Raw genomic sequence first — 72,089 nt, 5'->3', positions numbered from 1 at the left:
CGCTTGGGGAACATTCACCAAGAATAGACTGAGCTCAGACTCTTGTGACTTTGCCTTCTTCACATGGACAATACAGTCGTGGAATAGAGAGCCAAGCGTTCATTCACCACAAGGCTCTCCAGGAACAATCTCTTTAGCTGTGCATAGCAGAGACTCGGCCTGTCTGTCTAACGGGAATGCTGGACACAACACTCATGTATCCATGCACAGCAGTTCCTCGGATACTTAATGAACTTAATAAAACTTTTCAATAATTAAACCCAGAATTGTTGAGGTTTTGTTTTGCATGTTATTTCCCCGACTTTGCAACTGCACTTCAGATATTCAACTATGGTGGGGGGGGTAGAGGGAGGGGTGGGTGAAGAGGGGGAGGGGTGGGGAGAGGGAGCATGCAAAATGCAGGGACCAAACAGTTGCAATGCCTGAAGTACTGTGGAGAAGTAGAGAAAGCAACTGGGTAGGGGAGAAAGCAACTGGATTGGGCATCCGCAGCTGGAGGGAAGGGCTGAATGGAGAGGGCCGGAAGCGAGAGGCCGTAGAGAGCCGCGGGGAGCGAGCGTGCGAAGACTTTGGTGTCACCGGGTCCAGGGGCTGGCCAGTAAGTCTTTTGCTGTTGTGTTCATAGCGCATGCACAGAAAAAGGCACTCCTCTTCCGTTCCGCTGCTCACCCCCACTCTCTCCCCTTCTCCCCCCTCTCTCTCCCCTTCTCCCCCCCCACTCTCTCCCTCTTTCTCCCCCCCTCCCTCTCCCCCTTTCTCCCCCCACCCTCTCCCCCTTTCTCCCCCCACCCTCTCCCCCTTTCTCCCCCCTCTTTCTCCCCCCTCCCTCTTTCTCCCCCTTCTCCCCCCTCCCTCTTCCCCTTCTCCCCCCCTCCCTCTTCCCCTTCTCCCCCACACCCTCTCCCTCCCTCTTTCTCCCCCCCTCTTTCTCCCCCCTCCCTCTCCCTCTCCTTCTTTCTCCCCCTTCTCCCCCCCTCCCTCTTCCCCTTCTCCCCTCCCTCTTTCTCCCCCTCCCTCTCCCTCTTTCTCCCCCCTCCCTCTTTCATCCCCCCTCCCTCTCCCTCTTTCATCGCTCCCTTCCCTCTTTCATGCCCACCCTCCCTCTCCCATCCCCCCCTCCCTCTCCCTCTTTCATCCCCCCCCCCACCCCGGGCACCGCTACCGCTGGTCTCCCCCTTTCACACCCCTCCCCCGGGCACCGCTACCGCTGGTCTCCCCGCACTGCTCTCCCCGGCGCGCTCCACTCTCTCACTCCGGCCATTGTATTCTGCCACGTGTTTGTTAGGTTTCATCTCTGTGATTTTTTGACCAGCGCCATCTTTAGACCTGGCAGCTGCTACAGTCGCAGGCTGTGACGTTTTCGTGGCACATGCTGTATCTGCGCATGTGCCAAAACAGCGCCACCTACCGATCGCGTTGTCAACAATTGCGGTCTGATTTGAACAGGCTGCTTTTGCACATGTGCTGATGCAGCGCCACCTAGTGGTGGCATTGTCAGCAAATGCAGCCTTTCATTTCCTGGTATGTTAGTGTGTGTTTTCTTTTGTACCTGTCAGTGCCTGGGAGGAGAGAGTCAACTTCACTTCGTAACTTTGAATTTCGAGTGCGAGAATGTGGGTTTTTACTTTGTATGTTTCAGTTTTTGGTCTGTGACTGTTTGTTTCTGCTATTGCTATGTGAGTTTCACCACATATCTTTCAACAACTTGCATGTGAGCATCAGCTTTTGTCCAGATCTATCAGTTTCTGATATAGAGTCATAGAGTTATACAGCACAGAAACAGGCCCTTCGGCCCTTCGTGTCTGTGCCGGCCATCAAGCACCTAACTATTCTAATCCCATTTTCCAGTACTTGGCCTGCAGCCTTGTATGCTATGGCATTTCAAGTGCTCATCGAAATACTTCTTAAATGTTGTGAGGGTTCCTGCCTCTACCACCCCTTCAGGTAGTGTATTCCAGATTCCAACCACCCTCTGGGTAAAATTATTTCCTCAAATCCCCTCTAAACCTCCTGCCCCTCACCTTAAATCTACGCCCCCTCGTTATTAACCCCTCTGCTAATGGAAATACTTTCTTCCTATCTAAACTATCAATGACCTTTATAATTTTGTATAGCTCCCCCCTCAGCCTTCTCTGCTCTAAGGAAAACAACCCTCGCCTTTTCAGTCTCTCTTCATAGCTGAAATTCCCCAGTCCAGGCAACATCCTGGTGAATCTCCTCTGCACCCTCTCCAGTGCAATCACATCCTTCCTATAGTGTGGTGCCCAGAACTGCACACAGTACTCCAGCTGTGGCCTAACTAGCATTTTATACAGCTCCATCATAACACCCTGCTCTTATATTCTATGCCTCAGACGATCTATATCGTCCTGTAATCTAAAGCTTTCCTCCTCACTATTTACGACACCACCAATTTTTGTGTCATGTGTGAGAAAGGATTTGATTCTGTCCCTATCAGTTTCTGTTACATGCATGTGTTTTTAATCTGCACCTCCTCTAGGTGAGTGTGTTTTATTCTCTGTAATGGTCAGTCTCTTGTAGGTGAGTCTGTGTTTTGCTTTTTATCTCTCAGTCTTCGAAGTATGAGCCTGGTTTTTTACCTAATTTTCTTTGTACCTTGCAGTATGGATATTGAAGAGAGGTTTTTACACATTAACTGCCAAATCCTGATAAATGATTTTTGGGTTTCACACAGTATCTGTCAGTTTCTTGTCTAGGACTGTTGGTTTTACTCTGCCCCTGGCATTTGCTGGTTTGTTAGTGTGGGGTTTACACTGTACCTGTCAGTTTCTCAGATGTGAATGTTGGTTTCACTTTGTATAGAATCATAGATCACAGAATACCTACAGCACAAAAGGAGGGATTCAGCTCATCGTGCTTGTGCTGCCTCTCTGCACAAGCAACTCAGCTCATGCCACATCCTCATGTATTCCATGAAAACCTGATTTGTTGTTTCTCTTCAGATAATTATCATATATCCTTTTGAAAGCTATGGTTGAATCTTCCTCCGTCACACTCTCATGCAGTACATATCAGATCTTAACCATTCGCTGCTTAAAAAAAGGTTTTTCCTCATGTTGCCTTTGGTTTTTTTCCCAATCACCTTAAATCGGTGTCCTCTGCTTGCTCAGCCATGAGTAATATTTCCCGTTGCTTTCTCAGTACTGATGGATTGTGAGGTGGGAGACAGCTAGAAGTCCCACTGAGCAGCACTGACTCCCAGCTGAAAAAGAAATGAGATAAAGTTCAATCTTTCACAGCGAGATGCTGCAGAGAGTTAAGGGTCCCGAATGAAAGTGAGACTTTCTCATACTGTTGTTGAATTTCATTTCAAACACTCCTTGTCATCTCTGCTACTGAAGCCGAAAAATAGGGAAAAACTAAATGGCGCTCAAACTCACAACCCTGAGATTAAACGTCCCATGATTGACAGACTGAACTGTCACTTCTACTCTACCTCTGTTTGGATGGATGCAACTGTATGCTCCAATGCAAGGGCAGCTTTCAAATCCTCCCATGAATCCACATGTCAGACTGAGTTACATGTTGTAGACTCAAGCAAAGGAAATCTGCTCAGTTCCAAAATTATCAGCAAATTGAAGCTGATTACGATCAACATCATCAGAGGTCAGAACTGCCTGGTGAAAGAAGACACCCTGAAGAAGGAGCCACAATTATTCAAAGGCATCGACAAAGTGAAAAACAAGAAAATCGATGAGTCAATCCAAGATAAACAGAAACAATTGAAGAATTCCATTCCTGACCAGAACACAGTATTGTTGCTTTTGGAGCCAGGTCTCAGTTAATGCTAGAACATGGCTACCTGCCTGACCCTAACCCGACGGGTCCCGATGACATGTGTCGGGTTTGGGTCGCTCCTCCTGGTTCAGCATTTGCGTTCGGCATTCGGGCTCAGGTCAGGCCAGGCTGGGTCAGACACACTCGAATACTCTAAATGCCTTGTGTTCAAATTGTGTTAGTGAAACACTGGAAACCGCAGATCTTTTGAAGTGTACTTCCTACTCTGCTTGGTATTTCAACTTACTGTGTACTAATCAATAAACAGTTTTTGGCGTACATTGTAGCAGAACTCAGCCCCAGGCACATAATTATCCAGTTAGCCCTTTCTTGCCCTTTCCTGATTCGAGGGGTGTTGAAGCTCTTTGCCATTTTAATCATAATGAAATATGTACAATGTAATCAGTTGCTGCACTGTTGTGTAATATGATGTTTTTAATGAGTTCTATTTTTCATTGACACAAATTTAACCTTTTTGTGTTTTGGTTTCTCTCTTGGTTTTCCTTCGTGCTTTGTATTCTTGGTGACAAAAGCAGTTGAACAGCTACAATCTGCATTAATAGCAACTTCACCCTTTTCTTTAATTGCACAGTTTGCAAATGAATCGACTACATCCCGTTAGGGGTTGGCAAGACTTCTTGTGCCTGCCTCAAAACATATTGTATTGAATAAAGATTGTAAAGTAAAGGAGGCTTGTAATGCAAATTAAGAGATTTAAAGGGGAAAGACAATGAATTATGCTCTAAATTTGGAATATATTTAATCAATTAAGTGTCAGACTTGATAAATCGCTGCTTTTAGTTTAATGTGGCCTCAGTGTTTATGGATAATTAATGAAATTAAGAGGCATTTTTTATTTACAAAGCTGGGCATTAGTATTTAATAGTTGATATATAATTTTGAATATATTTTAATTTCTTTATTCATTTGACACTGCTAAATACGAAGCAGTCTTAAATAAGTTAATTTTTTTTTGTAAAATCTGACTTACCAGACTAAAATATTAAATCAAAGGAGACATTTCAAAGATTACTTGACCAGTAATCCAGAGGCCTGGACTCAAGATCCAGTGACAGCCAGGACGTCAAGGTGGGAAACACTCTGCACTAGTCTGCAGTGAGCGATTCTATTGAAGGTAGAGCACAATCTCTTTAATATAAGAATGTATATTTTATAATAATTAATCACTCAAGACCTTCCTGGTCTCTGCATCTCAGCTGCTCTCTGGATAAACTTGCAGCAAGTATTTCAACCTGTAAAGCAGGAGTCTAGGGAATGTATAATGATATTTTCTAGCCTTCGGGCAATATTTTAATCAATACAGTGTGGGACAACCTGTCTGGGCACAACTCCATGACTTTCTCTTTAACTAGTGACCTAACAATCACTAACTTCTATGGTAACAATCTTCAGCTCATCACCTCCGGTACGTAGCTCGAATCTTAATGTACATTTAAACAACCTTTCAAGTCCAGTTACAGTTTTTGTTGCCTTATCTGCACAAGCTTAAAAAGTGAAAAACGGAAGCAAGTTTAACTGAACATTCTGGTGGTCGGTTCGGGCACGGGAAAAAATGAAAGGACTCGGACCAGGTCGGATGTGGTGCTGTCAGGCTTGGGTCGGGTTACATTTGCAGACCTGAGCAGGCCTTTAGTTACTGCTGCAACTTTATATTCCCACTTGACAACCTGTATATTTTGTTCATTTCAATTTTGTCGACAAGCTCTTTGAATCCAGTTCACCCGTCCTCAAGCAGGCTCAGTATGGAAATTGATTCCACCTTCTGGAAGGCTGAAACCAATCGATGACCTTAAACTAAAAATAGCAACAGAGAATGGCTCGTCTGGTATTTGAACGCAGGACCTCTGATATGTTAATTATTTATCCACCCAAAGTGAGAATCATGCCCCTAGACCAACGAGCCGCTATTGGTGAACTTTTTATTTGCTCCTGTGGAATTTCACTGGCGCCCACAGCCGATCATCCATTTTTTTCTGATCAAAGCAACATCCTGCAAATCTGAATTAAAAACAGAAAGTGCAGGAAATGCTCAGCACCTCGGGCAGCATCTGTGGAGAGAGAAACAGAATTAACATTTCAGGGTTTTCACCTTTTGTTTGAGCCATCTTTTCAGACTGCTTCTGTCCATCCAATCTCACTTTTTATTCTATCCACATTCTAAAGGTGATACATTGGTGAGCACTGCAATCTCACAACTCCAATGACCCAGGTTTAGTTCTGAGTACTGCTTGTGTGGAATTTGCAAGTGGTACTTTTTCAAACGCATTCGTAAAATCCAAATAAACAACATCCACTGCATTCCCTTCATCAACTTTCTCAGATAGTTTATAAAAAAATGCAGTTAGATTTGTCAAGCATGAACTCCCATTTATAAATCCATGCTCACTCTCCTTAGTTAACTCAAACCTCTCCAAATGACTTGAATTTTTTTCCTGACCTGTTGGTCTCATGCTAATCGCAAGCTCACCATAGAGCATTTATTTGGCAATGTGACCATCATTCATTTGGCCCAGTCAACAGAGTCACCGCTGACACAAGAGGGCAAACATGCTGTGGATCCCTGCACGCTGGTGTACTTCCGCATTCGGCACTCTGTCCGGCCAGGAGATGTCCAATATCCATCTGAGACAGCGGAGGTGGAAGCTGTTCAGCTGCTTTCCTTGGCTTATATAAGTTGTTGATGCTTCTTGACGATAAAGGAGGGTGCTGAGAACACAAGCCGAGTACACGTGGAGCTTTGTATCGTTCAGTTTGCTGTCGGTTCACACTCGTCTTCTCAACTTTGACATGACAGCTGCAGCATTGACAATCCTGGTGCTGATTTCAGTATCAAGGGACAGATTGCTGGTGATTGTTGATCCAAGGTATGTGAAGCTGTTGACAACCTCCAAAGTGAGGTTGTCGATGTTGATGGAAAGTGGAGTCTCTACGTCCTGGCCCATAACTTTCATCTTCCTGAGGCTGATCGTCAGTTCAAACTCTTTGCAGGCCAGGGAGAACCGATCTGCAAGCTGCTGTGACTGAACTTCATTATGGGATGTCAGCGCAGCATCATCAGCAAACAGCAACTCTTTCTTTCTTTCTTCTTTCTTTTGGGCCTCCTTATCTCGAGAGACAATGGATACGCGCCTGGAGGTGGTCAGTGGTGGACAGCAACTCACAGACTAGGAATTTACCCACTTTGGTCTTGGCGCACAGTCTTGCCAAGTGGAACAGCTTGTCGTCAGCTCTGATGTGCAGGTGAACACCCCCATCTGAGTCACTGAAAGTGTACAATAGCAGCATGGAGAAGAATACACCAATTGTAAAGGATGTGATAACTAGACAGTTAGAAAATAATGATATGATTGGGCAGAGTCAACATATATTTATGAAAAGGAAAACAGGTTTGAAAAACCTGTTGAGTTTTTTGAGGATGTTACATGTAGAACAGATAAAGGAGAACCAGTGGATGTGTGGTATTTGCATTTTCCTTTGGTAAGATCCCACACAGGAGGTGATTAAACAATATTAGAGCACATAGGATTGGGGATAATATACTGATATGGATTGAGAATTGGTTAACAGACCGAAAACAGAGAGCAGGAATAACGGGTCCTCCTCAGGATGGCAGGCTGTTACTATTGGGGTGCTGCAAGGATCAGTGTTGGAGCCACAGCTGTTAACAACCTATATAAATGATTTGGATGTGGGGATTAAATGTAATATTTCCAAGTTTGCAGATGACACAAAGCTCGGTGAAGTGTGAGTTGTGAGGAGGATGCAGAGAGGCTTCCAGGGGACCTGGAGAGGCTAAGTGAATGGGCAAGAACATGGAATATAATGTGAGTAAGTGTGAAGTTCTCCACTTTGGTAGAATAAACAGAAAGACAGAGTATTTCTTAAATGGTGAGAGGTTGGGAAGTGTTGATGTCCAAAGGGACCTGGGTGTCCTTGTTCATGAGACACTAAAAGCTCTTGTGCAGGTGCAGCAATCAATTAGGAAGGCAAATGGTATGTTGGCCTTCACACGAGGGGTCTTGAGTACAGGAGTAAAGATGTCTTGCTGCAATTGTATAGAGCCCTGTTGAATCCGCACTGGAGTATTGTGTACAGTTTGGTCTCCTCATCTAAGGTTGGATATACATGCCATAGAGGGAGTGAAACAGAGGGTCACCAGACTAATCCCTGGGATGGTGGGATTGTCTGATGAGGAAACTGGGCCTGTATTCCATAAAGTTTCGAAGAATGAGAGGTGATCTCATTGAAACTGACAGAATTCGTACAGGGCGTGATAGTGTGGGTGTCGACAGGATGTTTGCCCTTGTTGGTGAGTCTAAAACCAGGGGACATAGTCTCAGAATAAGGAGTAGGCCATTTCAAACTGAGATAGGGTTGAATTTCTTCACTCAGATGGTGGTGAATCATTGGAATTCTGTACCCCAGAGGGCTGTGGCAGCTCAATCATTGAGCATGTTCAAGACAGAAATTGATAGAAATCTTGATACTCATGATATCAAGGGATATGGGGATAGCAGGGGAAAGGGGCTTTGAGGTAGATAATCAGCCATGATCAAATTGAATGGTCGAGCAGGCTCGACGGGCTGAATGGCCTAGTCCGATGTTCCTCTGTTCCTAAGAGAGTTGGCGCCAGTGCGCAGCCCTGCATTACCCCACTGCTGATCTTGAAAGTGTCTGATGTTGCTCCATTGGAACTGATGGAACTGTGCATGTTCTTGTGGAAAGAAGAAGAGACCATCTCTGCTGACAAGATCAAAGGCCCTGGTGATGTTCCTTAAAACATATGTGTCTCTGTGGTGCAATGGATAGCGTGTTGGACCTTGTAAATAATGATAGAGAAAATATTCAAAGGTGTGGGTTCGAGTCTCACCAAAGTCTAACTTTGGACCAGAGACACAGGAGCACGACAGAACAGAGAGATAAAAAGTGCGTCAAAAGCACAGACTTGGAGACAGAGCAAGGCAGGAGTGACATCACAATGGAGAGTGAGAGCAGGGAAACAGAGAGCCGCTGGGGTGAGGATACAGGATTTGGTTCTTGCTTCGGTGCAGTGGAAGGAGCTGTTTGGTGAGGATCTGGGAAGCTGTGACATCACAGGCAAGCAGGTAGTTCATTGATTTGGAAAAAGCTGCATGTTTGATGACTATCTGGTAAGTGATTTAGGTCCATTTTAGTCCTAACGTTTAAAATAGTAAACAAACTAGTGGTAAGCTTAATAAAATATACAATAAAATAAATAATTGAATAAAATAATTAAGTAGTTAATTAGAACACTTTAAGGATGACAGGACAGGTGATGTGTCACAGCTGCAGCATGTGGGAGCTCCTTGATGCCAGTGTGATCCAGGGCAAACACGTCTGCAGTAAGTGTTTGCGGCTCAAAGAGGGAGAAAAAAGGAACGTAGTGGTAGTCGGGGACAGAAAAGTAAGGTGGATTGACTCTATTCTCTGCAGCAAAGAGCAAGAGTCCAGATGGCTGTGTTGCCTGCCGGTGTTAGGATTAAGGACATCTGCTCAGGGCTGGAGTGAAACATACAATGGGAGTGGGAGGATCCAGTTGTCGTGGTACATGTCGGTACCAACGACATAGGCAGGACAAGGATCGAGGTTCTGCATCGTCAGTATGAGGAACGAGGCAGCAAATTAAGAAGCAGAACCTCAAAGGTAATCATCTCTGGATTATTACCTGAGCCACGTGCAAATTGGCATAGGACAAATAAGATTAGAGAAACTTATGCACAGCTCAAAGTCTGGTGTGGTAGTAGTGGGTTCCGGTTCGTGGGGCATTGGCACCAGTACTGGGGAAAGAGGTGGCTGCACCGTTGGGACAGTCTGCACCTGAACCATGCTGGGGCCGGTGTTCTAGCGAGCCACATAACTAGGGAAGTAGAGACGGTTTTAAACTGAATAGTGGGGGCAAGGGATCAAATTTGGGAAGATATGGTGAATCAAGGAGGAGAGACAAGGCAAGAGAGAAAGGTATAAATAGGGGAAATGATAAAGAGACCGAGACAGGAAGAGACAAAGCATACAAATCAAAGAGTAAATCAACAGATAAGGCTAGAGGTGACAAAAATAATAAAAGGACAAAACTAAATGCTCTGTATCTGAATGCATGGAGCATTCGAAACAAAACAAATGAACTGAGAGCACAAATAGCATAAATAAGTACGATCTCGATCTGATAGTCATTACAGAGACATGGCTGGCTGCAGGGCGACATAGATTGGGATGTGAATATTGGAGGTGACATGGCATTTAGGAAGGACAGGAAGCTTGGAAAAGGTGATGGGGTAGCTCTGTTAATTAATGATGGTATTAGCACAATAGAGAGGGATGACCTAAGTTTAGGAGATCAGGATGTAGAAGCAGTTTGGGTAGAGATGAGAAATCATGAAGGCAAGAAGTCACTTGTGGGAGCAGTGTATAGGCCACCTAACATTAACCACACTGTAGGATGGGGTATAAAGGAAGAAATAATGGCAGCTTGTCGGAAAGGTACAGCGATAATTATGGGGGGTTTTAATCTACATATAGACTGGAAAATTCAGATGGGCAGAGGTTGCCTAGATGAGGAATACATAGAATGTTTTTGGGATAACTTCTTGGAACAAAACATTCTGGAGCCAACCAGAGAGCAGGCTATACTAGACCTGGCATTGTGCAACGAGATAGGATTAATTAATGACCTCATAGTTCAGGTGCCCCTAGGTAGTAGCAATCATAATATGATTGAATTTTACATTCAGTTTGAGGGAGAGAAGAGTGGGTCCCAGACTAGTATTTTAAACATAAATAAGGGCCTTTTGGCTAAGATCAAGTGTAGTATCTGTTCTTATCGGTGCTTATCTGGAAGAGAAGAATGCATGATCATTGGCTTTTGATCCTGGGTAGGCTTTGAGTAAAATGGCTATAACCAATCTTCGCGCTTCAGGCCAGGGAGTGCGGAACACCGTTCGGGTGGTGGTGAAGGACAAGGAAGGAGATGCACTGGTCGATCGCACCTTCTTCATCAAGAAAATCCTCATCAATTGCTGTGGATTTCGAGCTTCGGACATCTTCTGCCTGCAGGATTTCCCCAGCAGTGGGTATTTCGACATGATGTTCAAGAATGTGGCAGGATGCATCAAGTTCCTGAAGGCGTTCAAGGAGAAAGGGGACCAGGCGCCGTTGTCGATCCTCACAGTGAAGGCACTCTTCACAACGTGACCAGGTGGTGACGATTCACCTCTACAACCCCCATGTTCCGGTGGTGGATGTACTCACCTTTCTCGCCAAGTACGTCGAGGTGGCCGGCAGCAGCACTGATGTCAAGAACCCCTTTGAGATTTGGACCAGCAAGCGGCAGGTCAAGGTGACCTTGAAGGTCGATGCAGTGGAACCATTATCCACCCTCCCTCCAGCTTCGCTATCGGGGGAAGTCGAGGCTTCTTGGTCTACGCTGGGCAGCCCAGATTTTGCTGCACCTGTGGCAAATCTGGTCACACGGCAGTTAACTGCAGCATGGTTGTTTGCAAGAACTGCAAGGAGGAAGGCCATCAGACCAAGGACTGTAAGCAGACTAAGTGTTGCAACTTGTGCGGTGCGGCAGGCCATCTCTACAAAACCTGCCCCAAACGCTGCCTCAGTTATGCTCAGGCGGCAAGGTCCAAGGAAAGGCCGGGAGAAGGTTCGACGAAGGCGTCCGGTGCTGGAAAGAAGACAAGCAACCTTCTCCGCAGTGAGGAACTTCTCCCTGAGAAAGAGAACAAAGGGGAGGCAGCTGAAACCAGCGACCCAGCACCTCCCCTGCACCCAGAAACCCCTCCTCCACAGGCAGAATCAATGGCGGAGGAGGCAGCAGATGGACAAACCGGTCAGTGGAAAGTGGTACAAAGGAAAACCACAAAGAAAAGACCTCCAAAAGCAGAACAGGTCACCACCCAAACCAGTGGCAAGAGGAGACTACCTTCTGAGACAGACTACAACAACTACTCTTCACTGGATGAGGAAGTGCTGGAACGACGGCCCCTTCAAAAGAAGCGGCAGAGCTCCAAGGAGCTGGAAGATAACGCCCCCCAGCCCCCGGACACAGGAAGATGTGATAGGCCTGACGAGCCCCAACCCCAAAGTGCCACACCTAACGAAATGGCCACCGCATCCCAGCTCCGGGACACTGAGAGCAAAGACACGTCTGGCGCACCTCAGCTCCGGGAAGCAGGGAGCAGTGATGTTTTCGAGGAGGAACAGAGGGGAACAGCAGAGGACAACCCTATCCTTACTGCCTACAAGACTCCCCCGATGTCAACCCAGCGGAACAAACCCTGCATGAAAAACCAGGAGGGGTTTCTGAGCCCAACGAATGTGAAACAGCTTGCGTACACTATGGTTATGCAGGAACATCCCGAAGGACTGGGACTAGCAAGGACAAATGGTATGGGAAGCAACAACCAACTTTTAAAAAATGGGTATAAGGATTGCTTCCATAAATGTGCGTAGCATTAAATCCACTACGCGATATGTTTCAACCTTGGATTACCTTGCCAAGGTCAAAGCCGAGCTCCTGTTTCTGCAGGAGTGTGGAATACCACATCTCAGCACCTACAGGCAGTGGTCACGATGGTGGTCCCATGGGCCATCGATCTGGTCGGGGGGTAATGACTGCCGTTCCTCCCTCCTGGGTATTCTGCTGCGGGGAGGTAACTTCACCATCTCCGAAGTTAAGGAGGTGCTGGGCGGTCGCCTCCTCGTAGCAGACGTAATGGACAACAACGCTCCGCTCCGGTTGATCAACGTGTACGCCCCGGTACAACGCAGCGAGCGGCTGACCGTCTTCCAGCAGCTCCCACTGCTGCTGGCGACGTCCAGGCCAGTCATCCTAGGCGGTGACTTCAACTGCATCATCAATGCGGCTGGACCATCCAGCAGTGACGACAGCAAACTGGACACTACGTCCAGATTCCTAATAGAAACAGTTAAAGATGCCAAACTGCACGACGTCTTCAGCAAACCTGCAGACGGAGCGCAGCGCAGATACACATGGTCAAGATCGAACGGGTCTGCCCGTTCCAGGATTGACTTCCTGTTTGTGTCCCGTGCTGTCACGGTCAGATCCACCGATGTCAAGCCGGTGTTCTTCTCCGACCACTGCCTCTTACTGGCCAACTGTCACTTTCAGGACGTCCAGCGGGTTGGCAGAGGGAGGTAGAAGCTCAATGCCACACTGCTGACCCCAGAGAACGTTGAGGAACTCAAAAGGGATAACAAAGGTTGGAGGACCGTGAAACCTCTCTTTGAGTCTGCAGTTCAGTGGTGGGAAGCGATCAAGGAGAACATCAAGAGGTTGTTCATCCACAAATGTGTTCAGAGGGCGAGAGAGAGACAGAGGGAAATGTCCCGACTCCAGAAAAGTATGCAAAATCTGCTCCGGCTGCAATCAATGGGGGTCGAGGTCAAGGAGGACCTCCAAGAGGTGAAGAGCCAGCAGGCCTCGTTCTTTGCCACGGAGGCCTCCAAGATCATCTTCCGGTCCAGATTTCGCTCCATTGAGCAGGATGAGATGTGCTCGCATTACTTCTTCCAAAAGGTATACACAGAGAGCTCTGTTATCAGCAGCCTGAAGGAAGAGGATGGCTCAGTCACGTCTTCACAGTCCGACATACTAAGGATTAGCAAATACTTTAATGCTGGGCTGCATGACGCGAAGCCCACAGACAGCAGAGCCTCCCAGTCCTTCCTATCATCTATCACAGAGGTCTTAGATAACAGCAGGAGGGAGAGACTGGACAAGCCGCTAACTCTGGACGAGCAGACAAAGGCCGTTGAGTCCTTCGAGACGAGTAAAACTCCCGGGAGCGACGGCTTACCGGTTGAGTTGTACTCGGCCCTGTGGGACTGGGTCAGCCCGGACCTGCTGGAAGTATACGAGAGTATGCTCCTGGCCCGCAGCATGTCAGAATCCATGAGGAAAGGCATCATCACCCTCATTTACAAGCGGAAGAGGGAGAGGGCAAAAATCAGAAATTGGAGGCCCATCTCACTGCTTAATGTTGATTACAAGATTCTGTCCAAAGTCATCACCAGTCGAGTCAAGTCTGCTCTGGAGTTGGTGATTCACCCTGATCAGACCTGTACTGTACCCGACAGGAAGATCTCTGATAGTCTCGCACTACCCAGGGATACGATCGCCTATGTATGGACAGGAGGGTGGACACCTGCCTCATCAGCCTGGACCAGGAGAAGGCTTTTGACAGGATATCGCACACCGACATGATGGACGTGCTTTCCAAAATGGGGTTTGGGGAGGGAATCTGCAATTGGATCCAACTGCTCGACACAAACATCAGTAGCGCAGTCTCAATCAACGGGTGGGAATCGGAAAGTTTCCCGATCAAATCTGGAGTCAGACAGGGCTGTCCTCTCTCCCCGGTCTTGTTTGTTTGCTGTATTGCACCCTTTGCTGAGTCTATTAGGAAGGATGCGAGCATAAGAGGGGTGACAATCCCAGGCAGTGGAGGCACTCAGGTGAAAACCTCCCTGTACATGGATGACGTCGCCGTCTTCTGCTCGGATCCGCTGTCCGTGCGCAGACTGATGAGTATCTGCGACCAGTTCGAACTGGCCTCGGGAGCCAAAGTTAACCATGTCAAGAGCAAGGCCATGTTCTTTGGGAACTGGGCTGACCGATCCTTTGTCCCCTTCACCGTCAGGTCAGACTACCTGAAGGTGCTGAGGATATGGTTCGGAAGGGAGGGGCAGCGATCTCTCTCCATTGTGGGTAAGAACCTGGTCATCAGGTGCGAGGCGCTCACTTTGTTGCTGTATGTGGTGCAGGTCTGGCCCATACCCCACTCCTTCGCTGTGGCGGTCACCCGAGCCATTTTCCGCTTCATCTGGAGATCTAAAATGGACCGGATCCGGAGGGACACGATGTTCAAATCTCTGGACAACGGCGGGAAAAATGTACCCAACGTGGCCCTCATCCTGATGACCACCTTCGTGTGCAGCTGCATAAAGCTGTGTGTAGATCTCCAGTACGCAAACTCCAAGTGTCACTACGTGCTGAGGTTCTATCTGTCCCCGGTGTTGCAAAGGATGGGCCTGGTCACATTGCCGCGGAACGCTCCATGCAGTTGGACCGTGCCGTACTGCCTATCCTTCGTGGAGCAGTTTCTGCGGGAAAACACCTTTGACCGCCGATCCATCAGGCAGTGGTCTGCACGGAATGTCCCCAAGGCCCTACGGGAAAAGGAGACGGGTGATCCTGTCGGATGGTTCCCTGAGCAGACCGTCAAAGTCATTTGGTGGAATGCCTCATCACCAGAACTTTCAAGCAAGCACCAAGATGTAGCTTGGCTGGTGGTGAGTAGGGCCCTCCCCGTCAGATCCTTCCTGCACGCCCGAAGTCTCGTCCCCTCCGCGCAATTCCCACCGCAGTGGCTGTGGTGGGGAAGAGATGATTGCCCACCTCCTCCTGGAATGTGTCTTTGCAAAGCAGGTGTGGAAGGGATGAAGTGGTTTTTGTTGAGGTTCATCCCTAGCAGCTCCGTAACACAGGAGTCTGTGCTCTGCGGGCTGTTCCCAGGGACGCACACCGAGACAAACATCAACTGCTGCTGGAGGACTATCATTTCGGTGAAAGACGCCCTTTGGTCTGCCCGAAACCTGCTGGTGTTGCAGCGCAAAGAGTTGTCCACTACCGAATGTTGCAGACTGGTACATTCCAAGGTCCAGCACTACGTGCTGAGGGACGCATTAAAGCTTGGGGCAGCTGCAGCAAAGGCTCAATGGGGAAAGACCACAGTGTAAGGTCCCCCCACCAAGCTGAACTGAGGGGCTGGCTCCATGGAAAACCCCTCGAACTGTTTTGGGAAATTTCCGTTTGCTGTAAAATGTAAATGGCATGAAAAATGAAATGGAAGGGTTGTGAGGCAACTCACTCCTGTATTGAAGGAAACTGACCTCCTTTGCACTATTTGTAATTTTTGACTTGGTGCTGTTTAGAACTGTTTTGCCATGTAATTTTTTACAGATTTTTATGAATAAAGTATATTTTGGAAATTAAAAAAAAGTTCAGGGAATCCAGGGTCCACCATAAACTGAGCATGTGGGAGCAACAATCTCTCCATTGTGGGTAAGAACCTGGTCATCAGGTGCGAGGTGCTCACGTTGTTGCTGTACGTGGCGCAAGTTGCCCATTCTCCACTCCTGCGCTGTGGTGGTCACCCGAGCCATTTTCCGCTTTATCTGGAAGTCTAAAATGGACCAGGTCCGGAGGGACACGATGTTCTAACCTCTGGATAAGGGCGGGAAGAATGTACCCAACATCGCCCTCATCTTGATGACCACCTTCTTGTGCGGCTGCATCAAGCTGTGTGTAGACCCCCAGTATGCAAACTCCAAGTGTCACTACGTGCTGAGGTTCTATCTGTCCCCGTTGTTGTGAAGGATGAGTCTGGTCACATTGCCGCGGAACGCTCCATCCAGTTGGACCATGTCGTACCAACTATCCTATGTGGGAATGTTTCTGGGGGAAATCACCTTTGACCACCAATCCATCAGGCAGTGGTCTGCACAGAATGTCCTCAAGGCCCTATGGGAAAAGGAGATGGTGGATCCGGTCGGATGGTTCCCCAAGCAGACCGTCAAAGTCATTTGGCGGAATGCCTCATCACCAGAACCATCAAACAAGCACCAGGATGTAGCTTGGCTGCTGGTGAGAAGGGCCCTCCCCGTCAGATCCCTCTTGCACACCCGGAGTCTATCCCCCTCCACACGCTGCCCTTGAGGTGGCTGCAGTGGGGAAGAGACTCCTTCTGGAATGTGTCTTTGCAAAGCATGTGTGGAAAAGCATTTGTCGAGGTTCATCCCAAGCAGCTCTGTAACACGGGAGTCTGTGCTCTGTGGGCTGATCCCAGGGACACACACTGAGATAAACATCAACTGCTGCTGAAGGACTATCAATTTGGTGAAAGACGCTCTTTGGTCTGTACGAAACTTGCTGGTCTTCCAGCGCAAAGAGTTGTCCACCACCGAGTGTTGCAAACTGGCACATTCCAAGGTCCAGGACTACAGGCTGGGGGATGCACTCAAGCTTGGGGCTGCCGTCACAAAGGCTCAATGGGGAAAGACCACAGTGTAAAGTCCTCCCACCATAGTGAACTGAGGGGCTGGACCCATGGGAAACCCCTCGGGCTGTATACACCAAATGTGGGTTTGCTGTAAAATGTACACGACATGAAAAAAGGAATGGAAGGATTGTGTGGCAACTCACTCCTGCTTTGAAGAAAACTGATTTCTTTTACAACTTTTTTTTAGAATTAGAATTAGAACATTACAGCACAATACAGGCCCTTCGGCCCTCGATGTTGCGCCGACCTGTGAAACCATCTGACCTACACTATTCCATTTTCATCCATATGTCTATCCAATGACCACTTAAATGCCCTTAAAGTTGGCGAGTCTACTACTGTTGCAGGCAGGGCGTTCCACGCCCCTTCTACTCTCTGAGTAAAGAAACTACCTCAAACATCTGTCCTATATCTATCACCCCTCAACTTAAAGCTATGTCCCCTCGTGTTTGCCATCACCATCCGAGGAAAAAGACTCTCACTGTCCACCCTATCTAACCCTCTGATTATCTTATATGTCTCTATTAAGTCACCTCTCCTCCTCCTTCTCTCCAACGAAAACAACCTCAAGTCCCTCAGCCTTTCCTCGTAAGACCTTCCCTCCATACCAGGCAACATCCTAGTAAATCTCCTCTGCACCCTTTCCAAAGCTTCCACATCCTTCCTATAATGCGGTGACCAGAACTGCACGCAATACTCCAGGTGCGGTCTCACCAGAGTTTTGTACAGCTGCAGCATGACCTCGTGGCTCCGAAACCCGATCCCCCGACTAATAAAAGCTAACACACCATATGCCTTCTTAACAGCCCTATTAACCTGGGTAGCAATTTTCAGGGATTTATGTACCTGGACACCAAGATCTCTCTGTTCATCTACACTACCAAGAATCTTCCCATTAGCCCAGTACTCTGCATTCCTGTTACTCCTTCCAAAGTGAATCACCTCACACTTTTCCACATTAAACTCCATTTGCCATCTCTCAGCCCAGCTCTGCAGCCTATCTATGTCCCTCTGTACCCTACAACATCCTTCGGCACTATCCACAACTCCACCAACCTTCGTGTCATTCGCAAATTTACTAACCCACCCTTCTACACCCTCTTCCAGGTCATTTATAAAAATGACAAACAGCAGTGGCCCCAAAACAGATCCTTGCGGTACACCACTAGTAACTAAACTCCAGGATGAACATTTGCCATCAACCACCACCCTCTGTCTTCTTTCAGCTAGCCAATTTCTGATCCAAAGCTCTAAATCACCTTCAACCCCATACTTCCGTATTTTCTGCAATAGCCTACCGTGGGGAACCTTATCAAACGCCTTACTGAAATCCATATACACCACATCCACTGCTTTACCCTCATCCACCTGTTTGGTCACCTTCTCGAAAAACTCAATAAGGTTTGTGAGGCACGACCTAACCTTCACAAAACCGTGCTGACTATCGCTAATGAACTTATTCTTTTCAAGATGATTCTAAATCCTGTCTCTTATAACCTTTTCCAACATTTTACCCACAACCGAAGTAAGGCTCACAGGTCTATGATTACCAGGGCTGTCTCTACTCCCCTTCTTGAACAAGTGGACAACATTTGCTATCCTCCAGTCTTCCAGCACTATTCCTGTCGACAATGACGACATAAAGATCAAGGACAAAGGCTCTGCAATCTCCTCCCAAGCTTCCCAGAGAATCCTCGGATAAATCCCATCTGGCCCAGGGGACTTATCTATTTTCACACTTTCCAAAATTCCAAAATAACACCTCCTCCTTGTGAACCTCAATCCCATCTAGCCTAGTCGTCTGAATCTCAGTATTCTCCTCGACAACATTTTCTTTCTCTACTGTAAATACTGACGAAAAATATTCATTTAACGCTTCCCCTATCTCCTCTGATTCCACACACAACTTCCCACTACTATCCTTGATTGTCCCTAATCTGGGGCGGGACAGTGGCGCAGTGGTTAGCACCGCAGTCTCACAGCTCCAGCGACCCGGGTTCAATTCCGGGTACTGCCTGTGTGGAGTTTGCAAGTTCTCCCTGTGTCTGTGTGGGTTTCCTCCGGGTTCTCTGGTTTCCTCCCGCATGCCAAAGACTTGCAGGTTGACAGGTAAATTGGCCATTCGAAATTGCTCCTAGTGTCGGTAGGTGGTTGGGAAAATATAGGGACGGGTGGGGATGTGGTAGGAATATGGGATTAGTGCAGGATTAGTATTGATGGTCGGCACAGACTCGGTGGGCTGAAGGGCCTGTTTCAGTGCTGTATCTCTAAACTAACTCTAGTCATTCTTTTATTCCTGATATACCTATAGAAAGCCTTAGGGTTTTCCTTGATCCTATCCGCCAATGACTTCTCGTGTCCTCTCCTTGCTCTTCTTAGCTCTCTCTTTAGATCCTTCCTGGCTAGCTTGTAACTCTCAAGCGCCCTAACTGAGCCTTCACGTCTCATCCTAACATAAGCCTTCTTCTTCCTTTTGACAAGTGCTTCAACTTCTTTAGTAAACCGCAGCTCCCTTGCTCGACAACTTCCTCCTTCCCTGACAGGTACATACTTATCAAGGACACGCAGTAGCTGCTCCTTGAATAAGCTCCACATTTCGATTGTTCCCATCCCCTGCAGTTTCCTTCCCCATCCTACGCATCCTAAATCTTGCCTAATCGCATCATAATATCCTTTCCCCCAGCCATAATTCTTGCCCTGCGGTATATACCTGTCCCTGCCCATCGCTAAGGTAAACCTAACCGAATTGTGATCACTATCACCAAAGTGCTCACCTACATCTAAATCTAACACCTGGCCGGGTTCATTACCCAGTACCAAATCCAATGTGGCATCGCCCCTGGTTGGCCTGTCTACATACTGTGTCAGAAAACCCTCCTGCACACACTGGACAAAAACTGACCCATCTAAAGTACTCGAACTATAGTATTTCCAGTCAATATTTGGAAAGTTAAAGTCCCCCATAACAACTAGCCTGTTACTCTCGCCCCTGTCGAGAATCATCTTCGCTATCCTTTCCTCTACATCTCTGGAATGTCAACTTGGTGCTGTTTTGAACTGTTTTGTCAAGCATTTTTTTTAACAGATTTTTATGAATAAAGCATATTTTTGGGGGGAGAAAAAGTTCAGAAAAGGTTCACTAGGCTGATTCCTCGGATGAGGGGTTTGTCTTATGAGGAAAGGTTGAGCAGGTTGGGCCTGTACTCATTGGAGTTTAGAAGAATGAGAGGTGATCTTATTGAAACATATCAGATCTTGAGGGGGCTCGACAGGCTAGATGCTGAGAGGATGTTTCCTCTCATGGGGGAATGTAGAAATAGGGCACACAGTTTCAAATTAAGGTGATTCCAATTGAAGATGGTGATGAGGAGGAATTTCTTCTCTCAGTAGGTCATTAGCATTTGGAATTCTCTTTCCCAGCGAGCAGTGGAGGCTGGGTCAATAAATATATTCAAGGCTGAGTTAGACAGATTTTTGATTGACAAGGGAGCCAAGGGTTATGAGGGGGCAGGAAAGTGAAGTTAAGACCACGATCAGATCAGCCATGATTTTATTGAATGGCGGAGTAGGATCAAGGGGCTGAATGGCCTACTGCTGTTCCTACTTCTTATGTTCTTATACCTACACAGACAGTCCTTTTTCACAGCTACTCTAAAACGAATGATATTTTAATGACTCTTGCACACAATCCTCTCCGACTGAAACATACTTCATTCACCTGACTTCATTCTCCAAATCTAGATCCAGTACCATCTCCTTCCCCATTGGATGGAAATATACTGATTCAGAAAGTTCTCTTACACACATTCCAGGAATTCTTCTCCCTCTTTGCCCTTCACACAGTTATTTTCCCAGCCTGCATTCGGATAATTGAAATCCCCATTAGCATTATTCAGAGGTTCTTGCATCTTTCGACAATTTGCCTGCAAATTTACTCCTCTATCCACTTCCTACTATTTAGTGGCCTGGATATACACTGAGCAGTGGAATAACTCCTCTGTTGATGCATTATTCTAAACAAATAGATTCTACCTTTCAACCCTCAAGTACATTTTCTCTTCCTAGTGCTGTAACAGTATCTTTGATCAATACAGCTGCACCCACACAATCCTCTGCCTATTTTTCTTCTCTATCTTTCTTGAATACATCGCAGTGAGGAATATTAAGTTCCCATTCCTCCCCTTGTTTGATCCATGTCTCTGTTATTGCAGCTGGATCACAATCCCATGTGGCTACTTGTGCCTGCAGCTCACCAATCCTATTTACCATGCTGCAAGTATTTACAAACATGCACTCTAAACCTATCTCAGTCTGCCTTGCATTTGTCTCTTGTTTGAGTCTTGTGTTTCTGAACTATTCTTTATTCGAATGCTGTTTGTTTCTCTCAGTCCTCGGTGCACCTTGTATCTATTCTCTAATGCTTCATCCTTGTGCCGCTCCCCCAGCCAAATTAGTATAAATCCTTTCACAAAGCATTAGTTAAAGTGACAGCGAGGTCATTTGTCCTGTCCATCTTTTGCAGGTCACATCAACATCAGAAGTGGTGACAATGTTCCTGGAAGCTGTAGCCCTGCCTCATCCGCCATTTCTCCAGCCATGCATTAACCTGTATTATCCTACTATTCCTATACTCACTAATACACATGGGAGTAATCCAAATATTATAACCTTTGTGGTCTTGCTCTTTAACTTCCTTCCCAGCTCCTAAAACTCTGATTGTAGGATCTCAACCCTTTTCATACCCATGTCATTGGTTCCAAAATAGACCACGACTTCTGACTGTTCTTCTTCCCCATTGAACATATTTTGAAGACTGAAAACTGGTTTCAGAATCTCACACTTGGTCCCACTGCCAAGCGGCCGGTGGGGGCGGTGGGGAGGTGAGGGGTGGGGGAGCGGCGGGCCTTTCCCGAAGTCGGGGGTCGCGGCGGGTCTCTTCCCGCGGAATTTTATGGCCCCCTCCTGCCGTGACCCATGACATCGAGAGGCTGGTAAAATTCAGCCCGATATGTTCAGCTGCAATGGCGGTTCATGCTGCCCTCTCCTGGTCATTGGCTGACATACATGCAAAGTTTCTGTAAAATGAATGTAACGTGGATATATTGCCAGAACAGGGGAGGATCACCTTGAGATGTTTTTAGGAAGAAGCAGAGCAGTTGGACTAATTGGAGAACACAGCCAAAGATACAGCACTGGCATGATGGGCCAAATGGTCTTTGTTCACTATTCTATGACTCGATGAACATTTCCCATCCTAATTTCATATTTTCTACAACTGCAGCATTTGGCTTTGTAAAGGTCTGGTGTGTAGACTTTTCCCAGAGCTGCAAATAGTACCTTGTGACAATATAAACTGTCAGTGTGTGAATGTGGGTGTCACATTTATATACAAAATGAGTGCTGAAGTTATGATGGTATCAGTTGTAAATGTATTTTCATTATGTTTCTAATCTGTAATATATTATACATATCTATGATTGAAACTGTGCTCCTGTAAATGGTGAGTTTTATTAATCATCCATTGGATGTGGACATCGTTTACAATGCCAACATTTACTGCCCATCCTGACTTGCCCTTGAGATGCTGGTGCTGAACCGGCTCCCTGAACAGCTGCAGCCCGTGTGGATTTGCAGTTTTTCTTGTAGTTATTCATTTGAAACAGATGAACGGTATGCTCGGGCATTTCAGAGAGCAGTAAAGAGTTAACTACATTGCTGTGAGTTTGAAGTCACACATGGGCCAGACCAGGTGAGGAGAACAGATTTCCTGTCCTAAGAACATTAGTGAACCAATACTCCAGTTGTTTCATTGTCACCATTACTGATACAAGCTATTTATTGTTGATTTATTTCATTAACTGAACTTAAATTCTGCAACTGTGGTGATGGGATTTGAAATCACTGTCACCAGATTATTGATGGGATTTGAAATCAATGTCACCAGATTACTGATGGGATTTGAAATCACTGTCACCAGATTATTGATGGGATTTGAAGTCACTGTCACCAGATTACTGATGGGATTTGAAATCACTGTCACCAGATTATTGCTGGGATTTGAAATCACTGTCACCAGAGTACTGATGGGATTTGAAATCACTGTCAACAGATTATTGCTGGGATTTGAAATCACTGTCACCAGATTACTGATGGGATTTGAAATCACTGTCACCAGGTTATTGCTGGGATTTGAAATCACTGTCACCAGATTACTGATGGGATTTGAAATCACTGTCACCAGATTATTGCTGGGATTTGAAATCACTGACACCAGATTACTGATGCGATTTGAAATCACTGTCACCAGATTATTGCTGGGATTTGAAATCGCTGTCACCAGATTACTGATGGGATTTGAAATCACTGTCACCAGATTACTGATGGGATTTGAAATCACTGTCAGCAGATTATTGCTGGGATTTGAAATCACTGTCACCAGATTAGCGATGGGATTTGAAATTACTGTCATCAGATTATTGCTGGGATTTGAAATCACTGTCACCAGATTATTAGTCCAGGCCTCTGGATTACTAGTGCAGTAAATATTACCACTATTTTACTGTAGCCGGGAGTGCATCAATGGGCTCATTATGAATAAATGTGTATGTCTGTGTGTGTGGTTTTGGAATATATTTGTGTGTATCTTTGTGTATAAATGTACTTAGGTGTTATTAATAAATAAAACAGAAATAAATAAACAGATAATTTTTTTGAATAAGACAGTTCAACCTGAATAAATAATAGATTTGTGCAAATAAGCATGTAAGCAGTATTTAACACAAGAAATCAAAAATGTTCGAGTTGAACATGGATGAAAGGAAGAGCAAATGTAACAGGGCTTTAAGGTGATAAACTCATAGAATCAGTGACTGGTTACAGCACAGAAGGAGGCCATTCAGCCTATCGTGTCAATGCTAGCTCTCTGCAACAGCAACTCACCCAGTCCCACTCCCCTGCCTTTTCTCCATTGCCCTGCAAGTTTTTCTCCTCAGATAATTATCCAATTCTCTTTTGAAGGCCTCGATTGAACCTGCCTCCGCCGCACTCTCAGGCAGTGCATTCCAGATCCTAACCACTCGCTGCTTAAAATAGTTTTTCCTCATGTTGCCATTGATTCTTTTGCCAATCATCTTAAATTGATGTCCTCTGGTTGTAGATCCTTCCAGCAATGGGAACAGTTTCTCCCTATCTACTCTGTCCAGACACAAGAACACAAGAACATCAGTAGTATGAGAAATGGTCCATTCTCCTGCTGATTTTTCTATTGCCTCACCTCAATAACCACAATAACAATCATCTCCTTGGGTTTCTTGGTTTATTGAATGAATTTGCAGTCCTGACACAGTGTGAATCCACAGAAGTCATCGATAAGGTCCATCTAAAGCCCGTGACATGGTGTAGCTAGCTTTATTCTATCAATGAAAGTAATCCGCATTGGCATTACATACTATATTGCTTGCTTGCTAGCTAATGCATTTTGCTGCTCTCCATTGATGTTTGTATGCTGCATTATTTATAGGGAGAAAATATGTTTTAAATCAGACTGTGTTTTGAAGGCATCAGATTGGCTATACAATTTATATACAGATTAATTGCCCCCATGTCCATGGCTGAGTCAATAATTTTGTCAAATGTCCATGGTGCAACATCAACATGTCAGTGCCTATCCCTGCACAGATAAGAGGGGCTCCCTCTTCATTTAGGGCAGGGGGAGGAGGAATGGCTTTCCCAGAAGACATAAATCTCAAAGAACACATCCATTCAGAGTTTTGACTGAACTGAACTGCACAGAATGTTGTGAGATAACAATGCAGTTCCTTTTCCCACTCTCTTGGGGCTTGAGGAAAAAATGTTCTTTAAAACAAAGAAAGAAATGCACTGGACACATTCAACTGGAGAAACGGGATCAAAATTATTTGCCGCTGTTTGTTGTTCCACCTCCCCTAAAGGTTTAATGGGTGTATGTGGCGTGGCAATGGAATGATGGAAACTCGGAAACCACAAGGTAGATTTGCCCAGATTTGTGCTGAGCTGACGTACCACATTTAGTCTCATTGTCCTTAGTTTAAGAATGGGAAAACGAAGCCAGGATTCCTCCTCCTAATAGCAATTCAGTGACTTGATGTCAATTACACAGGGATGGACCTGAGGCAAGGGAGAGATTAAGCTCAACTTGTGATGTGCTTCAAGCAGCCTGTCAACAATGGCTCTCTCAGCTCACACATGAAGAATGTTCTAGAAGGCTGACCAAACCCATGGATCATAATCCCAGTGAGGACTCAACAACCAGAGGAGGAGAAAAACAATGATTGGATAAAATAATTGAAATGCTGTTTGTAAAGTTATATATAATGCAACAGTTCATGCTGCAACAAAACAACATGATGTGGGTTTGAACCCGTAAGTGCCCAGCAGTAATATTCTCCATCTACAGACTAGGAGGCTCCTCAGTGAAAGTGAAATTGGAGTGTCAGCCTAGGACATGAAAGCTAGTGCCAGTTATTTTAGCCAACTAAGACACACAGGTTCAACTGGTAGAAAGCAAAATTAGGACTGATGTCAGGAAGTTCCGTACACAAATAGTGATCGCCGTGTGGAAAAGACTTCCAGATAGGGCAGTGAAGACAAAAAAGCTTGTCAACACTGAAGAAACAGTTGGAGAGTGTGGGAGTGAGGGATGCAGTTCTTTCTGCATCAATGAGCTTGAATAGGCCAGATGGCATTCCTCAGAATCCCAATGTTTATAACCTGTAAGGCTGAATTGCTATATGTCTGGGGATAGGTTATCTGTTTGCTTCGTAGTCTGAGTGAAGTGTCTCGCATGGGCAAAACAACCAATGGAAAAGAGGTAACTCACCTACATGAGACTCCCTCTCATGCAGTGACAAGGTTATGATAAGCATGGTGAAGGACACAAAACTGCGAGCTCAAGGTACAGCTAACAGATCTTCAAAATAGATTTGGAAAACCTGTATGTATTTTACATCACCTCTTTGTAAAACCCAAGATCTTATTCACAAATGTGTTTCTGAATCTATTTCACTAATCCTCACATCAACTGGATCCATTATTAAGTCTTTGTGGTCAAAATCCTGAAGATCCCTCTTGCATTTTGGGTGTATTTAGACTGCATTTTCGATCAGTGTGAAGTGGTTTCAACTTTGCACTGACACTTTTATTATTTTCATTCAGAGGTAATGTAATATCCATCTTCGAAAAGGGTGACAGAACTAAGCCGAATAATTGCAGCCCAGTTAATTTAACATCTATGTTAGTTGAGTGAGTATGTTCAAGACTGAGATTGGTAGAGTGTTGGACATGAATGGAAACAAGGGAAATGGGGATAGGGTGGGAAATGGATTGAGGTAGAAGATCAACCATGATCTTATTGGATGGTGGAGAGGCTCGAGGGGCCGTACAATCTACACCCGCTCCTATTTCTTATTTTCTAGGTCAATGTTTAGAATCTTTAAAGATAAAATTACTCAATATCCAAGTGAGAAAATTATTAGAAGTAGAAACACTGGTTTCATAAAGGAAAATCGTGCTCGACAAAACCCAATAGAGTTCTTTTGAAGTGACAGATAATGGTGGCCGTGTGTACAGGGACATTCGGAATGCCTTGGAAAAGTTAGTAGAGAGGAGACCATTGGAGAAGATTAACACTTTTGGAATTAGGGGAATGGGATGAAATGGGATTAAAAACTGGTTCTGAGGGAGGGGAGAGTAGGAGTTAAGGGCAGTTTCTCCGAGGGGATGGAAGTGGGTAGCAGTGCCCCACACGGTTCTGTTCTAGTGCTGCTAATTTGTAGTGTGTAAGGTCACTTGTGCACTTGGCGAGGAGTGAATTATGGTGCAGGGCATGGGGAAGATGCAAAAAGACCATCTTTAAGAAAAGGAGTCTGGCCTCAATGGTCCGGGTGGAAACACTTGTGACACCATGCAGTCACACTGACTCCCTCGTATGCATGGGTTTGGCCTGTGTTGACAGCCCGAGCAATAAGGGAATAATTTTTTTCTACAGAATGTAACATTTGTTTCGCTTTCGGTTGGGTTGAAGAATGACGGTTTTTATACAATTGAGAAACTGGTTCTTGCAAACTGCTTGTTTCTCTTATGGAGTTTGTTGAACCCAGACTGAGTCACAACACTTCAATAACCTGAAACATTCTCAGCACAGTAACTTTTTATTCATGTGATTGTGTTTTTTACTCCCCAGATCTAGAAGACAGCAGCTTGACAGATGATATTGAGTCTTCAAGCACTTCACTGAGCTGCTGTGCTTCCAGCAGAGGCTCTGCAGCAAAAGCAGGCTTGCCTTCCGAAGACTGCACTACTAAACAGACCATACAACTTACCGAAGAAATCCAGAACCCACAGGTCAAACAAAACTCATCCCTGACCTTTTGTAAATGTGTTCCCTTTCTCTACAAGCATGAAAAAACATGAGGTAATCAAGATTAGAGCCGTCGGACAATCTGATCCATTCAAGCACATGGAATAAAATTTTTAGGGGGGTGGGAGATGTTTGTAAATAGTTAAGGATCTAAAGGCTAAGTGTGTTGATGAGCAACATTGTGGTAGAACGCGAGGAATTTTGAGGCCAGAGAAACCGTGGTTCGACAAAACACCAGCGTTAATCTTGCATGACCTCTAATAATGCCTCATCAAAAAGATGACTATAATTCATAACCGAGTTCCTTTAACTTCTGTAAACAGCTGCTTTGAAACCGTTTACAAACATAATCACATATATTGTAGATTTTTTAAAACCCAGTGTAATAAGTTCCTCTCCTTCCCAGAGATTTAAGTTATTATAATTCTCAAATGACATTAATAGGATTGTCCCAATCAGGAGCCATTTGACCTGTCTGCTTTTGTAGACTAATTACACTCTATCCTCAAGGCTCAATGGGAACTCAGTGCATTTGTGTAAAAACCAGACAGGGAATTGTGAAAATATACTAAATCTGTGTTTTTTAAGCTGCTGGAAACAAATTGCACTTTTTAATTTAGAAACGCAGTTTCTCGAGTTCCCCAATGGTCTCGTAAAGGTACTGCCGTTCACCTGACATTCAACCATATGAACCAGAGGATCTCAGGTTTGATTCCCACTCTTGGCTGAGTTAGCTAATTTCAACGAGAGACACTGTCGGGGCTGCTGCAGTTACCTCAGTCACCACTTGAACCATGTAGGTTTGGTGCTCCGAAGTCGGAGATGACAAAGGGGGTGAGAAAGGGAACGGTGGCCTCATTCCCTGTCTCTGTTCAAGTTTTGGAGCTGGGGGATCCTCCAAACACCACCAGGTTTCATCAATTTCTGTCTCCGCTGGGCAAGCTAATATTGTCACTTGCTGTCCTTCCATCCTCTTCGCAACCACTCACAATCACTCTGGTGAGCAGATTGTTGAGGTATTTGCTGTTTGCTTCTCTCATTGCAGTGTGGCAGGGGCCTGGAGAACATGACCTTTGGAGATGCTGGATAGTTTTGGAGGGTGCTGGACTCAATCATTATCCTGTTGACGAATAAGCAGAACAAAGAGATGCTAACGCTTGAGGTGCTGTCATACCTGTCGAAGAACATGATTCAGTTGAGAGCAAACACTAATCCACCCTTTGTCGATACAATTCTCAGCAGAATTCAGTCACTCTTTGAGGGAAGGTGTGAGAAAGTACTGGTGGAAATGTTCCAATGTGTTGGGAAACTTGACCAAGTGGAACCTGAGGGTGAAGATCTTTCTTCTACCAACAGGTCCATTCCAAACTCGTTCACTTATTGTTGCACTTGGATGGAAAGAGTGAGGAGATCATCAGATCTTGTAGGTCAACACTGTGGATGATCTTGCCACTTACTGGATCTGCTGAGGCTTCCTCATAGATATCTAGAGGAGCCCAATGGGAGTTACATGGACTTCCTCAGATACCTATCACAGCAGTTAGTTTAAGATGCTTCGAAACCTGTGGAGCTTTTATCAGTTCTCCAAGGAAGACAGTCACAGTGACTGCCTGACAGTGTTGGATCTTAAGGATGTGAGAAGCCAGCTGCTCCACAATACCAGGCAGACTGGGACCAACATATTCCACCATTGCTCTGGCAGCAGAACAACCCCCTTGTTGAATTTGCAGAGGTTCATCATCTGTTCCCATCCTCCATTTCTTTCCATGTATTCAGCTCCGTCTCTATAATTGTCTGATTCAAAGGGATCTTTAGTGTCTCCACACTTTTGACACACAAATCCCTACTTATAGATGTTTGAAATTGAGCTGTGAATTCTCTCTGCTGTGATTCACTCTCAGAAACAAAACCATTGATCAGAGAAAGATCAATTCCTATACCATGGATTGTGAGTTATTCTTCAATAATGAGCAGGAGCAGCTCCGAGAACACGCAGTGACCTTTTCAACTTTACTCCTGCAGCAGCTGGAACGTGTCTGACCCGCCCGGTGGGTTACCTGGTGGACGAGCTGTGTAATGAACTGCTGCTGTCCCCCACCAGAATGAAACCTAAAGACACAGACCCCGATCCTCCTCCACCTCCTCCTCTTCAGAACAACAAACTGATCATTCTTTCAACATGACCTACACATTTGTAAATGTATGGATTGTAATTAAATAAATATTCTGTTGTGTTATTGTAACTATTGGTGAATCTTCAAACCCATTCAGGGAGGCAGTATTCCTGACACAGAGCAGCAGTGAGCAGGAGGAACTGTGGATAACATTGAGGAGAAATCTGTCTCTCCCCCGGGGGTGACAGAAGCAGGAGGTCTCAGCTGAGGATTCCAAGAGCAAGATCTCCGAGGCCTCGGCTGGTAAAGATCAATGATTGATGAGCATTGGTCTCACACACAGGCTGTGGAGACAGTCTCTTCTCTCCTGGTGCAGATGACGGGACAATTGGAGGAGTCCAGAACTCACACCGACAACACAATGAGGGAGGCAACACATGAAGTGAGGAAGACCCTGGGCACTGGCCGTCCGGGAGATCAATGTAGCTGCCAACCAGACATTAGGAGGAGGGTAGAAGAGCTCTGGTCACTTCTACAGTGACAACAGTTACTGCTTCCATAGCTGGCATTCTGACAACGTAGCCTTGACTGCTCAGAAACTGCAGTTTCATCATCATTGCCATAACTCCTGGTAAATCCCTGATCCAGAATTAGCCCACTGTGTGTTCACATTTAGCCATTTCCCCCCCGTCGCCCCAGTCATTTGATTCTGGTGGGTGCACTGTCACAAAATGATCAGAGTTACAGAGGCTCAGAGAGGGAAATCATGGCAGAAATCCCAGTGGTCACTTCTGGTGTGGAGTTTTGCTGAGGGGCCGTGTCCCACTTCACTTGCCAGACCAGCTCCCAGAAGTGGGTGGTTTTCAGAAGGAAATTCCAGCTGGTGATTTTGGGATACGGGTGCTGTGATAATAAGACTCGCCTGTTTGAAATCTGGTTTTCACACAACATTCTGATGACCATAATTTGAAATTGCCTGGAGGCATGAAAACAGAAAGCTGCAGTTCATCACTCGAGTGCTGATTCGAAGCAATGTTCTTGGTGCAGTTTTAGTGGGTTCCACACACACATTTCCACTGAAGGTGTGAAGTGTGCTGTCTGACACACAGCAGCATGTTTCAGGATCACTCAGGGACTGAGGGAACGAAGGCACAGGTTCACAGATACAGTACTGGAGGTCTTGATGGAGGAGGTCCAAAGGAGGAGGAATGTCCTGTACTTACAGAGGAGAAGGAGTCCACCTCCCTCTCCTGTCTCTCCTGTCCTTCTCTCCTGCCGCGGCTGGTGCTGCTCAGCCTGGCCTCGTGTCCTCCTCCCATTCCTCCCGCAGACCGAGCAAGATGTCAATGACCAAACGCTCCCTTTCTCCTGCTGATTCCTATAAAGTTTCCAATAAGGTGGAGTAACACAGCACTTACTCTTTATAGGTGAAATCCTCAGAGTATTTCCCGAGTAAATGCTGACAGAGTGTTGGTGAAGTCTTGACAAAGTTTCCCAGAAAGTCTCCCAACGTGTTTCAAATGTCCTCTTCAAACCTCCAACAGTATGTGAACAGGAAAAGGTGATTAATCTTTAAATAGCACTTGAAATCCTCAGTGATAACTTGTTTACTCCTGTCACTGTCAGGAGACGGTGTGAGTTCAAGAGCCAGCCACCAAAATGCTGAACTGAGCAAGATGTCGATGACTAAACACTCCCTTTGTCCTGGTGACTCTGATCGGGAGGGGTCGACCCAACTCACAATCTCACTGATTTCACACAAATCATAAACTGCAGGACTGTCTGTGAAATTAACCTCCAACGTAGCATTCAAAATAAAATATGAATTCATAATTTAATAGTTTGTTTTAAAACTCCTCTGTGGTCACTGTGATACAAAAACACTTCACTTCCTTCATGTGATGATGTGATCTTCCAAAAGGAAATTGAAACAGTCCTCGTTCAGGAGTGAGAATTCTTCTGGTCACTGGCTGCAGAGTTAAAGGTGCCAACAATAGCTTCCTCTCTTGCGGATTTCCACTGTAATCACAGTTTCATACAACAAGGAAAGTGTTTACCAGCATATATCAGCAGTATGGAATTCTGTGGTGGATACAGGAAAGGGAGGTGGGAACAGGACAGGTACATGGGATTAGGACGACTGCTCATGTGGAGGATGATCACCAGTAATCTATCAGAGATCAGATTACACCAGAGAGACTCCAAAAGAGAAACTGGTGTTGAATTTGTGAGCATTGCTTTGTGGAATGCTTTAGTATTTGATGAGAATGTTGAACCAGTGAAATTTTGCAGCTGTTGGATGACAGTTACCTGAATAGATATTATAATATTTATTGCAACATTAAGGTGCCATGTGTACTGAGTGTAACAACGTTAGCAGCATCCAATCATACAGCTGTGAAATATCTGCAAATGTTGCTATTTATGTCGTGAGACAAATTGAGAAGTGTTTAATTTCTCTGCGATTTAAGTAGACATCTCGTCACAGGACCCAGAACCCTGAAGTGGAAGAAAATCATTCTCGTTCTCGAGGGACTGCCTAAGAAGAAGAAGAAGAAGAAGAATGGAATAAAGTAACACCCTGACAATTCATTAATTGTCTGTATGGAACCTTGCAGAATTTGGAAGACAGGCAGAAAAGTCAAAGTCACTGTCCTGGTCCCAAGTCCTCCACTCTTCCAATATTACATATTTACATCTCTATAAAGGAGATGGCTTTTTGGTAAAGGAGCAGAATTCCTGCTGCGTATTTGTGTGAGGTCCTGGGTTCAAATCATACATAAGCCCTCATTTCGCCAGTAACATTAGAACTTGCAAGTGAAGTATTTAATACTTTTTCCCATGCGAATTGTGAAATTTACAATAGTCTGCTACAAAAGAGGTTGAACCTCTGTTGAAAAAGGGAGCGAAGGAAAGACCGAGTAATTACAGGCCTGTCAGACTAACCTCAGTCATGGCCCAATAACTGGAACCTATTCTGAGAGACAGAATAAACTGTCAGTTCGAAAAGCACAGGTTAATCAAGGATAGTCAGCATGGATTTTTAAGCGAAGATCTTGTTTGACCAACTTGATGGAATTTTTTGAAGAAGTAACAAGGAAGATAAATGAGGGTAGTGCAGCTGAAGTGTCCTACATGGATGTTAGCAAGGCATTTGGCAAGGTCCCACATGGCAGACTGGTTAAAAAAATAAAAACCCATGGGATCCAGGGAAATGCAGTAAGGTGGATACAAAATTAGCTCAGTGGCAGGAAACAAAGGGTAATTGTTGACGGGTGTTTTAGCGACTGGAGGGCTGTTTCCAGTGGTGTTCTGCAGGGCTCAGTACCAGGTCCCCTGCTTTTTGTGGTACATATTAGCGATTTGGAAGTCAATGTAGGGGGCATGATCAAGACCATTGCAGACGACACAAAGATGGGCCATGAGGTAGATAATGAGGAGGATAGCTGTAGGCTGCAGGAAGATATTGATGGTTTGGCCAGGTGGGCAGAAAAGTGGCAAATGGAATTCAACCTGGAGAAGTGTGAGGTGATGCATTTGGGGAGGTCAAACAAGGCAACAGAATACACGATACTGAGAAGTATAGAGGAAGTGAGAGACCTTGGATTGAATGTCCACAGATCCCTGAAGATGGCAGGACAGGTCGATAAGGTGGTTAAGAAGGCAGATGGAATCCTTTCCATTGTTAGCCGAGGTATAGAATACAAGAGCAGCGAGCTTATGCTGCAACTGTATAACTCATTGGTTAGGCTACAACTTGAGTTCTGTGTGCAGTTCTGGACACCTCATTACAGAAAGGATGCAATTGCACTAGAGAAGGTACAGAGGAGATTTACAAGGATGTTGCCAGGACTGGAAAAATGCAGCTATGAGGAAAGACTGGATAGGCTGGGGCTGTTCTCCTTGGAACAGAGAAGGCTGAGAGGAGATCTGATTGAAATGTACAAAATTTTGAGCGGTCTAAATAGAGTGGAAGTGCAAGGTCTATTCACCTTAGCAGAGAGGTCAGTGACGAGGAGGCATAGATTTAAAGTGATTGGTAGAAAAATTAGAGGGGAGACGAGGAAAAACCTTTTCACCCAGAGGATGGTGTGGGTGTGGAACTCACTGCCTGAAAGGGTGGTTGAGACAGAAACCCTCAACTCATCCAAAAGGAGTCTGGATAATCACCTCAAGTGCCGTAATCTGCAGGGCTACGGACCAAATGCTGGAAGGTGGGATTAGAACAGGTGGATCGTTTTTCAGCCGCCACAGACATGATGGGCCTAGTGGCCTCTTTCTGTGCGCTACACTTTCTATGATTCTGTGATTCTTAACTCTCTCCGGCATCTTGCTTATTGATTTTTTTGTTTTTCTTGTTTTTCACTTTGTCGATGCCTTTGAATAATTGTGGATCCTTCTTCAGGGTGTCTTCTTTCACCAGGTAGTTCTGACCTCTGATGATGTTGATCGTAATCAGCTTCAATTCGCTGATAGTTCTGGAACTGAGCAGATTTCCTTTGCTTGAGTCTACAACATGGAACTCAGTCTGACATGTGGACCCATGGGAGGATTTGAATGCCACCCCTGCGTTGGAGTTGCATCCATCCAATAAGAGACCGAGTAGAAGTGACAGTTCTGTCAGTCGAACATGAGACTTTTAATGGCAGGGTTGTGAGTTTGAGTGCCATTCTGTTTTTCCCTTTTTTAAGGCTTCATGAGCAGAGAGTACAGGGAGTGTTTGAAAATGAGCAAGTCTCGCTTTGATTCAGGACTCTTACCTCTCAGCAGCATCTCACTATGAAAGATTGAATTTTATCTCATTTCATTCTCAGCTCGGGGTCTGTGCGGCTCAGTGGCACTTCTGGCTGTCTCCCGCTTCACAATCCATCAGTACTGAGAAAGCAATGGGGAATATTACTCACATGTTGTGTTCTTTAATTTTTTGGAAAACTTGAATGTATGTATTTTCTTCCAAAACAAGGACAGCAAGGTGCTGTTAATGCAGAATAATGTAAAATAGCTCAGTTGGGAGAGCGTTAGACTGAAGATTTAAAGGTCCCTGATTCAATCCCGGGTTTCAGCAATTTTGCTTCCTTATGCGTCCCTTGCCTTGGTTCCGATTTTCCAGTTGCACAATTTACTTTGAAATTATTTACCAAGCACCAGTGGATTGAATTTGAGAAACAACACAGAGTCATTTACAGCACAGAAGGTGGTTGTTTGGCCTATCACGTCCATGCTGGCTTTCCCCGGAGCAATAGAGTCAGTTCCACTCACCAGCTCGATCCCTTTCCTCCTGCAAGTTTCTTTCCTTCTAGTATCCATCCAATTTCCTTTTCAAATCATTGATTGTCTCTGCTTCCACCACACTCGTGGGCCAAGTCATTACCACCCACAACATAAAAAAGTTCCACCTCATCAAGGATGGGAAATACTTATATCTTCTATATTTAGCTTATTCTCTATTTCTATGAGACTAGACTGGCAGTCAACATGAAAGGGAACCCAAAAATCTTCGAGCAGCATGTAAATGATAAGTGGGTAGTAAGAGGTTGAGTAGGGCCCATTAGAGACAAAAAGGATAATATAAGCTTAGAGGTGCAGGGCAATGTTAATCTACTTAATGAGTACTTTGTATCAGTGATCACTTTGGAAGTGGAATTTGACAAAATATCAGTAGAAGTGAAGAGAGTGGAGGCAATGGAGAGAGTACAAATTAGGAGAGGGAGGTACTAAAAAGGCTGGCTGTGCTTAGGGTAGATAAATCACCTGGTCCGGATGGCTTACATCCCAGGTTGCGAAAGGAAATGCGGATGCAGATAACGGAAGGGCTTGCTATAATCTTCCAATCTTCCCTGGATACGGGGAGGTTCCAGAGGATTAAACAGTGGCAAATGCGATGCCCTCATTCAAGAAAGGGTGTAAGGACAGTCTGGGTAACTACAGGCTAGTTAGATTAACAGCAGTGGTGAGTAAGGTTTTAGAAAGAATAATCAGGGTAAAAAATCAACAGTCACTTGGAGAGGTTTGAGTTAATTAAGGAGAGTGAGCATGGATTTATAAATGGGAGTTCATACTTGACTAATCTCACTGCATTTTTTGATGAACTAACAGAGCAGGTTGATGAAGGGAATGCAGTGGATGTTGTTTATATGGATTTTAAGGAAGCGTTTGACAAGGTACCACATAAAAGGGTGGTTAACAAAATTGAGGTTCGTGGTATAGGAGGGTCAGTGTCCAATTGGATAGAAAATTGGTTCAAGGACAGAAAACAGCGAGTCTTATTAAATGGTTCTTTGTCAGACTGGAGGATAGTCGACAGTGGTGTTCCCCAAGGGTCAGTGCTAGAACCACTGCTTTTCTTGCTCAAGGTAAGTGACTTGGATCTTGGAATACAGAGTAGAATCTCAAAATATGCCGATGTCACCAAACTTGGAGGAGTGGCAAACAGTGAGGATGATATGAACTGCCTGCAACAGGACAGTGATAGGCTAGCAGAACGGGCAGACAGGTGGCAGATGGAATTTAATAGTGACAAGTGTGATGTGATGTATGTTGGCAGAAGGAATAGGGAGAGGCAAAGAACAAAGAACAAAGAAAATTACAGCACAGGAACAGGCCCTTCGGCCCTCCAAGCCTACGCCGATCCAAATCCTCTATCTAAACCTGTCGCCTATTTTCTAAGGGTCTGTATCTCTTTACTTGCTGCCCATTCATGTATCTGTCTAGATACATCTTGAAAGACGCTATCGTGCCCGCGTCTACCACCTCCGCTGGCAATGCGTTCCATGCACCCACCACCCTCTGCGTAAAGAACTTTCCACGCATATCCCCCCTAAACTTTTCCCCTTTCACTTTGAACTCGTGTCCCCTTGTAATTGAATCCCCCACTCTGGGAAAAAGCTTCTTGCTATCCACCCTGTCTGTACTTCTCATGATTTTGTACACCTCAATCAGGTCCCCCCTCAACCTCCGTCTTTCTAATGAAAATAATCCTAATCTACTCAACCTCTCTTCATAGCTAGCGCCCTCCATACTAGGCAACATCCTGGTGAACCACCACTGCACCCTCTCCAAAGCATCCACATCCTTTTGGTAATGTGGCGACCAGAACTGCACGCAGTATTCCAAATGTGGCCGAACCAAAGTCCCATACAACTGTAACATGACCTGCGAACTCTTGTACTCAATACCCCGTCCGATGAAGGAAAGCATGCCGTATGCCTTCTTGACCACTCTATTGACCTGCGTTGCCACCTTCAGGGAACAATGGACCTGAACACCCAAATCTCTCTGTACATCAATTTTCCCCAGGACTTTTCCATTTACTGCATAGTTCACTCTTGAATTGGATCTTCCAAAATGCATCACCTCGCATTTGCCCTGATTGAACTCCATCTGCCATTTCTCTGCCCAACTCTCCAGTCTATCTATATTCTGCTGTATTCTCTGACAGTCCCCTTCACTATCTGCTACTCCACCAATCTTAGTGTCGGCTGCAAACTTGCTAATCAGACCACCTATACTTTCCTCCAAATCATTTATGTATATCACAAACAACAGTGGTCCCAGCACGGATCCCTGTGGAACACCACTGGTCACACGTCTCTATTTTGAGACACTCCCTTCCACTGCTACCCTCTGTCTCCTGTTGCCCAGCCAGTTCTTTATCCGTCTAGCTAGTACACCTTGGACCCCATGCGCCTTCACTTTCTCCATCAGCCTACCATGGGGAACCTTATCAAACGCCTTACTGAAGTCCATGTATACGACATCTACAGCCCTTCCCTCATCAATCGACTTTGTCACTTCCTCAAAGAATTCTATTAATTTGGTTAGACATGACCTTCCCTGCACAAAACCATGTTGCCTATCACTGATCAGCCCATTTTCTTCCAGATGGGAATAGATCCTATCCCTCAGTATCTTCTCCAGCAGCTTCCCTACCACTTACGTCAGGCTCACCGGTCTATAATTACCTGGATTATCCCTGCTACCCTTCTTAAACAAGGGGACAACATTAGCAATTCTCCAGTCCTCCGGGACCTCACCCGTGTTCAAGGATGTTGCAAAGATATCTGGTAAGGCCCCAACTATTTCCTCTCTCGCTTCCCTCAGTAACCTGGGATAGATCCCATCCGGACCTGGGGACTTGTCCACCTCAATGCCTTTTAGAATACCCAACACTTCCTCCCTCCTTCTGCCGACTTGACCGAGAGTAATCAAACATCTGGCCCTAACCTCAACATCCCTCATGTCCCTCTCCTCGGTGAATACCGATGCAAAGTACTCATTTAGAATCTCACCCATTTTCTCTGACTCCACGCAGAACTTTCCTCCTTTGTCCTTGAGAGGGCCAATCCTTTCTCTAGTTACCCTCTTGCTCCTTATATATGAATAAAAGGCTTTGGGATTTTCCTTAACCCTGTTTGCTAAAGATATTCCATGACCCCTTTTAGCCCTCTTAATTCTTCATTTCAGATTGCGCCTACAATCCCGATATTCTTTCAAAGCTTCGTCTTTCTTCAGCCGCCCAGACCTTATGTATGCTTCCTTTTTCCTCTTAGCTAGTTTCACAATTTCACCTGTCATCCATGGTTCCCTAATCTTGCCATTTCTACCCCTCATTTTCACAGGAACATGTCTCTCCTGCACGCTAATCAACCTCTCTTTAAAAGCCTCCCACAGATCAAATGTGGATTTACCTTCAAACAGCTGCTCCCAATCTACATTCCCCAGCGCCTGCCGAATTTTGGTACAGTTGGCCTTCCCGCAATTTAGCACTCTTCCTTTAGGACCACTCTCGTCTTTGTCCATGAGTATTCTAAAACTTACGGAATTGTGATCACTATTCCCAAAGTAGTCCCCCACTGAAACATCAACCACCTGGCCAGGCTCATTCCCCAACACCAGGTCCAGTATGGCCCCTTCCCGAGTTGGACTATTTACATACTGCTCTAGAAAACCCTCCTGGATGCTCCCGACAAATTCTGCTCCATCTAGACCTCGAACACTAAGTGAATCCCAGTCAATGTTGGGAAAATTAAAATCTCCTATCACCACCACCCTGTTGCTCCGACAGCTTTCCATAATATATATACTTAATGGCACAGTTCTAAAGAGTGTGCTGGAATAGAGGGACTTGGGGTTCATGTGCATCAATCTTTGAAGGTGGCAAGACATATTGCGAGAGTGGTTAGCAAAGCATATGGGATCTTGCGCTTTATAAATAGAGGCATTGAGTACAAAAGCAGGGAAGTTATGCTGAACCATTATAAAACTCTGGTTAGGCCCCAATTGGAGTGTTGCTTCCAGTTCTGCTCAGCAGACTTTCGAAAGAATGTGAGGGTCCTTGAGAGGACGCAGAGGTGATTTACCAGAATGGATCCAGGGATGGGGGATTTTAGTTACAAGGTTAGGTTGGAAAAGCTAGGATTATTCTGCCTATATCAAAGGAGATTGAGTGGAGAATTGATAGAGGTGTATAACACCTCTAGAGAACAGGCCATCCTGGACTGGGTATTGTGTAATGAGAAAGGATTAGCTAACAATCTTGTTGTGTGGGGTCCCTTGGGGAAGTACGCCCATAATATGATAAAATTCTTCATTAAGATGGAGAGTGAGAGAGTTGATTCCGAGACTCGGGTCCTGAATCTAAACAAAGAAAACTATGAAGGTATGAGGCGGGAGTTGGCTATGATAGATTGGGGAACGTTACTTAAAGGGTTGACAGTGGATAGGCAACGGCTAGCATTTAAAGAGTGCATGGATGAATTACAACAATTGTTCATTCCTGTCTGTGCAAAAGTAAAACAGGAAGGGTGGCTCAACTGTGGCTTACAAAAGAAATTAAGGAAAGTATTAGATCCAAGGAGGAGAGATATAAAATGGTCAGAACAAGCAGCAAACCTGAAGATTGTGAGCAGTTTGGAATTTAGCAGAGGAGGACAAAAGGATTGATTAAGAAGGGGGAAATAGAGTATGAGAGTAAGCTAGCAGAGAACATAAAAACTGACTATAAAAGATTCTATAGATATGTGCAGAGAAAAAGATTAGTGAAGACAAATGTGGGCCCCTTACAGTCAGAAACGGGGGAATTTATAATGGGGAACAAAGAAATGGCAGACCAATTAAATACATACTTTGGATCTGTCTTCACAAAGGAGGATTCAAATTATCTCCCAGAAATGTTGGGGAACATAGGGTCCAGTGAGAAGGAGGAACTGTATGAAATCAGTATTAATAGGGAATGTTTGGGAAATTGATGGGATTGAAGGCCGATAAATCCCCAGGGCCTGATAATCTACATCCCAGAATACTTAAGGAAGTGGCCCTTGAAATAGCAGATGCATTTCTGGTCTTTTTTCAAAATTCTATAGACTCTGGAACAGTTCCAATGGATTGGACGGTAGTTAATGTAACTCCATTATTTAAAAAAAGAGGCAGAAAGAAAACAGCGAATTATATACCGGTCAGCCTGACATCAGTCGTGGGGAAAATGCTGTAGTCCATTATAAAAGATGTAATAGCAGAGTGCAATAATAACTCGTCTCCACTCCTAGTATTTCTAAATCCCACACATTCACTATAATGTGAACAATTATTTCCTGTTGTGTCTCACTCAGTTTTGGAAACTTCACTGTATTGGAGTGAGGTGACATCTACTGGCGGGAAGCAAGAACTGCAATCAAGCAGCAGAAACTCCACAGTCTGTCAGGGTGAAAGAAATATTGCAATGTGAGGATACAGCGAAGTGGTTTTATTGGGCAGATGGAGACATGATTCCACTTGTGGTGGTGTCTGAAGCAAAGGCCAGAAATACAAAATTGTCATTAATAAAAGAAATGAGGAATTCATGAAAAATGTAGTAACGTAGTGAATGGTTAGAATGTGGATGGAATAGAAAGTGAGATTGGATGGACCGAAGCAGTCTGAAAGGATGGCTGAAACAAAAGATGAGTGCCCTGAAACGTTAACTGTGTTTCTCACAGCACAGATGCTGCCAGGGCTGCTGAACATTTCCAGCACTTTCTGTTTTTATTTCAGCATTTGCAGGATGTTGCTTTGATCTGAAAAAAAATGGATGATTGACGGGGGGGGGGGGGGGGGGGTTCCAGTGAAATTCCACAGCAGCTACAAAACCTGACCTGTCAGTGATTCGTTGGTCTAGGGGTATGATTCTCGCTTCGGGAGTATGATTAATTAACATGCGAGAGATCCCGTGTTCAAGTCCCGGACGAGCCCTGGTCTGCTGGCATTTTTAGATTAAGGTTATCTATTGGTTTCAGCCTTCCAGAAAGTGGAATTGACTTCCATGCGGATCTGGCTTGAGGACCAGACAACTGGATTCAAAGAGCTTGTCGACAAAATTGTAATTAACTAAATGTACAGATAACCAACTGGGAATATAAAGTTGTTGCAGTAATTGAGACCTGTCTCCAAAAAACAACAGGACTGGGTTCTGGACTGGAATGGAATGGAATTCTTCAGTGTTTCTGTTGTTTGGCTTGCATTGACTCATCGATTTTCTTGTTTTTCACTTTGTCGATGCCTTTGAATAATTGTGGATCCTTCTTCAGATTGTCTTCTTTCACCAGGTAGTTCTGACCTCTGATGATGTTGATTGTAATCAGCTTCAATTCGCTCATAGTTTTGGAAGTGAGCAGATTTCCTTTGCTTGAGTCTACAACATGGAACTCAGTCTGACATGTGGACCCATGGGAGGAGTGGAATGCCACCCCTGCGTTGGAGCTGCATCCATCCAATAAGACACCGAGTAGAAGTGACAGTTCTGCCAGTCGAATATGAGACTTTTAATGGCAGGGTTGTGAGTTTGAGTGCCATTCTGTTTTTCCCTTTTTTAAGGCTTCATGAGCAGAGAGTACAGGGAGTGTTTGAAATGAGCAAGTCTCGCTTTGATTCAGGACTCTTACCTCTCAGCAGCATCTCACTATGAAAGATTGAATTTTATCTCATTTCATTCTCAGCTCAGGGTCAGTGTGGATCACTGGGACTTCTGGCTGTCTCCCGCTTCACAATCCATCAGTACTGAGAAAGCAATGGGGAATATTACTCACATGTTGTGTTCTTTAATTTTTTGGAAAACTTGAATGTATGTATTTTCTTCCAAAACAAGGACACCAAGCCACTGTTAATGTAGGGCTGAAATAGCTCAGTTGGGAGAGTGTGAGACTGAAAATCTAAAGGTCCCTGGTTTAATCCCGGGTTTCAGCAATTTTGCTTCCTTCTGCGTCCCTTGCCTTGGTTCCGATTTTCCAGTTGCACAATTTACTTTGAAATTATTTACCAAGCACCAGTGGATTGAATTTGAGAAACAACACAGAATCATTTACAGCACAGAAGGTGGTCGTTTGGCCGATCACGTCCATGCTGGCTCGCCCCGGAGCAATCTAGTCAGTTCCACTCACCAGCTCGATCCCTTTCCTCCTGCAAGTTTCTTTCCTTCTAGTATCCATCCAATTTCCTTTTCAAATCATTGATTGTCTCTGCTTCCACCACACTCGTGGGCCAAGTCATTACCACCCACAACATAAAAAAGTTCCACCTCATCAAGGATGGTAAACACTTATATCTTATATACTTGCTTATTCTCTATTTCTATGAGAATAGACTGGCAGTCAACATGAAAGGGAACCCAAAAATCTTCGAGCAGCATGTAAATGATAAGTGGGTAGTAAGAGGTTGAGTAGGGCCTTTTAGGGACAAAAAGGATAATATAAGCTTAGAGGTGCAGGGCAATGTTAATCTACTTAATGAGTACTTTATATCAGTGATCACTAAGGAAGTGGAATTTGACAAAATATCAGTCGAAGTGAAGAGAGTAGAGGCAATGGAGAGAGTACAAATTAGGAGAGGGAGGTACTAAAAAGGCTGGCTGTGCTTAGGTAAGATAAATCACGTGGTCCGGATGGCTCACATCCCAGGTTGCGAAAGGAAATGCGGATGCAGATAACGGAAGGGCTTGCTTAATCTTCCAATCTTCCCTGGATACGGGGGAGGTGCCAGAGGATTAAACAGTGGCAAATGCGACACCCTTATTCAAGAAAGGGTGTAAGGACAGTCTGGGTAACGACAGGCTAGTTAGATTAACAGCAGCGGTGGGTAAGGTTTTAGAAAGAATAATCAGGGTAAAAAATCAACAGTCACTTGGAGAGGTTTGAGTTAATTAAGGAGAGTGAGCATGGATTTATAAATGGGAGTTCATGCTTGAATAATCTAACTGCATTTTTTGATGAACTAACAGAGCAGCTTGATGAAGGGAATGCAGTGGATGTTGTTTATATGGATTTTAAGGAAGCGTTTGACAAGGTACCACATAAAAGGGCGGTTAACAAAATTGAGGTTCGTGGTATAGGAGGGTCAGTGTCCAATTGGATAGAAAATTGCTTTAAGGACAGAAAACAGCGAGTCTGATTAAATGGTTCTTTGTCAGACTGGAGGATAGTCGACAGTGGTGTTCCCCAAGGGTCAGTGCTTTTTTTGCTAAAGGTAAGTGACTTGGATCTTCGAATACAGAGTAGAATCCACAAATATGCCGATGACACCAAACTTGGAGGAGCGGCAAACAGTGAGGATGATGTGAACTGCCTGCAACAGGACAGTGATCGGCTAGCAGAATGGGCAGACAGGTGGCAGATGGAATTTAATAGTGACAAGTGTGAGGTGATGTAAAGGAATAGGGAGAGGCAATATATACTTAATGGCACAGTTCTAAAGAGTGTGCTGGAATAGAGGGACTTGGGGTTCATGTGCATCAATCTTTGAAGGTGGCAAGACATATTGCGAGAGTGGTTAGCAAAGCAGATGGGATCTTGGGCTTTATAAATAGAGGCATTGAGTACAAAAGCAGGGAAGTTATGCTGAACCATTATAAAACTCTGGTTAGGCCCCAATTGGAGTGTTGCTTCCAGTTCTGCTCAGCAGACTTTCGAAAGAATGTGAGGGTCCTTGAGAGGACGCAGAGGTGATTTACCAGAATGGATCCAGGGATGGGGGATTTTAGTTACAAGGTTAGGTTGGAAAAGCTAGGATTATTCTGCCTATATCAAAGGAGATTGAGTGGAGAATTGATAGAGGTGTATAACACCTCTAGAGAACAGGCCATCCTGGACTGGGTATTGTGTAATGAGAAAGGATTAGTTAACAATCTTGTTGTGTGGGGTCCCTTGGGGAAGTGCGCCCATAATATGATAAAATCCTTCATTAAGATGGAGAGTGAGAGAGTTGATTCCGAGACTCGGGTCCTGAATCTAAACAAAGGAAACTATGAAGGTATGAGGCGGGAGTTGGCTATGATAGATTGGGGAACGTTACTTAAAGGGTTGACAGTGGATAGGCAATGGCTAGCATTTAAAGAGCGCATGGATGAATTACAACAATTGTTCATTCCTGTCTGTGCAAAAGTAAAACAGGAAGGGTGGCTCAACTGTGGCTTACAAAAGAAATTAAGGAAAGTATTAGATCCAAGGAGGAGAAATATAAAATGGTCAGAACAAGCAGCAAACCTGAAGATTGTGAGCAGTTTGGAATTTAGCAGAGGAGGACAAAAGGATTGATTAAGAAGGGGGAAATAGAGTATGAGAGTAAGCTAGCAGAGAACATAAAAACTGACTGTAAAAGATTCTATAGATATGTGTAGAGAAAAAGATTAGTGAAGACAAATGTGGGCCCCTTACAGTCAGAAACGAGGGAATTTATAATGGGGAACAAAGAAATGGCAGACCAATTAAATACATACTTTGGATCTGTCTTCACAAAGGAGGATACAAATTATCTCCCAGAAATGTTAGGGAACATAGGGTCTAGTGAGAAGGAGGAACTGTATGAAATCAGTATTAGTAGGGAATGTTTGGGAAATTGATGGGATTGAAGGCCGATAAATCCCCAGGGCCTGATAATCTACATCCCAGAGTACTTAAGGAAGTGGCCCTTGAAATAGCAGATGCATTTCTGGTCTTTTTTCAAAATTCGGTAGACTCTGGAACAGTTCCAATGGATTGGACGGTAGTTAATGTAACTCCATTATTTAAAAAAAGAGGCAGAAAGAAAACAGCGAATTATATACCGGTTAGCCTGACATCAGTCGTGGGGAAAATGCTGGAGTCCATTATAAAAGATGTAATAGCAGAGTGCAATAATAACTCGTCTCCACTCCTAGTATTTCTAAATCCCACACATTCACTATAATGTGAACAATTATTTCCTCTCAGATTTGTAAACTTCACTGCATTGGAGTGAGGTGATATCTACTGGAGGGAAGCAAGAACTGCAACCAAGCAGCAGAAACTCCACAGTCTGTCAGGGTTAAAGAAACATTGCAATGTGAGGATCCAGCGAAGTGGTTTGATTGGGTAGATGGAGACATGATTCCACTTGTGGTGGTGTCTGAAGCAAAGGCCAGAAATACAAAATTGTCATTAATAAAAGAAATGAGGAATTCATGAAAAATGTAGTAACGTAGTGAATGGTTAGAATGTGGATAGAATAGAAAGTGAGATTGGATGGACAGAAGCAGTCTGAAAGGATGGCTGAAACAAAAGGTGAGTGCCCTAAAACGTTAACTGTGTTTCTCACAGCACAGATGCTGCCAGAGCTGCTGAACATTTCCAGCACTTTCTGTTTTTATTTCAGCATTTGCAGGATGTTGCTTTGATCTGAAAATAAATAGTTGATTGACTGGGTGGTTCCTGTGAAATTCCACAGCAGCTAATAAAACCTGACCTATCAGTGGCTCGTTGGTCTCGGGGTATGATTCTCGCTTCGGGAGTATGGTTAAATAACATGTGAGAGATCCCGGGTTCAAGTCCCGGACGAGCCCTGGTCTGCTGGCATTTTTAGATTAAGGTTATCTATTGGTTTCAGCCTTGCAGAAGGTGGAATTGACTTCCATGCGGAGCTGGCATGAGGACCAGACAACTGGATTCAAAGATCTTGTTGACAAAATTGTAATTAACTAAATGTGCAGATAACCAACTGGGAATATAAAGTTGTTGCAGTAATTGAGACCTGACTCCAAAAACAACAGGATTGGGTTCTGGACTGGAATGGAATGGAATTCTTCAGTGTTTCTGTTGTTTGGCTTGCATTGACTCATCGATTTTCTTGTTTTTCACTTTGTCGATGCCTTTGAATAATTGTGGATCCTTCTTCAGGGTGTCTTCTTTCACCAGGGAGTTCTGACCTCTGATGATGTTGATCGTAATCAGCTTCAATTCGCTGATAGTTTTGGAAGTGAGCAGATTTCCTTTGCTTGAGTCTACAACATGGAACTCAGTCTGACATGTGGACCCATGGGAGGATTTGAATGCCACCCCTGCGTTGGAGTTGCATCCATCCAATAAGAGACCGAGTAGAAGTGACAGTTCTGTCAGTCGAACATGAGACTTTTAATGGCAGGGTTGTGAGTTTGAGTGCCATTCTGTTTTTCCCTTTTTTAAGGCTTCATGAGCAGAGAGTACAGGGAGTGTTTGAAATGAGCAAGTCTCGCTTTGATTCAGGACTCTTACCTCTCAGCAGCATCTCACTATGAAAGATTGAATTTGATCTCATTTCATTCTCAGCTCGGGGTCTGTGCGGCTCAGTGGCACTTCTGGCTGTCTCCCGCTTCACAATCCATCAGTACTGAGAAAGCAATGGGGAATATTACTCACATGTTGTGTTCTTTAATTTTTTGGAAAACTTGAATATATGTATTTTCTTCCAAAACAAGGACACCAAGCCACTGTCAATGTAGGGCTGAAATAGCTCAGTTGGGAGAGCGTTAGACTGAAGATCTAAAGATCCCGGGTTTCAGCAATTTTGCTTCCTTATGCGTCCCTTGCCTTGGTTCTGATTTTCCGGTTGCACAATTTACTTTGAAATTATTTACCAAGCACCAGTGGATTGAATTTGAGAAACAACACAGAGTCATTTACAGCACAGAAGGTGGTCGTTTGGCCTATCACGTCCATGCTGGCTCTCCCCGGAGCAATCTAGTCAGTTCCACTCACCAGCTCGATCCCTTTCCTCCTGCAAGTTTCTTTCCTTCAAGTATCCATCTAATTTCCTTTTCAATCATTGATTGTCTCTGCTTCCACCACACACGTGGGCCAAGACATTACTGCCCACAACATAAAAAAGTTCCACCTCATCAAGGATGGGAAATACTTACATCTTCTATATTTGCTTATTCTCTATTTCTATGAGAATAGACTGGCAGTCAACATGAAAGGAAACCCAAAAATCTTCGAGCAGCATGTAAATGATAAGTGGGTAGTAAGAAGTTGAGTCGGGCCTATTATGGACAAAGAGCATAATATATGCTTAGAGGTGCAGGGCAATGTTAATCTACTTCATGAGTACTTTGTATCAGTGATCACTAAGGAAGTGGAATTTGACAAAATATCAGTCGAAGTGAAGAGAGTACAGGCAATGGAGAGGGTACAAATTGAGAGAGGGAGGTACTAAAAAGGCAGGCTGTGCTTAGGGTAGATAAATCACCTGGTCTGGATGGCTTGCATCCCAGGTTGCAAAAGGAAATGCAGATGCAGATAATGGAAGAGTTTGTGATAATCTTCCAATCTTCCCTGGATACGGGGGAGGTGCCAGGAGTAAACAGTGGCAAATGCGACGCCCTTATTCAAGAAAGGGTGTAAGGACAGTCCGGCTAACTACAGGCCAGTTAGATTAACAGCAGTGGTGGGTAAGGTTTTAGAAAGAATAATCAGGGTAAAAAATCAACAGTCACTTGGGGAGGTTTGAGTTAATTAAGGAGAGTGAGCATGGATTTATAAATGGGAGTTCATGCTTGACTAATCTGACTGCATTTTTTGATGAACCAACAGAGCAGCTTGATGAAGGGAATGCAGTGGATGACGTTTATATGGATTTTAAGGAAGCGTTTGACAAGGTACCACATAAAAGGGTGGTTTACAAAATTGAGGTTCGTGGTATAGGAGGTTCAGTGTCCAATTGGATAGAAAATTGGTTGAATCACAGAACACAGCGAGTCTTATGAAATGATTCATTGGCAGCCTGTAGGATAGTCGACAGTGGTGTTCCCCAAGGGTCAGTGCTAGAACCACTGCTTTTTTTGCGAAAGATAAATGACTTGGATCTTGGAATATTGAGTAGAATCTCAAAATATCCCGATGACAACAAACTTGGAGGAGTGGCAAACAGTGAGGATGATATGAACTGCCTGCAACAGGACAATGATAGGCTAGCAGAATGGGCAGACAGGTGGCAGATGGAATTTAATAGTGACAATTGTGAGGTGATGTATTTTGGCATAAGGAATAGGGAGAGGCAATATTTACTTAATGGCACAGTTCTAAAGCATGTGTTGGAATAGAGGGACTTGGGGTTCATGTGCATCAATCTTTGAAGGTGGCAAGACATATTGCGAGAGTGGTTAGCAAAGCATATGGGATCTTGGGCTTTATAAATAGAGGCATTGAGTACAAAGCAGTGAAGTTATGCTGAACCATTATAAAACTCTGGTTAGGCCCCAGTTGGCGTGTTGCTTCCAGTTTTGCTTACCACACTTAAGAAGGAATGTGAGGGTCCTTGAGAGGATGCAGAGGAAATTCACCAGAATGGATCCAGGGATGGAGGATTTTAGTTACAAGGTTAGGTTGGAAAAGCTAGGGCTGTTCTACCTGTATCAAAGGAGAGTGAGGGGAGAATTGATAGATGTGTTTTCGGCTGTGACAGTTTTAAATAAGTTGGCAAGGAAACATTGTTCCCGTTAACTATTGGTACAAGGACTAGGGGACACAGATTGAAGGTTTTGGACAGGAGGTACAGGGGGAATGTGTGCAAGAACTTTTTTACACAGTGACTGGTGATGATCTGTAACTCGCTGCCCACGAGGGCGGTGGAAATGGAGACAATCGAGGATTACAAAAGGAATTTGGATGGGCACTTGAAGGAAATAATTTTACAGGGCTATGGAGATCGAGCAGACAAGTAATAACTCGTCTCCACTCCTAGTATTTCTAAATCCCACACATTCACTATAATGTGAACAATTATTTCCTGTTGTGTCTCTCTCCGATTTGTAAACTTCACTGTATTGGAGTGAAGTGACATCTACTGGCAAGAACCAAGAACTGCCGTGATGAGATCAGCCATGATTGTATTGAATGGCAGAGCAGGCTCGAGTGGCTGAATTGCCGACTCCTGCTCCTAGTTCCTATGTTCATAGAATCATACAGCACAGAAGGAGGCCATTCAGCCCCATTGTGCCTCTGATGACTCTCTCACAAAAAGATGCAATTAGTCCAACCCCCTGCCGACTTCCCCATAATCCTGGAGAATTTCACTTTGAAATATTTGTCCAATTCCTTTATGAAAGTTATAATTGAATCTGTTTCCACCACCCTGTCAGACAATTCATTCCAAATCCAAATCAGTTACTGGGTAAAAAGATCTCTCCACACCTCCCCTTGACATTTTTGGCCAATTATTTTAAATCTGTGTCCTCTGGTTACTGACCCCCAGGACAGTGGAAACAGTTTCTCCCTCTCTACCCTATGAAAATCCTTCATGATTCTGAACACCTCCATTAAATCTTCCCTTAACCTTCTCTGCTCTGAAGAGAACAATCCCAGCTTCACCAGCCTGTCCAGAGAACTGACACCCCGCATCTCTGGGATCATTCTAGTAAATACCCTCTGAATTGTCTCAGAAGCTTTGATGTCCTTTCTAAAGCCTGGTGCCCAGAACTGGACACATTACTCGAGCTGAGATCGAGCCAGCGACGCCCACATCCCACGAAAGAATAAAAAAACGCTCCCTAACCAGTCCCCAATTCTCATCCATTTACAGACGCTCCCTGACCAGTCCCCAAATCTTATTCATTTAGAGACCCTCCCTGCCCAATCCCCAATTCTTATCCATTTAGAGACGCGGTTTCGGGAAGCCTCACCGGGAAAAGCTTCACCGCCACCATCCGCAGAGATACAGATGGGATTGTTCCATGTTATTGTGGCCCGGAGGCCCTGCTCCAGCTGTGTGAGCCCGCAAAGGGCGCGGTCTTCTCGCACTTTGTGAATATCCCGCTCCAACTCCGAACCCGCAGCTCCAGATGCTGACAGAGCTGTCTCTACTGCGCCTGCGCGCACCGCTCCTGTCACAGATCGGGCGGATTCTAGGCCGCTGAGCATTCTGGGTATCACACCTGTCATTAATGCTATTCTTTCAGCTGATCGGTTTTATTCCGTACATTTCATGACCTGGAATCGTCGTGAGTGTTTTCGTTTGCACCTGTCAATGCCTGGGAGGAGAGAGTCAGCTTCACTTTGTAGCCATGAGTTTCTGGTGTGAGAAAGTGGTGTTTACCTCAGTATATTTCAGTTTTTGGTCTGTGACTGTGGGTATTATTCAGTACCTGTTTGTTTCTGCTATTGCTATGTGAGTTTCACCACATATCTTTCAACAACTTGTATGTGAGCATCAGCTTTTGTCTATATCTATCAGTTTCTGAGAAGTGAGAAAGGGTTTGATTCTATCCCTATCAGTTTCTGTTACATGCATGTGTCTTTAATCTGCACCTCCTCTGAGTGTGTCTTCTTCTCTGTACTTGTAGGTGAGTATGTGTTTTGCTTTGTATCTCTCAGTCTTTGAAGTGTGAGCCTGGGTTTGCACCTAATTTTCTTTGTACCTTGCAGCTGGGATATGAAAGAAAGATTTTTACACGTTACCTGCCAACTGCTGCAAAGTGACTGTGGGTTTCACACTGTATCTGTCAATTTCTTGTCTGGTAATGCGAAGTTTACTGTGCACCTGTCAGTTTCTAGTCTGGGACTGATTGATTTTACTCTGTCCCTAGCATTCGCTGGTCTGTTAGTGTGGGGTTTTCATTGTACCTGTCAGTTTCTTGTATGTGAGTGTTGATTTCACTCTGAAAAGAATCATAGATCATAGAATAGTTACAGAACAAAAGGAAGCCATTCAGCTTATTGTGCTTGTGCTGCTTCTCTGCACGAGCAACTCAGCTCATGCCACAGACTCATGTATTCCATGAAAACATGCAATTTTTTTCACTTCAGATAATTATCTTATACCATTTTGAAAGCCATGGTTGAATCAGCCTCCATCACACTCTCAAGCAGTGCATATCAGATCTTAACCACTCGCTGTGCAAAAGAAGTTTTTCCTCATGTTGCCTTTGGTTCCTTTGCCATTCACCTTAAATCGGTGTCCTCTGGTTACAGAGCCGTGAATAATATTCCCCATTGCTTTCTCAGCACTGATGGATTGTGAAGCAGGAGACAGCCAGAAGTCCCAGTGTGCCGCACTGACCCCGAGCTGGGAATGAAATGAGATGAAGTTTAATCTTTCACAGCGAGATGCTGCAGAGAGATAAGAGTCCCGAATCAACGTGAGACGTTCTCATACTTTTGCTGAATTTCATTTCAAACACTCCTTGTACTCTCTGCTCATGATGCCGTAAAAAAGGGGAAAACAAAATGGCACTCCAACTCACCACCCTGAAATTAAAAGTTTCATGTTCGACTGACTGAACTGTCACTTCTACTCGGTCTCTTATTGGATGGATGCAACTGTATTCTTCAACGCAGGGGTGGCATTCAAAACCTCCCATGAGTCCACATGTCAGACTGAGTTCCATGTTGTAGACTCAAGCAAAGGAAATCTGCTCAGTTCCAAAACTATCAGTGAGTTGAAGCTCATTACGATCATCATCATCAGAGGTCAGAACTACCTGGTGAAAGAAAACACCCTGAGGAAGTATCCACAATTATTCAAAGGCATCAACAAAGTGAAAAAAAAGAAAATCAATGAGTCAATGCAAGCCAAACAACAGAAATGGGAAAGGTTTCCTTTCCATACCAGAACCCAGTTCTGTTGTTTTTTGGAGCCAGGCTTCAGTTAAATTTACAACTTTATATTCCCACTTGGCTCTCTGTACATTTCATTCATTCCAATTTTGTCGACAAGCTCTTTGAATCCAGCCCTCTGGTCCTCAAGCAGGCTCCATATGGAAATCAATTCCGCCTTCTGCAAGGCTGAAACCAATCAATGACCTTAAACTAAAAATGCCAAAGAAGAAGGGCTTGTCCAGGATTTAAACCCAGGATCTCTCACACATTAATTAATCACTCACCCTGAGCAAGAATCATACCCCTAGATCAACATGCCACTGATATCAGAACTTCCTTTTGGCTCCTGTGGAATTTCACTGGCAGCCAAAGCCGATCATCCATTTTTTTTCAGAGCAAAGCAACATCTTGCAAATTCTGAAATTAAAACAGAAAGTGTTGGAAATGTTCAGAAACTCTGGCAGCATCTGTGCTGAGAGAAACACAATTAACATTTCAGGGCACTCACCTTTTGTTTCAGCCATCCGTTCAGACTGCTTCTGTCCATCCAATCTCACTTTCTATTCGATCCACATTCCAACCATTCACTCCGTTACTACATTTTTCATGAATTCCTCATTTCTTTTATTAATGACAATTTTATATTTCTGGCCTTTGCTTTGGACTCCACCACAAGTGGAATCATGTCTCCATCAACCCAATCAAACCCATTCACTATTTCCTCACATTGCAATGTTTCTTTCACCCTGACAGACGATGGAGCTCATGCTGCTTGATTGCAGTTCTTGCTTCCTGCCAGTAGATGTCACCTCACTCCAGTACAGTGAAGGTTGCAAATCTGAGAGCACACAACAAGAAGTGACTGTTCACGTGACAGTGAACAGGTCCCTCTATTCCTGCACACTCTTTAGAACTGTGCCATTAAGTATATATTGCCTCTCCCTATTCCTTCTGCTAAAATGCATCACCTCACACTAGTCACTACTAAAATCCATCTGCACCTGTCTGCCCATTCTTCTACCCTATCACTGTCTTGTTGCAGGTGGTTCATTTCATCCTCACTGTTTGCCACTTCTCCAAGTTTAGTGTTATCGGCATATTTTGAGATTCTACTCTCTATTCCAAGATACAAGTCATTTATCTGTAGCAAATAAAAAGCAGTGGTTCCAGCAGTGACCCTTGGGGAACAGCACTGTCGACAACCTTCCAGTCTGAGAATGAACCATTTATTACGACTTGCTGTTTTTTGTCCTTAAGCCAATTTTCTATCCAATTGGACACTGACCCTCCTATTCCATGAACCTCAATGTTGTTAATCACCCTTTTATGTGTCGTTTCTTAAAATCCACATAAACAACATCCACTGCATGCCCTTCATAAACCTTCTCTGTTAGTTCATCAAAACATGCAGTGAGATTAGTCAAGCATGAACTCCCATTTATAAATCCATGCTCACTCTCCTTAATTAACTCAAACCTCTACAAGTGACTGTTGATTTTTTCCCTGATTGTTCTTTCTGAAACCTTACCCACCACTGCTGTTAAGCTAACTGGCCTGTAGTTAGCCGGACTGTCCTTACACCCTTTCTTGAATAAGGGTGTCACATTTGCAACTGTTTAATCCTCTGACACCTCCCCCGTATCCAGGGAAGATTGGAAGATTATAGCAAGCCTTTCTGTTATCTGCATCCACATTTCCTTTCGCAATCTGGGATGAAAGCCATCCGGACCAGGTAATTTATCTTCCTGAAGCATAACCAGCCTTTTCAGTACCCCCCTCTCTCAATTTGTACCCTCTCCATTGCCTCTACACTCTCCACTTCTACTGATATTTTGTCAAATTCCACTTCCTTAGTGATCATTGATACAAGGTACTCATTAACTAGATTAACATTGCCCTGCAGATCACAGTATATATTACCCTCTTGGTCCCTAATGGGGCCCACTTCACCGCTGACTACCTGCTTATTATTTATATACTGCTCGAAGATTTTTGGGTTCCCTTTCATGTTGACTGCCATTCTATTCTGGTAGAGATAGGGAATAAGCTAAATATAGAAGATATAAATATTTCCCATCCTTGGGTGAAGTGGAATTTTTTATGCTGTGAGTGGTAATGTCCTGACCCACGAGTGTGGTTGAAGTAGAGACAATCAATGATTTGAAAAGGAAATTGGATGGATACTTGAAGCAAAGGAACTTGCAGGAGGAAAGGGATCGAGCAGGTGAGTGGAACTGAGTAGCTGGCTCCGATAATTGCTGCAGTCACTGCGATCCCCCTTAATTTTGTACAAGGTGACAATGTTTGCATCACGCATGTTTTGAGCCCTTGTTGAGCTCGACTATGGTGGGCTCACTGTCCAGTGCCTCTATGACAGGGAAGTCTGGAATGGCACTGAGAGCTCCTTCAATCACAATGTTCTCCGTTATGTAGAGTTCAAGGTAATGCTCCACTCACCTTTCCATCTGCTTGTTAGGTTCAGTGATGATCACCCCTCTCTTTGTCTTCAAAAGGTGCTGATTTAGTTACTACTGGGCCCATTGCTTTCTTAATTCCTTCATACATCCCTCCAGCATCCCCGGATTCAGCAGCAGAGTTTAAACCAGTATTGATTGGTGCAGTGCCGAGCAGTCTGCAGAGACTTGTTTCTGGCAGCTCTGAGGGCATGTAGATGTTGTTTGCTGGAGACTTGTTTGTAGTTCATGAGAGCTCTCCTCTTAGTTGCAGTAACTGACTCCATTTCAGTCCGATAAGCCTCAAACCAGTCAGCATTCCTCCCATCTCTTTTCCCATACACAGCGAGTGCAGAGTTATAGATGGTGGTGTGCAGATGATTCCACTTTGACACTGCACTGAAGCCGTGAGCAGTGTTGTCTGAAAGAGCCTGATCGAGGATGTTGAGGAACTCCTGGGTCCTTTCTGGGTCAGTGGTTCGGCAAGTATTGATCAGAAGACGACCTTACTTCTTGGATGGATGAAGCTTCCTTGGCTGAAGCCTGACCTTGTTACACACCAGGGAGTGGTCAGTGTCACAGTCAGCGCTGTGATAGCTGTGAGTGATGAGGACACTGCTGAGGGTGGTATGTCTGGTGATGATAAGGTCTAGCTGGTGCAAATGGCATGATCTCGGATGTCTCCAGGACACCTTGTAGCACAGCTTGACCTGGAAGTAGCTGTTCATCACACAGAATCCATGGTGACAGCATAGCTCCAGCAATCTCTGTCCATTTACGTTCATCTTGCCAATCCCCTGGTGCTCTATGCACATTGGCAAAGCTGTGTAGTCAGTATCCAATCTTGTGTTGAAGTCTCCTAGAAGGTACAGTCCCTCAGTGCTGGGAATTCTACTGATGGCAGTGTCAAGTGTCACATAGAATTGATCCTTGACATCTGGGGTGGAGGTGAGTGTCGGGACATAGATGCACATGAGATTAACTGGGCCCACACGTGTTGACAAGTGAAGAGTAAGAATTCTCTCTGAGCCTACTGTGGGTGGTTCACTCATCTCAAGTAGCGTGTATTTTACTGTGAAACCCACTCCATGCTCACGACTTGCCTCTTGGGCTTTCCGCTTCCAGAAGAAGGTGTAGTGTTTCTCTTTGAGGGGTCCACTTTGAACGAGTCTAGTTTCTTGCAGCACTGCAACGTCCACATTGAGCCTTGTGAGTTCCTTGTCGATCGCAGCTGTCTTGTGTGTGTCATCAACCTGCAGAAGGTTGTCGGTAAGGCCAGGACACATGTTCCTCACATTCCAGCTTGTGATGCGAAGGACTGGTGTCTTCTTTGTTGAGTTTGTTTTTCTTGGTGCATAGATTATCAATCCGTCTGTTCAGAGATGATTCTCTAAGCTTCAAGCACCCATTGAAGTAAGCAGGTCGTGGCAGGACAGCACCTAACTGACTGGGGGCTGCCCAGCTTGGAGTGAATGGTAGCTATCCAATGAGACACTAAGAGCTCTCCCACTGTCCGAGATAACCCCTGGCGCTCATACTCTGCACCAATTGAATGAGAGCTCACAATCAGTAACTGTTTATTCCCGGGTTGTGCTAATGTTTAACCATGAAGCTGGAGTGTCCTCTCCAGTGCACAGGCCTGGGCAAATAGTATGGAGACCCTGAGCATCAGGAACCCCTGTCAGCATTGCTGGTATTGTCCAGAGGAAAGGAAAATACCAGTACTGTTCGTTACCAGATCTGCTGTAGGAGTTGCTGTAAAACTGCCTGATAAGTCACAGGTATCCGCCTCCAGGACTCCACTCCGGATTTACTGTCCAGGTTTACTCCCTCAGCCTTCTTATTTATTTAATTAGAGATACAGTACTGAAACAGGCCCTTCCAGCCCACCGAGTCTGTGCCAACCATCAACCACCCATTTATACTGATCCTACATTAATCCCATATTCCTACCACATCCCCTCAATTCCCCTCCCACCTACATACACTAGGGGTAATTTACAATGGCTAATTTACCTATCAATCTGCAAGTCTTTGGCTGTGGGAGAAAACCGGAACACCCGGCAGAAACCCACGCAGTCACAGGGAGAACTTACAAACTCTGCACAGGCAGTACCCGGAATCGAACGCAGGTCACTGGAGGTGTGAGGCTGCGGTGCTCACCACTGCGCCACTGTGTCTTCTCAAGGTACCGATAGAGAAGTGAGACTTTTTGCCCATATCTGGGGCTCTGTTTCTTGGCTTCAGGATGGAACCACACGCCAGTGGGCCTGTATGACATGCACAAGGATATCACACACTGCCCCATCCCTGGGACAGCTCAGAGAGAGACCCTGATGATAATGCACCCCACAGGAACATCACAAACAGCCCCCTCCCTAGGACAGCTCAGGGTCAGACACTGCACACACTGCAACAACAGTGACATTACTGTATTAGTCCCTCCATTCTGAAAAACAAGCATTCACCCTCCTTTATGCTTTCTGCCCCTTATCCACGCTGCCACTGCCCCTTTAATCCCATCTGCTCCAATTTTGTTAACAAGTCTATTTTATGGTACTTTTTCAAACACATTTTTGAAGTCCAGACACACACCATCAACCCCACTACCCTGGTCAACTCTCTCTGAAACTTCATCAAAGAAATTAATTCATTAATTCAGACACAATCTTCTGTTAACCAATCTGTACTGGCTGTCATTTATTAGCCCATGTTCTACCATGTGACAGTTAGTTTTCTCCTGGATAATTGTCTCGAAAAGTTTCCCCACCACCGACTTTAGACTAACTGGTCTGTAGTTCCTGGGTTTATCTCTCTTTTTAATCAGGGCTGTAAAATTAGCAACCCTTGCAGACTTATCTTTTAATTCTGGAAAATCTATTGTGGACAATCTCTTTGGGCATGACTTTAACCAATTAAGGCAACAGGATACTTGATTAATAAGTCCAGAACTTTTATTGAGAGTAAAATAGTACTCAATAATTGAAAGTAAAATTATACTTAACAAACTTGGGGAATATAACTTTACAGCTCCAGCAGGTGTGCGGAATGGTCGAGCTTGGTCTCAGAGTGTCACGGTCCTCTTTGTCCAGCCGAGATCCCTCATCAGGTGGAGAACTTGGTTGATGATCTGAGCCTTTACCCTTGAGCTCTTCTAGTGTTCCTGCACATTGAAAGCTTTCAAGATCCCTAATTTTAACCCCTGGATTGCCATCACACCACCTTGTAAAATAATAATTGTTCCGAGCATTTGCTAGGTACATTTAATTAGTTCTTAATGATGTCTTCCACTAACAGCCAACTGTCCTCAAAATCTCAGACATGAGTACAATGGAGTGGTTTCACACTGTCTCCCAATCTGATCTGAAACAAGTTTCCTCTTCATTGAATCTAGACTTTTGAAGGTCACGATGGAACATACCATGGGTTTTATCAGGGGTCCGAGAAAGGTCCATTGTTTGAATACATTTAGCTGAAACTGCCCTTTCCCACAAAGACACAGAAACTCACAGTAATTAGATTGAACTAACTTTAAATGAAAACCCATTCTCTCTAAAATGATTATTAATTCATTAATTATAACTCAATCAAGGTTCATTACTTTTAGAATTAGAATTAGAATTAGAACATTACAGCGCAGTACAGGCCCTTCGGCCCTCGATGTTGCGCCGACCTGTGAAACCATCTGACCTACACTATTCCATTTCCATCCATATGTCTATCCATTGACCACTTAAATGCCCTTAAAGTTGGCGAGTCTACTACTGTTGCAGGCAGGGCGTTCCACGCCCCGACTACTCTCTGAGTAAAGAAACTACCTCTGACATCTGTCCTATATCTATTACCCCTCAACTTAAAGCTATGTCCCCTCGTATTTGCCATCACCATCCGAGGAAAAAGACTCTCACTATCCTCCCTATCTAACCCTCTGATTATCTTATATGTCTCTATTAAGTCACCTCTCCTCCTCCTTCTCTCCAACAAAAACAACCTCAAGTCCCTCAGCCTTTCCTCGTAAGACCTTCCCTCCATACCAGGCAACATCCTAGTAAATCTCCTGTGCACCCTTTCCATAGCTTCCACATCCTTCCGAAAATGCAGTGACCAGAACTGCACGCAATACTCCAGGTGCGGTCTCACCAGAGTTTTGTACAGCTGCAGCATGACCTCGTGGCTCCGAAACTCGTTCCCCCTACTAATAAAAGCTAACACACCATATGCCTTCTTAACAGCCCTATTAATCTGGGTAGCAACTTTCAGGGATTTATGCACCTGGACACCAAGATCTCTCTGTTCATCTACACTACCAAGAATCTTCCCATTAGCCCAGTACTGTGCATTCCTGTTACTCCTTGCAAAGTGAATCACCTCGCACTTTTCCGCATTAAACTCCATTTGCCATCTCTCAGCCCAGCTCTGCAGCCTATCTATGTCCCTCTGTACCCTACAACATCCTTCGGCACTATCCACAACTCCACCGACCTTAGTGTCATCCGCAAATTTACTAACCCACCCTTCTACACCCTCTTCCAGGTCATTTATAAAAATGACAAACAGCAGTGGCCCCAAAACAGATCCTTGCGGTACACCACTAGTAACTAAACTCCAGGATGAACATTTGCCATCAACCACCACCCTCTGTCTTCTTTCAGCTAGCCAATTTATGATTCAAAGCTCTAAATCACCTTCAACCCCATACTTCTGTATTTTCTGCAATAGCCTACCATGGTGAACCTTATCAAACGCCTTACTGAAATCCATATTCACCACATCCACTGCTTTACCCTCATCCACCTGTTTGGTCACCTTCTCGAAAAACTCAATAAGGTTTGTGAGGCACGACCTACCCGTCACAAAACCGTGCTGACTATTGCAAATGAACTTATTCTTTTCAAGATGATTATAAATCCTGTCTCTTATAACCTTTTCCAATATTTTAACCACAACCGAAGTAAGGCTCACAGGTCTATAACTACCAGGGCTGTCTCTACTCCCCTTCTTGAACAAGGGGACAACATTTGCTATCCTCCAGTCTTCCGGCACTATTCCTGTCGACAATGATGACATAAAGATCAAGGGCAAAGGCTCTGCAATCTCCTCCCTAGCTTCCCAGAGAATCCTCGGATAAATCCCATCTGGCCCAGGGGACCTATCTATTTTCACACTTTCCAAAATTGATAACACCTCCTCCTTGTGAACTTCAATCCCATCTAGCCTAGTAGCCTGAATCTCAGTATTCTCCTCGACAACATTTTCTTTCTCTACTGTAAATACTGACCCAAAATATTAATTTAACACTTCCCCTACCTCCTCTGATTCCACACACAACTTCCCACTACTATCCTTGATTGGCCCTAATCTAACTCTAGTCATTCTTTTATTCCTGATATACCTATCGAAAGCCTTAGGGTTTTCCCTGATCCTATCCGCCAATGACTTCTCGTGTCCTCTCCTTGCTCTTCTTAGCTCTCCCTTTAGATCCTTCGTGGCTAGCTTGTAACTCTCAAGCGCCCTAACTGAGCCTTCACGTCTCATCCTAACATAAGCCATCTTCTTCCTCTTGACAAGTGCTTCAACTTCTTTAGTAAACCACGGCTCCCTTGCTCGACAACTTCCTCCCTGCCTGACAGGTACATACTTATCAAGGACACGCAGTAGCTGCACCTTGAATAAGCTCCACATTTCTATTGTTCCCATCCCCTGCAGTTTCCTTCCCCATCCTACGCATCCTAAATCTTGCCTAATCGCATCACAATTTCCTTTCCCCCAGCTATAATTTTTGCCCTGCGGTATATACCTGTCCCTGCCCATCGCTAACCGAATTGTGATCACTATCACCAAAGTGCTCACCTACATCTAAATCTAACACCTGGCCAGGTTCATTACCCAGTACCAAATCCAATCTGGCATCGCCGCTGGTTTTACAATCATCTGTTTCATGATGGGTAGCTACTCATTAATTATAAAGGATGTAAACGTTAGTACTGAACACAAAATGGTTCCTTTGGTCATGTGTTCATTATAAAATGGCTTTCTTAACGTTGTTAGTTATTACAATGGATACATTATAAAAATGGTCAAGTTAAACTGATATCGAACTACCCAAGCTTACCTGCATCCTCCAGTCCTCTGGCAACATTCCCATATTCAAGAAGGATTGAAACATTGTGGCTCGAGTCTCTGATATTTCCACCCTTACTTCCCTCAGCAACCCAGGATGCAGCCCATCCAGACCGGGTGACTTTTCTACTGTGAGTGCTGCCAACCTTGTAATTGTCTCCTCTTTATCTATTTTTATCCCGTCCAATTTCTCCACAACCTCCTCCTTTACTGTGACATTTGCACAATCTGCTTGTTTTGTGACAGATGAAATGTACTTAATTAGTACCTCAGCCACACCCTCTGCCTCCACAGGATCTCCTAATTGACCCACCCTTTCATTGACTGTCCATATGTTGGTAAAATACTTCAGTGTTCCCAGTTATGTGACCTGCTAATCTTTTCTCATACACTCTCTTGCTGATCTCTTTTCCTTTTTCAGCTCTCCTCTGCACTTTCTGTATTTTGCTTGTTTCTCTACTGCATATGAATCCTCACATGATTTCGATATTAATGGTTTATGAACTATTTTGTTGAAGGATTTAGTTTTGTAAATTTCTCCCTAGCTCCCCTCATGGTCAGGCAGAAAGTTTAACTGCTGTGTTTTCAAACAGCAACAGCTTTATGTGAAAAGCCATTGTGAGAGGATTCCGGGTTTTAATCCAGTCACAAATCTGGTTCTGATGTCTTGTGGCTCCAGCTGTCACATGACCTGTCAGAGGATGACCTCATAATTGACCCGGTCATGGAGCTGTGGGTTGATGTTTAAATTGTTTCAAAATAATTTTCCAGAAGGACAATCAAAATGAATCAATATATATAAGGTAGATTTTGTGAATTTGTGCTCCCAGTGGAAATTCCTGCAGAGTCTGCTGGTTTTCATATCCCCAATTCCCCACAGGAAGCTCAGTGCTCGGAATCTGTATTCATTACATTAACATTATACAGAATCATTTCATGGGAGACGCAAGTGTGAATTGTAGACAGGTGGGTCAGTTTTAACTTTCAAAGTAACACAGAAGTAAAATACTGCAGATACTGGAAATCTGAAATAAAAACAGAAAATGCTGGAAATACTCAGCAGGTTTGGCAACTTCTGTGGAGAGAGAAACAGAGTTAACGTTTCAGATCTGTGACCTTTCATCAGAACTGGGCTGAAATTGTCTGAGGGACTGAGATTGTGGAATCAATTTCAGGGTCAAAGACATTGTACTCTGTAAGGATAAGAAGATGGTGATTATTAAGTATAGTGCAAGAATATAGATGCTTTTACATTACTTGAATCAACATTGATTTAAACTTTGTGCTCACGAATCCTATCTTTTGATCAAAATGACATTGATAACAATGGAAAAAGCAACACATGCATTTCACGACCACAGGACTTTGTAAAGCCTTTTACAGCCAATGAAGGACTTTCCAAGTGTTGTCACTCTGCAGTACAATACAATACCCTACAATAAGTATACTTCACATTCGAGTCACACAAGTGCCAGGCAATGACCATCTCAAACAAGAGAGAATCTAACCATCTCCCCTTGACATTCAACGGTGCTACGATTGCTGAATCCCCCCACTATCAACATCCTGGGGGTTACCATTGACCAGAAACTGAATTGCAATAAGCATATAAATATCATGGCGACAAGAGCAGGTCAGACACTAGGAATCCTGCGGCGAGTAACTCACCTCCTGACTCCCCAAAGCCTGTCCCCTATCTACAAGGCACAAGTCAGGAGTGTGATGGAATATTCTCCACTTGCCTGGATAGTTGCAGCTCCAACAACACTCAAGAAGCTCGACGCCATCCAGCACAAAGCAGCCCACTTGATTGGCACCTCATTCACAAAATTCACTCTCTCCATAACTGACGCACAGTGGTAGCAGTGTGTACCATCCACAAGATGCACTGCAGCAAGGCAGCAAGCCTCCTTAGACAGCACCTTCCAAACCCGTGACTTCTACCACCTTGAAGGACAAGGGCAGCAGATGCATGGGAACACCACCACCTGCAAGTTCCCCTCTGAGCCACACACCACCCTGGAATTGGAACTATATCACCATTCCTTCACTGTGGCTGGGTCAAAATCCTGGAACTCCCTTCCTAACAGCACCACATCGACTGCAGTGGTTCAGGAAGGCAGCTCACCACTACCTTCTCGAGGGAATTAGGGATGGGCAATAAATGCAATAAAATCAATAAAAAGACAATATCCTGTAATCCCCAAAAGTAGAAAATACATATGAAAATGAAAATATAATAAAGCACAGTCCGCATGGATTTCACAAAGAAAGTCTTGATTAACCTTATCTTTGAAGAACCAACAGCAAGAGTAATACAGCAGATGCAGAAGTTATTAAGTTAATAAAGCCTCATCCTTTTAAGTGCTTGAACCAACAAATTGTGGGTTAACAAACAAGCCCACTAACTGACAGAGCTGCATGTTGTGCTTTCTAGATTACCCGAAAGCAGGGTGTCAGTTAAATCTTCAGGTTGCTGCAACCAGAATAGCCATTGTCCACTATCAGCTTTACTGTTACAAATAAAGGGTGGAACATTCATTGTGAACCTACAGAAACAGTCTGGTCCTGCACACTGCAGACACATCCAGGTCATCACTAACCAGCTCTCCTATAATTGATGCAGTTATTTGATTTTTCCCCATTAGCTCCATGGAATTATTTTTGAAAGATTTTAAATTCCAAGAAGTTTTGTTAATATTCAGCCCTTGAGAAGAAATCATTCCCTGGCCACAGTTGAGAAAGCTTTGAATATAAAACTGTAGACTACCAGGTAACACAGAGAAAGCTGATCAGCTAATCTATAATTACTTACTTTTCTTACTTTTGCTCTTGCTATTCGGTTTTTCATCCTTTTCAGTTCCTGACTGTGGATATTATTGTGATTAAATGTGAAAAGATGCACTGTGTCTCAGCCCCGGTATATTGGCTCTTTCTCTGTACAGTGCTGTACACACTCAGATACTGACAGTGTCTCTCCCTCCCTCAAAATTCCAGCCCTGACGGTGCAGAAAGCGCTGCTCAAAGTTACACATTCTGACTGTTTGCAGTTGATTAGTGAGAGATTATTAACAGATCCTTCTGCAGCGCTGCCTCGGTTAATAACAGCAGATCTGTATAGGAGAGTATAGGTGGACTGATTAGCAAATTTGCAGACGACACTAAGATTGGTGGAGTAGCAGATAGTGAAGGGGACTGTCAGAGAATACAGCAGAATATAGATAGATTGGAGAGTTGGGCAGAGAAATGGCAGATGGAGTTCAATCAGGGCAAATGCGAGGTGATGCATTTTGGAAGATCCAATTCAAGAGTGAACTATACAGTAAATGGAAAAGTCCTGGGGAAAATTGATGTCCAGAGAGATTTGGGTGTTCAGGTCCACTGTTCCCTGAAGGTGGCAACGCAGGTAAATAGAGTGGTCAAGAAGGCATACGGCATGCTTTCCTTCATCGGACGGGGCATTGAGTACAAGAGTTGGCAGGTCATGTTACAGTTGTATAGGACTTTGGTTCGGCCACATTTGGAATACTGCGTACAGTTCTGGTCGCCACATTATCAAAAGGATGTGGATGCTTTGGAGAGGGTGCAGAGGAGGTTCACCAGGATGTTGCCTGGTATGGAGGGCGCTAGCTATGAAGAGAGGTTGAGCAGATTAGGATTATTTTCATTAGAAAGACGGAGGTTGAGGGGGGACCTGATTGAGGTGTACAAAATCATGAGAGGTATAGACAGGGTGGATAGCAAGAGGCTTTTTCCCAGAGTGGGGGTTTCAATTACTAGAGGACACGAGTTCAAAGTGAAAGGGGAAAAGTTTAGGGGGGATATGCGTGGAAAGTTCTTTACGCAGAGGGTGGTGGGCACCTGGAACGCATAGCCAGCGGAGGTGGTAGATGCGGGCACGATGGAGTCTTTTAAGATGTATCTAGACAGATACATGAATGGGCAGGAAGAAAAGAGATACAGAACCTTAGAAAATAGGCGACATGTTTAGAGAGAGGATGTGGATCGGCGCAGGCTTGGAGGGCCGAAGGGCCTGTTCCTGTGCTGTAATTATCTTTGTTCTTTGTTTGTTTGTTTATCTAAGCCACATTTCAGATATGGAAACAGATGCATCAATTATTCACTCTTTCCCAGAGTGTGTGAGGCCGGGACAAGCAGCAACATTCCAGCCACACACTCTGCAATTACCCAGCACCAGTGGAAAGCAGTGAATACAGATTCAATCAGTGGGTTGATGTCCATTACAGGGATGCAAGATTCCACGGTCCAGGACAAACATCCCCATAGACCGAGAACAAGCTCAGGAAAACCCGGGGGAGTTAATATCCCAATCACTGAGCATTCCAGTAACATTGAACAAGTTCCTGAACTGAGTGAACCTTTCAAAGTACAGAAGTGATGACGAGGTCAAAAAGGTCTGAACAGTTGAGGTGACTGAGTGGTTTCAGCTTCTCTGTTCAGGTTGCAGCTTTCACTGGAGGCATGTGTTTAAATCCCACTTCTGACAACTAGATTTTCAGTTACTTTGCAGAGCTTCCTTGAATGTTTGGGGTCAAGTAAATACTGAGGAACTGTTTCTAACTGCTGAATGGTCAATAACCAAAGGTTACAGATTTAATGTGACTGACAAAACCAGAAGGAACTTGAGGAAAAATTCCTTTCTGCAACGTGTGGTTAGGATTTCAGTTATGTGGATAGATTGGAGAAGCTGGGGTTGTTCTCCTTCGAGAGGAGATTTGATAGAGGTGTTCAGAATCATGAGGGGCCGTGACAGACCCGATAGAGAGAAACTGTTGGTAGAAGGATTGAGACTCAGGTAAAAGCTGTGGCTCAGTTGGTCACACTCACCTCGAAATCACAAGCTTCTGGGTTCAGATTTCACAGCTGACACTCCAGTGCAGCACTGAGGGTGTTGAAGGTACTGCCTTTCAGGTGTGATGTTAAACCAAGACCTGGTCTGCATGTTTGGGTGAATGTAAAAGATCCCATGCTGCAATTTCAAACAAGTGAAGAGCAATTCTCCCTGGTGTTGTGATCAATATTTGCCCCTCAGATCAGTTGGTCATTATCACATTGCTGTTTGTGGGTATTAACTGCTGCATTTCTGACATTACAACAGTGATTACACTTCAAAAGTATTTCATTGTCTATAAAGTGCTTTGATATATCCAGTGGTCTTGAAAGGTGCTATATAAATGCAAGTCTTTTCTTTCTTTATCACAACACATTGCTGTGTTAAAAATGGTTCCTCATGTCATCTCTGGTTCTTCTAACAATCACCTGATATCTGTGTCCTCTGCTTACTGACCCTTTTACCACTGGAAACAGTTTCTCCTTATTTAAACTATTGAAAACCTCCATGATTTTGAACAAATGTGTCAAATCTCTTCTGAACTTTCTCTGCTGCAAGGAGAACAACCCCAGCTTCTCCAATCTCTTCACATAACTGAAATCCCTCACCCTGCTACCATTGTGGTAAATCTCTTTTTTATTCTTTCATGAGATGTGGGCACTGCTGACACAATGTGATTCCTGTCAATGGAGCGGCCCGCTGACATCATCGGAGAGCGCCAAGCTGCTCATAGGCACAGCTACATCTTGCCAGGATTAAGTTGCACATGCGCAGGATGATGTCATGGCTCAGCGCCAACGTCATCGCATATCCGCGCCTGGTCCATCTTCGCACATGCACGCTGCAGCATCATCAGGTATCCAGCCTCTCACTCAGCTGGAGGAAGCAGCTGAATAGGAGACTTTGAGGCTGGAGCTCTCCCCCCTCGGCAACTCGCTCCAGGCCTCGATGCTTCCTCCCCTCAGCCGCTCGCTCTGCACCGCACTGCTCCCCTGGCCGATTGTTCCCCGCTCGCGTCACCCAGCTCTCCTGCCACTCGCTCCCAGCCCCCCAAACCCCGCTCCAGCCATTAGCTCTAGGCCGTACCACTTCCTTCCTCTCGGCCACTCACTACTCGCTCCTACGTCACACTTTACAGCCCGCCTTGCTTCTTCGGGCGGCGCGTGGAGACTGGACAAACGTGGGAGCAAGAGGCCGAGAGAAGGGAAGCAGCACGACCTAGAGCTTGCAGCTGGAGGGGAGGGGGTGGGGTGGGGAACGAGTGACCAGAGAATGGGGTGGCGCGATCAGAGGACAATCGGCCAGGGAAGTGGGGGAGAGCAGTGAGGACTGGAGTGAGCGGCTGTGGAGGGTTGAAGCGGCCAGTGCGAAGGAGGGGGAGAAAGCGAGTTGTGCCACTTTGTGGTTGCGTTGTCAGCAAACGCAGCCTTTATTGTCCATCCTTAATTGCCCTTGAGAAGGTGGTGGCGAGCTGCCTTTTTGGAGCTGCTGCAGTCCATGTGTTGTACGTAAACCCACAGTGCTGTTAGGAAGTGAGTTCCAAGATTTTGATCCAGTGACAGTGAAGGAATGGTGATATCGTTCCCAGTCAGGACAGTGTGTAACTTGGAGGGGAGCTTGCAGATGGTGGTGTTCCCATTCATCCAATGTCCTTCTAGGTGGTCGAGATCGGGGGTTTGGAAGGTGCTGCAGAAGGAGGTTTGGTGAGTTGCTGCAGTGCATCTTGTAGATGGTACACACTGCTGCCACTGTTCACTCGTGGTGGAGCGAGTGAATATTTAAAGTAGTGGATGGAGTGCTGATCAAGTGAGCTGCTTTGTCCTGGATGGTGTTGAGTTTCTTTGGTGTTGTTGGAGCTGCACTCATCCAGGCAAGTGGTGAGTATTGCATCACACTCCTGACTTGTGCCTTGTAGATGGTGGACAGGAGGTGAGTTACTTCCAGCAGAATTACCATCCTCTGACCTGCTCTTGCAGCTACGGTATTTATATGGCTGATCCAATTCAGTTTCTTCTCAATAGTAATCCCCAGGGTGTTGATAGTGAAGGATTCAGAAATGGTAATGTCATTGAATGTCAAGAGGAGATGGTTAGATTCTCTCTTGTTGGAGATGGTCATTGCCTGGCATTTTTGTGGCGTGCATGTTACTTGCCACTTATCAGCCCAAGCCCAATGTTGTCCAGGTCTCTCTACAGATGGACACGGACTGCTTCAGTATCTGAGGAGTTGCTAATGTGACTGAACATTTTGCAATCATCAGCAAACATCCCCACTTCTGACCTTATGATGGAGGGAAGGTCATTGATGAAGCAGCTGAATTTGATTGGGGCCTAGGACGTGACCCTGAGCAACTCCTGAACGATGTTCTGGGACTGAGATGATTGGCCATCCACAACCATCACCATATTCCTTTGCGCTAGGTATGACTCCAACTAGTGGAGAGTTTCCCCCTGATTGCCATTGTCTTCAATTTTGCAAGGGCTCCTTGATGCCCTTGGCAGGAGCAGTCACTGTTACCTCATCTCACCTCCTGAATTCAGCTCTTTTGTCCAGATTTGAGCCAAGGCCATAATGAGGTCAGGAACCGAGTGGCCTTGGCAGAAACCAAAATGAGCATCGGTGAGTAGGTTATTGCTGTGTCAGTGCTGCTTGATAGCACTGTCAACGACACCTTCCATCACTTTACTGATGATCAAGAGGAGGCTGACGGGGCAGGAATTGACCGGGTTGGATTTGTCCTGCTTTTTGTGTACAGGACATACCTGGGCAATTTTCCACATTGCCGGATAGATGCCAGTGTTGTAACTGTACTGGAACAGCTTGGCTAGCGGTGCGGCTAGTTCTGGAGCACAAATCTTCAGCACTACAGCAGCAATGTTGTCAGTATCCAGTGCCTTCAGCCATTTCTTGATATCATGTGGAGTGAATTGGATGAGCTGAAGATTGTCACCTGTGATGCTGGGGACCTCAGGAGGAGGCCGGGATGGATCATCTACTTGGCACTTCTGGCTGAAGAAGTTTGCAAATGATTCAACCTTGTATTATGCACTGATATGGTGTTCTCCCCTATCATTAAGGATGGGGGCATTTGTGGAGCCTTGTCCTCCTTACCTTCCAGGACCAGAGAGCAGTTGAACCTCTTCCAGCGCGCCGGAGTTTTGGAAAAAAAGGCAAACAGTGATGTCAGAGGAGAGCTGCATGCTGATTGGTTGGTGGTAGCAGCTCTGAAAAAAGGGGAAAGTTGTTTTTTTTTGTTGGAAAAAAAAACTCTGGTGTTAAGGTGAGTACTACGAAAGTTTTTTTTTAAGGACTTTGGGTTGAAGTGGGTGGAACAAGGCCTCTAGTATAATTAGTATTTTTTAATTAAGGGAGTAACTCATTAACCTATGGGTAAGTCATGGCAGGAGAGCTCAGCCCCGTGATATGCATCTCCTGCGCTATGTGGGAAATCAGGAACGCTTCCAGTGTCCCTGATGACCACGTGTGCGGGAAGTGTATCTATCTGCAGCTACTGGCTACCCGCATTAGGGAGCTGGAGCTGCGGGTGGATTCACTGTGGAGCATCCGCGATGCTGAGGAAGTCGTGGACAGCACGTTTAGTGAGGTGGTCGCACCACAGGTAATGGCTGCATAGGCAGAAAAGAGATGGGTGACCACCAGATGGAGTAGTAGGCGCAGGTAGGTAGTTCAGGGGTTCCCTGTGGCCATCCCCCTCTCAAACAGATATACCGCTTTGGATACTGTTGGGGGGATGACCTCCCAGGGGAAAGCAGCAACAGCCGAGTTTGTGGCATCACAGAGGGCTCTGCAGCACTGCAGGGGAGGAAAAGGTTTGGAAGAGATTTAGTGATAGGGGATTCATTATAAGGGGTGCAGATAAGCATTTCTGCGGCCGCAAACGAGACTCCAGGATGGTATCTTGACTCCCTGGTGCTAGGGTCAAGGATGTCTCGGAGTGGCTGCAGGACATTCTGAAAAGGGACGGTGAGCAGCTCGAGGTCGTGGTCCATATTGATACTAACGACATAGGCAGGAAGAGAGTTGAGGTCCTGCAAAGTGAATATAGGGAGTTAGGCAGAAGGTTAAAAAGCAGGACCTCTAGGGTTGTAATCTCAGGATTACTTTCTGTGCCACGTGCTAGTGATGGTAGGAATAGGAGGATTAGGCAAATGAATGCGTGGCTGAAGAGCTGGTGTAGCCGGGAGGGCTTCAGGTACTTGGATCTTCTGGTGCAGAGGTGACCTGTACAAGAGGGACAGGTTGCATCTAAACTGGAGGGGGACCAATATCCTTGCAGGGAGGTTTGCTAGTACTACTCGGGAGGGTTTAAACTAGTCTGGCAGGGGGGTGGGACCCAAAGTAGTGGTCTCTCTGATGAGATATTTGAGGCAAATATAGAGGTCAAAGCAAACAAGTCCAGTAGGCAGGCTGGGCAGATGCAGGACGGGGAGCGTGGAAGGTCTGGTAGACTAAACTGCATTTACTTTAATGCAAGATGCCTTACAGTAAGGCAGATGAACTCATGGATCGGTACATGGGATTGTGATATTATAGCTATTACGGAAACGTGGTTGAGGGATGAGCAGGACTGGCAGCTCAATGTTCCGGGGTACCGATCCTTCCAGCGTGACAGAGATGGAGGTAAGAGAGGAGGTTGCACTATTGATTAGGGAGGACATCACGGCAGTACTTAGAAAGGATATCCCGGGGGGAATGACAAGCGAGGCCATATGGGTAGAACTTAGAAATAAGAAAGGGGTGATCACTTTGATGGGATTATACTAAAGGTACCCCAATAGTCAGGGGGAATTGAAGGAGCATATTTGTAGGGAAATCACAGATAGGTGTAGGAATTATAGGGTTGTAATAGTTGGTGATTTTAACTTCCCTAATATTGACTGGACTGCCTTAGTACTAAGGGGTCAGATAGGGAAAAATTTGTTAAATGTGTCCAGGATAGTTTTCTGAAGCAGTATGTGGATGGCCCTGCTAGAGAAGGGGCTACACTTGACCGCCTCTTAGGAAATGAGGATGGGCAGGTGGTTGATGTGTCAGTGGGGGAGCACTTTGGGACCAGTGACCATAACTCTATTAGCTTCAAGATCGTTACGGAACAGGATAGGACAGGTCCTCAGGTTGAAGTCCTAAATTGGGGGAAGGCTAATTTTGATAGCATCAGACAGGAACTCTCAAAAGTTGAATGGGAGAGGCTGTTTACAGGTAAAGGGACATCTGGCAAGTGGGAGGCTTTTAAAAGTGAGATCGGAAGAATTCAGGGCTGGCAATTTCCTGTTAGATGGAAGGGCAAGGCTGGCAAGTTTAGGGAACCTTGGTTGACTAGGGGTATTGAGGGCCTGGTCAGGATAAAGAAGGAGGCATATGTCAGGTATTGGCAGCTGGGATCGAGCGAGACCCTCGAGGAGTGTAGGGGATGTAGGACTACACTGAAGAAGGAAATTAGGAGGGCGAAAAGGGGCCATGAGATCTCCCTGGCAGATAAGATAAAGGAGAATCCTAAGAGATTCGATAAGTATATTAAGAGTAAAAGGGTAGCCAGGGAGACAGTAGGTCCCCTTAAGGATCAGTGTGGTAATCTATGTGTGGAGCCACGGGAAATGGGCGAGGTCTTAAATGAATATTCCTCGTCTATATTTACCGTGGAGAAGGTCATGGAAGCCAGTGAGTTCAAGGGAGGGAACAGCAATATCCTGAAGCATATCAACATTACAAAGGAAGTGGTGTTGGAGGTATTGAAGCGCATTAAGGTGGATAAATCCCCAGGGTCTGACCAGGTGTATCCTAGGATGCTATGGGAAGCAAGTTAGGAGATTGCTGGGGCCCTGGCCGAGATTTTTGTATCGTTAGCCACAGGTGAGGTACCGGAAGACTGGAGGATAGCTAATGCTATGCTTTTATTTAAGAAGGGCAGCAGGGATAAGCCAGGAAACTACAGGCCGGTGAGCCTTACATCAGTGGTGGGAAAGTTCTTGGAAGGGATTCTGAGAGACAGGATTTATATGCATTTGGAAAGGCAAGGTCAGATTAGGGATAGTCAGCATGGCTTTGTGCGTGGGAAATCATGACTCATGATTTTGATTGAGTTTTCCGAGGAGGTGACCAAGAGGATTGACAAGGGCAGGCCGATGAATGCTGTCTACATGGACTTTAGCAAGGCCTTTGACAAGGTCCTGCATGGTAGGCTGGTCCAGAAGGTTCAAACACATGGAATCCAGGGTGAGCTAGCCAATTGGATACAAAATTGGCTTGGTGATAGGAGGCAGAGGGTGGTAGTGGAGGGTTGTTTTTCAGATTGGAGGCCAGTGACCAGTGGTGCGTCGCAGGGATCGGTGCTGGGCCCTCTGTTGTTTGTCGTATATATTAATGGCTTGGATGTGAATGTAAGGGGCATGATTAGTAAGTTTGCAGATGACACCAAAATTGGTGGTATAGTGGACAGTGAAGAAGGTTGTCTAAGTTTACAACAGGATATAGATCAACTGGAAAAGTGGGCAAGGGATTGGCAAATGGAATTTAACGCGGACAAGTGTGAAGTCATGCATTTTGGGAAGTTAAAACAGGGCAGGACATTTTCACTGAATGGCAGGGCCTGGGGAGTGTTGTTGAGCAGAGAGACCTTGGGGTGCAAGTACATAGTTCCCTGAAAGTGGCAACACAGGTAGACAGGGTGGTGAAGAAGGCGTCTGGCATGCTTGACTTCATCGGCTGAGGCATTGAGTACAAGAGTTGGGACGTCATGTTACAGTTGTACATAACGTTGGTTAGGCCGCATTTGGAGTACTGTGTGCAGTTCTGGTGGCTGCACTACAGGAAAGATGTGATTAAGCTAGAGAGGGTGCAGAAAAGATTCACAAGGATGCTGCCTGGTTTGGAGGGCCTGAGTTATAAAGAGAGATTGGATAGGCTGGGTCTGTTTTTCCTGGAGTGAAGGAGGCTGAGAGGGGACATGATAGAGGTATATAAAATTATGAGAGGCATAGATAGTGTAGATAGCCAGAGTCTGTTTCCCATGTAGGGGTGACTAAAACTAGAGGGCATAGATTTAAGTTAAGAGGGAGGAGGTTTAAAGGGGATCAAAGGGGTACATTTTTCACAGAAAGAATCGTGGGTATCTGGAATGAGCTGCCTGGTGGAGGCATGAACAGCAGTGACATTTATGAGGCATCTGGACAGGTACTTGAATGAGCAAGGCATAGAGGGATATGGAATTAATGCAGGCAGGTAGGATTAGTACAGATGGGCATTATGGTCGGCATGGACGCGGTGGGCCGAAGGGCCTGGTTCTATGCTGTACGACTCTATGAATCTCTGTGACTCCTGTTAATTGTTTAATTATCCACCACCATTCAGGACTGGATGTGGCAGGACTGCAGAGCTTTGA

This window comes from Heterodontus francisci, unplaced genomic scaffold (assembly GCF_036365525.1).
Source record: "Heterodontus francisci isolate sHetFra1 unplaced genomic scaffold, sHetFra1.hap1 HAP1_SCAFFOLD_51_1, whole genome shotgun sequence".
Classification (NCBI taxonomy): domain Eukaryota; kingdom Metazoa; phylum Chordata; class Chondrichthyes; order Heterodontiformes; family Heterodontidae; genus Heterodontus; species Heterodontus francisci.
Note: the sequence above shows the minus strand (reverse complement) of the source record.